General features: G+C 54.9%; 2 protein-coding genes across 5 annotated transcripts; one reads left to right on the plus strand and one right to left on the minus strand.

Moving 5' to 3' along the window:
* The first annotated feature begins 23,336 nt into the window (after positions 1–23,336).
* LOC100279435 (uncharacterized) lies at positions 23,337–24,930 on the plus strand. The gene is given in 1 exon segment (NM_001152444.1): positions 23,337–24,930. A coding segment is annotated over 1 exon segment (399 nt). The 5' UTR covers positions 23,337–23,480; the 3' UTR covers positions 23,880–24,930.
* Positions 24,931–25,233: 303 nt separating this feature from the next.
* Positions 25,234–34,755, minus strand: LOC100273634 (uncharacterized). 4 transcript variants are annotated; one of them, NM_001148050.1, is given in 10 exon segments: positions 25,234–25,652; positions 25,764–25,835; positions 25,914–25,977; positions 31,600–31,699; positions 31,781–31,851; positions 31,921–32,059; positions 32,165–32,392; positions 32,788–33,020; positions 33,789–33,924; positions 34,186–34,651. In NM_001148050.1, coding segments are annotated over 10 exon segments (1,548 nt in total). In that variant the 5' UTR covers positions 34,467–34,651; the 3' UTR covers positions 25,234–25,428.
* Between the last annotated feature and the right edge of the window lie 36,562 nt (positions 34,756–71,317).

The following is a 71,317-nucleotide window of genomic DNA, read 5'->3' on the forward strand; positions in this document are numbered from 1 at the left end:
AGAGAATGCTTGGTGTCCTCCTCCATGCGCCTAGGGGCCCCTTTTATAGCCCCAAGGAAGCTAGGAGCCGTTGAGAGCATTCCAGGAAGGCAATTCTTGCCTTCTGTCGCCTGGCGCACCGGACAGTCCGGTGCACCACCGGACAGTCCGGTGCGGATCTCTTTCCTTATTTGGCGAAGCCGACCATTGCAGTCCTGGAGCCGTTGGCGCACCGGACACTGTCCGGTGCACACCAGACAGTCCGGTGCCCCTTCCGACCGTTGGCACTTGCCACGCGTCGCGCGCGGATTCCGCGGCCGACCGTTGGCCCGGTCGACTGTTGGCTCACCGGACAGTCCGGTGCACCACCGGACAGTCCGGTGATTTATAGTCGTACACCATCGTCGAAGTCCCGAGAGCGGCCAGTTCGCCAGAGCCAGCCTGGCGCACTGGACACTGTCCGGTGCACCACCGGATAGTCCGGTGCACCCAGACTGAGCAGACTCTTGGCTGCTTCGAGCCACTCTTTTCAATTGCATTTTCTCTGATTCTAACACTTAGACAAGCATGTTAGTACACAAAAACCAATGTACTAAGTCTAGAATCATACCTTTGTATTGATTTGCACCTTATCCATCCTTTGACATAGTTTATCACTTAAGCACTTGTGTTGGACACTAAATCACCAAAATACTTAGGAATGGCCCAAGGGCACATTTCCCTTTCAGTTTTGATGGGCTTGGCATCCTTCATCCCAAACTTGTTTAGAATGTCTTGAATATACTTCGTTTGGCTAATGAAGGTGCCCTCTTGGAGTTGCTTCACTTGAAATCCTAAGAAGTACTTCAACTCTCCCATCATAGACATCTCGAATTTTTGTGTCATGATCCTACTAAATTACTCACATGTAGATTCGTTAGTAGACCCAAATATGATATCATAAACATAAATTTGGCATACAAACAAATCATTTGCAAGTGTTTTAGTAAAGAGAGTAGGATCGGCCTTTCCGACTTTGAAGCCATTAGTGATAAGGAAATCTCTTAGGCATTCATACCATGCTCTTGGGGCTTGCTTGAGCCCATAAAGCGCCTTAGAGAGTTTATATACATAGTTAGGGTACTCACTATCTTCAAAGCTGGGAGTTTGCTCAACATAGACCTCTTCCTTGATTGGTCCATTGAGGAAGGCACTCTTCACGTCTATTTGGTAAAGCTTGAAGCCATGGTAAGTAGCATAGGCAAGTAAAATGCGAATTGATTCTAGCCTAGCTACGGGTGCATAAGTTTCACCAAAATCCAAACCTTCAACTTGTGAGTATCCCTTGGCCACAAGTCGGGCTTTGTTCCTTGTCACCACACCATGCTCATCTTGCTTGTTGCGGAAGTCCCACTTGGTTCCTACAATATTTTGATTAGGATGTGGAACTAAATGCCATACCTCATTCCTTGTAAAATTGTTGAGCTCCTCTTGCATTGCCACCACCCAATCTGAATCTTGAAGTGCTTCCTCTACCCTGTTTGGCTCAATAGAGGAAACAAAAGAGTAATGTTCACAAAAATGAGCAACACGAGATCGAGTAGTTACCCCCTTTTGAATGTCGCCGATGATGGTGTTCACGGGGTGATATCGTTGAATTGCTTGGTGGACTCTTGGGTGTGGCGGCCTTAGAACTTGTTCATCTTCCTCATCTTGATCATGGGCATCTCCCCCTTGATCATTGCTCTCCTCTTGGGGTGGCTCATCCTCTTGATCTTCTCCTTTATCATCTTGAGCCTTATCCTCATCTTGAGTTGGTGGAGATGCTTGCGTGGAGGAAGATGGTTGATCTTGTGCTTGAATGGGCTCTTAGGATTCCTTAGGACACACATCCCCAATGGACATGTTCCTTAGCGCGACGCACGGAGCCTCTTCATCATCTAATTCATCAAGATCAACTTTCTCTACTTGAGAGCCGTTAGTCTCATCAAACACAATGTCACAAGAAACTTCAACTAGTCCAGAGGACTTGTTAAAGACTCTATATGCCCTTGTGTTTGAATCATATCCTGGTAAAAAGCCTTCTACAGCCTTAGGAGCAAATTTGGATTTTCTACCTCTTTTAACAAGAATAAAGCATTTGCTACCAAAGACTCTAAAATATGAAACATTGGGCTTTTACCGGTTAGGAGTTCATACGATGTCTTCTTGAGGATTCGGTGTAGATACAAACGGTTGATGGCGTAGCACGCGGTGTTGACCGCCTCCGCCCAAAACCGATCCGAAGTCTTGTACTCATGAAGCATGGTCCTTGCCATGTCCAATAGCGTTCGATTCTTCCTCTCCACTACACCATTTTGTTGTGACGTGTAGGGAGAAGAGAATTCATGCTTGATGCCCTCCTCCTCAAGGAAGCCTTCGATTTGTGAGTTCTTGAACTCCGTTCTGTTATCGCTTCTAATCTTTTTGATCCTTAAGCCGGACTCATTTTGAGCCCGTCTCAAGAATCCCTTTAAGGTCTCTTGGGTATGAGATTTTTCCTGCAAAAAGAACACCCAAGTAAAGCGAGAATAATCATCCACAATAACTAGACAGAACTTACTCCCACCGATGCTTATGTAAGCTATCGGGCCGAATAGGTCCATGTGTAGGAGCTCGAGTGGCCTGTCAGTCGTCATGATGTTCTTGTGTGGATGATGAACACCAACTTGCTTCCCTGCCTAACATGCGCTACAAATCCTGTCTTTCTCAAAATGAACATTTGTCAGTCCCAAAATGTGCTCTCCCTTTAGAAGTTTATGAAGATTCTTCATCCCAACATGGGCTAGTCAGCGATGCCAGAGCCAACCCATGTTAGTCTTAGCAATTAAGCAAGTGTCGAGTTCAGCTCTATCAAAATCTACTAAGTATAGTTGACCCTCTAACACTCTCTTAAATGCTACTGAATCATCACTTCTTCTAAAGACAGTAACACATGTATCCGTAAAGAGACAGTTGTAGCCCATTTTACATAATTGAGAAACAGAAAGCAAATTGTAATCTAAAGAATCTACAAGAAAAACATTGGAAATGGAATGGTCAGGTGATATAGCAATTTTACCCAATCCTTTGACCAAACCTTCATTTCCATCCCCGAATGTGATAGCTCGTTGGGGATCTTGGTTTTTCTCGTAGGAGGAGAACATCTTCTTCTCCCCTGTCATATGGTTTGTGCACCCGCTATCTATCGGGAACCATAATTAGGGGTACCCTCAAGACTCCTAAATCTCAGCTGGTAACCCCCATCAGCACAAAGCTGCAAAGGCCTGATGGGTGCGACTAAGTCAAAGGTCGGTCCATTCGAGGGACGCGATCACGCCTCGCCCGAGCCCAGCCTCGGGCAAGGGCAGCCGACCCCGGAGGATCTACGTCACACCCGAAGATCCCCTCCAGCAACGGGCATACCCTCGGCTCGCCCGAGGCCCAGTCTTCACCGAGAAGCAACCTTGGCCAACTCGCCACGCCAACCGACCAAATCGCAGGGGCATTTAATGCAATGGTGGCCTGACACCTTTATCCTGATGCACGCCCCCCAGTCGACCGAGCCGAAGTGACCGTAGTCACTTCGCCGCTCCACTGACCGGTCTGACAAGAGGACAGCGCCGCCTGCGCCGCTCCGACTGCTGTGCCACTCGGCAGAGTGAGGCTGACAACAGCCAAGTCCAGCCTCAGGCGCCATAGGAAACTCCGCTTTGCCCGACCCCAGGGCTCGGACTCGGGCTCGGCCCCGGAAGACGACGAACTCCGCTCCGCCCGACCCCAGGGCTCGGACTCGGGCTCGACCCCGGAAGACGACAAACTCCGCTCCGCCCGACCCTAGGGCTCGGACTTGGGCTCAGCCCCGGAAGACGACGAACTCCGCTCCGCCCGACCCTAGGGCTCAGACTCGAGCTCAGCCCCGGAAGACGACGAACTCCGCTCCGCCCGACCCCAGGGCTCGGACTCAGGCTCAACCCCGAAAGACGGCGAACTCCGCTCCGCCCGACCCCAGGGCTCGGACTCGGGCTCAGCCCCGGAAGAAGACGAACTCCGCTCCGCCCGACCCTAGGGCTCGGACTCGGGCTCGGCTCCCGAAGACGACGAACTCCGCTTCGCCCGACCCCAGGGCTCGGACTTAGCCCTGGCCTCAGCCGACGGTCTCCGCCTCGCCCGACCCGGGGGCTCGAACTCGACCTCGGCCTCGGAAGACAGACTCGACCTCGACCTCGGAGGAGCCTCCACCTCGCCCAACCCAGGGCACGGACCGACCACGTCAACAGGAGGCGCCATCATTACCCTGCCCCAAGCTGACTCAGGCTACGGGGAACAAGACCGGTGTCCCATCTGGCTCGCTCCACTATACGAGTAATGATGGCGCCCCGCACGCTCTATGACGATGGCGGCTCTCAACCCCCTTACGGAAGCAAGAGGACGTCAGCAAGGACCCGATAGCCCGACAGCTGTCCTTCCGCCAGGCTCCAGCGCTCCTCCGACGGCCACGACACCACATGAACCGGGTGCCAAAACCTCTCCGGCTGCCACGATGGCATGTACTTAGGGCGCTAGCTCTCCTCCGCTAGACACGTTAGCACACTGCTACACCCCCATTGTACACCTGGATCCTCTCCTTACGCCTATAAAAGGAAGGACCAGGGCCCTCTTACAGAGGATTGGCCGCGCGGGGAAGGACGAGACGGCGCTCGCGTGAGGCCACGTGGACGCTTGTAACCCCCTACTGCAAGCGCACCCGACCCGGGCGCGGGACAAACACGAAGGCCGCGAGATTCCACCTCTCACGCCCGTCTCCCTCCGGCTTCCTCCCCCCTTCGCGCTCCGTCTCGCGCCGACCCATCTGGGCTGGGGCACGCGACGACAATTTACTCGTCGGTCCAGGGACCCCCCGGGTTTCGAAACGCCGACAGTTGGCGCGCCAGGTAGGGGCCTGCTGCGTGTTGACGAACAGCTTCCCGTCAAGCTCCAGATGGGCAGTCTCCAGCAACCTTTCCAGCCCAGGACGGTACTCCGTTTTGGGAGTCTTGAGTTCATGTCCCTCGACGGCAGCTACGACATGATACTCCTTCCTCCGCCGCGCAACAGCGACAATGGCGGCCGACAGCCCGCCCGCCGGCGGCGGAATCGACGACGTCTTCCCCGCGTGGTGGAAGTACAACATTCGAGCTCGCCCTGTCGCCTCCCCCGCCGACGGAGGAGGAGGCGGGGCAACCAAGGCCAAGCAGGAGGCGGCACCTCGTCGGCTGTCGAGCGAGTCGACGGAGCCGGCGCCCCAACGGGGGGCACGTCGGGCATCGACCTCACGTCTGAGACGAAGACGAGTGCCGTCTCCCCGCAACACGCCAACCCCAAGCCAACAGACGACGCCAGCACGCTCGCGAAGGACTTGCTGGGCGTCACCCTCGTACCTGAGACGACGGTGCAGTCAGCCCCTGACGTGACTTCATCACCGCCCGTCGACCAAGAGGTACCAACCGGTTCCCATCTCACGCCTTTTGGATTCAGCCTCGACCCACCAAGCGACTTCGCTTTGGTGGACGCTCTCATAGAGGCGAGTCCAAACCCTCTGGGGAATCGTATGCGGTCACCCTGGGACCGGCTGACGGACGTCTCGACCTACGGGCCTTCGGGGTCCGAGGAAGATGATGAGCCCGACTTCTGTTGGAATTTCTCCAGACTTGGTAACCCCAGTGCCATGCGGGACTTTATGACCGCGTGCGACTACTGCCTTTCTGACTGTTTTGACGGTAGCCGCAGCCTCGGCGACGAGGACTGCGGCCCAAGTCGTGAATGTTTCCACGCCGATCTAGGGGGTCCCAACGAAGGCAACCATCTTGGTATGCCAGAGAACGGTGATCTCCCTAGGCATGTGCCTCGCATTGACATCCTACGGGAGCTAGCTATGGTCCCCGTCCCGGTGGGGGGTCATGACCCACAGCTCGAGCAAATCCGCGAGATGCAGGCCAGGCTCGACGAGGGGGCAGGAACACTTGAGCCAATCCGCCGGGACATCGGGCAGGAATGGGCGGGCCAACCTCCGGCCGGAGAAGTGCGTCACCTACCCCAAGGTATCCAGCACCGCATCGCCGACGATGTCAGGGTAAGGCTGCCACCGACTTCCAGTGGAGTCGGCCAGAACCTGGCTGCAGCGGCAATGCTTCTCCGCGCGATGCCGGAGCCATCAACCACCGAGGGACGGCGAATTCAGGGAGAGCTCAAGAATCTCCTGGAGGACGTCGTGGTCCGACGGGCCGAAAGCTCCGCCTCCCGAAGGCAGGGGCACCCCTCGGAACATCGCGCCGCGACTTCCCGATTCATGCGGGAAGCCTCGGTCCACACCGGGCGCACGCGCAACACAGCGCCTGCGGCCCCGGGTCGCCTCGGCCACGAGCACCATCACCGCAACCGTCGGGCCCACCTCGACGAGAGGGTGCGCCGAGGCTACCACCCCAGGCGTGGTGGATGTTACGACAGCGGGGAGGATCGGAGTCCCTCGCCCGAACCACCCGGTCCGCAGGCTTTCAGCCGCACCATACGACGGGCGCCGTTCCCGACCCGGTTCCGAACCCCGACTACTATCACAAAGTACTCGGGGGAGACGAGACCGGAACTGTGGCTCGTGGACTACCGGCTGGCCTGCCAACTGGGTGGAACGGACGATGACAACCTCATCATCCGCAACCTCCCCCTGTTCCTCTCCGATACCGCTCACGCCTGGCTGGAACACCTGCCTCTAGGGCAGATCTCCAACTGGGACGACCTGGTCCAAGCCTTCGCCGGCAATTTCCAGGGCACATACATGCACCCTGGAAACTCCTGGGATCTCCGAAGCTGCCGACAGCAGCCGGGAGAGTCTCTCCGGGACTACATCCGACGATTCTCGAAGCAGCGCACCGAGCTGCCCAACATCACCGATTTAGATGTCATCGGCGCGTTCCTCGCCGGCACCACCTGCCGCGACCTGGTGAGCAAGCTGGGTCGCAAGATCCCCACCAGGGCGAGCGAGCTGATGGACATCGCTACCAAGTTCGCCTCTGGCCAAGAGGCGGTTGAGGCCATCTTCCGGAAGGACAAGCAGCCCCAGGGCCGCCCACCGGAAGATGTCCCCGAGGCGTCAACTCAGCGCGGCACCAAGAAGAAAGGCAAGAAGAAGTCGCAAGCGAAGCGCGACACCGCCGACACGGACCTTGTTGCCGCCACCGAGTACAAGAACCCTCGGAAACCTCCCAGAGGTGCCAACCTCTTCGACAAGATGCTCAAGGAGCCGTGCCCCTATCATCAGGGGCCCGTCAAGCACACCCTTGAGGATTGCGCCATGCTTCGGCGCCACTTGCACAAGACCGGGCCACCCGCGTAGGGTGGCAGGGCTCGCGACGACGACAAGAAGGAAGATCACTAGGTAGGAGAGTTCCCCGAGGTCCGCGACTGCTTCATGATCTACGGTGGGCAAGCGGCGAATGCCTCGGCTCGGCACCGCAAGCAAGAGCGTCGGGAGGTCTGTTCGGTAAAGGTGGCGGCGCCAGTCTACCTAGACTGGTCCGACAAGCCCATCACCTTCGACCGAGACGACCACCCCGACCGCGTGCCGAGCCTGGGGAAATACCCGCTCATTGTCGACCCCGTCATCGGCGACGTCAGGCTCACCAAGGTCCTCATGGACGGAGGCAGCGGCCTCAACATCATCTACGCCGAGACCCTCGGGCTCCTACAAGTCGATCTGTCCTCGGTCCGGGCAAGCGCTGCGCCTTTCCACGGGATCATCCCCGGGAAACGCGTGCAGCCCCTCGGACAACTCGATCTACCCATCTGCTTTGGGACGCCCTCCAACTTCCGAAGGGAGACCCTCACGTTTGAGGTGGTCGGGTTCCGAGGAACCTACCACGCAGTGCTGGGGAGGCCATGCTACGCAAAGTTCATGGCCGTCCCCAACTACACCTACCTCAAGCTCAAGATGTCGGGCCCCAACAGGGTCATCACCGTCGGCCCCACGTACCGACACGCGTACGAATGCGACGTGGAGTGCGTGGAGTACGCCGAGGCCCTCGCCGAATCCGAGGCCCTCATCGCCGACCTGGAGAGCCTCTCTAAGGAGGCGCCAGACGTGAAGCGCCACGCCGGCAACTTCGAGCCAGCGGAGACGGTTAAATCCGTCCCTCTCGACCCCAGCAGCGACGCCTCCAAGCAGATCCGGATCGGCTCCGAGCTCGATCCCAAATAGGAAGCAGTGCTCATCAACTTTCTCCGCGCAAACGCTGACGTTTTCGCGTGGAGTCCCTCGGACATGCCCGACATACCGAGGGATGTCGCCGAGCACTCGCTGGATATCCGAGCTGGAGCCCGACCCGTGAAGCAGCCTCTGCGCCGATTCGACGAAGAAAAGCGCAGAGCCATAGGCGAGGAGATCCACAAGCTAACGGCGGCAGGGTTCGTCAAAGATATATTCCATACCGAATGGCTTGCCAACCCTGTGCTTGTGAGAAAGAAAGGAGGGAAATGGCGGATGTGTGTAGACTACACTGGTCTAAACAAAGCATGTCCAAAAGTTCCCTACCCACTGCCTCGCATCGATCAAATCGTGGATTCCACTGCTGGGTGCGAAACCCTGTCTTTCCTCGATGCCTACTCAGAGTATCACCAGATCAGGATGAAAGAGTCCGACCAGCTCGCGACCTCTTTCATCACACCCTTCGGCATGTACTGCTATGTTACCATGCCGTTCGGCTTGAGGAATGCGGGTGCAACGTACCAACGGTGCATGAACCATGTGTTCGGCGAACACATTGGCCGAACGGTCGAGGCCTACATCGATGACATCGTAGTCAAGACGAGGAAAGCCTCCGACCTCCTTTCCGACCTTGAAGTGACATTCCGATGTTTCAAGGCGAAAGGCGTGAAGCTCAATCCCGAAAAGTGTGTCTTCGGGGTTCCCCGAGGCATGCTCTTGGGGTTCATCGTCTCCGAGCGGGGCATCGAGGCCAACCCGGAGAAGATCGCAGCCATCACCAGCATGGGGCCCATCAAGGACTTGAAAGGCGTACAGAGAGTCATGGGATGCCTTGTGGCTCTGAGCCGCTTCATCTCGCGCCTCGGTGAAAGAGGTCTGCCTCTGTACCGCCTCTTAAGGAAGGCCGGATGCTTCACTTGGACCCCTGAGGCTGAGGAAGCCCTCGGGAACCTGAAGGCGCTCCTTACGAACGCGCCCATCTTGGTGCCCCCCGCTGCCGGAGAAGCCCTCTTGATCTACGTCGCCGCGACCACTCAGGTGGTTAGCGCCGCGATTGTGGTTGAGAGACGAGAAGAGGGGCATGCATTGCCCGTCCAGAGGCCAATCTACTTCATCAGCGAGGTACTGTCCGAGACCAAGATCTGCTACCCACAAATTCAGAAGCTGCTGTACGCGGTGATCCTGACGCGGGGGAAGTTGCGACACTACTTCGAGTCTCATCCGGTAACTGTGGTGTCATCCTTCCCCCTGGGGGAGATCATCCAGTGTCGCGAGGCCTCGGGTAGAATTGCAAAGTGGGCGGTGGAAATCATGGGCGAGACGATCTCGTTCGCCTCTCGGAAGGCCATCAAGTCCCAGGTGTTGGCGGACTTCGTGGCGGAATGGGTCGACACCCAGCTCCCAACAGCTCCGATCCAGCCGGAACTCTGGACCATGTTCTTCGACGGGTCGCTGATGAAGACAGGTGCAGGCGCAGGCCTGCTCTTCATCTCGCCCCTCGAGAAGCACCTACGCTACGTGCTACGCCTCCACTTCCCAGCGTCCAACAATGTGGCTGAGTATGAGGCTCTGGTCAACGGTTTGCGCATCGCCATCGAGCTAGGGGTCTGACGCCTCGACGCTCGTGGTGACTCGCAGCTCGTCATCGACCAAGTCATGAAGAACTCCCACTGCCGCAACCCGAAGATGGAAGCATACTGCGATGAGGTTCGGCGCCTGGAAGACAAGTTCTACGGGCTCGAGCTCAACCACATCGCCCGACGCTACAACGAGACTGCGGACAAGCTGGCTAAAATAGCCTCGGGGCGAACAACGGTTCCCCCGGACGTCTTCTCCCGAGACCTGCATCAACCCTCCGTCAAGACCGATGACACGCCCGAGCCCGAGAAGGCCTCGGCCCAGCCCGAGGCACCCTCGGCTCAGTCCGAGGTACCCTCGGCTCGACCCAAGGCACCCTCGGCTCAACCCGAGGCACCCTCGGCTCAGCCCGAGGTACCCTCGACCCCCAAGGGTGAGGCACTGCACGTCGAGGAGGAGCGAAGCGGGGTCACGCCTAATCAAAACTGGCAGACCCCGTGCCTGCAATATCTCCACCGAGGAGAGCTACCCCTCGACCGAGCTGAAGCTCGGCGGTTGGCACGGCGCGCCAAGTCGTTCGTCTTGCTGGGAGACGGGAAGGAGCTCTACCACCACAGCCCCTCGGGCATCCTCCAGCGATGCATCTCCATCGCCGAAGGTCAGGAGCTCCTACAAGAGATACACTCGGGGGCTTGCGGCCATCACGCAGCACCTCGCACCCTTGTTGGAAACGCCTTCCGACAAGGTTTCTACTGGCCGACGGCGGTGGCCGACGCCACTAGAATTGTCCGCACCTGTGGAGGGTGTCAGTTCTACGCAAGGCAGACCCACCTACCTGCTCAGGCCGTGCAGACCATACCCATCACCTGGTCGTTTGCTGTGTGGGGTCTGGACCTAGTCGGCCCCTTGCAGAAGGCACCCGGGGGCTACACGCACCTCCTGGTCGCCATCGACAAATTCTCCAAGTGGATCGAGGTCCGACCCCTAAACAGCATCAGGTCCGAACAGGCGATGGCGTTCTTCACCAACATCATCCATCGCTTTGGGGTCCCGAACTCCATCATCACCGACAACGACACCCAGTTCACCGGCAGAAAGTTCCTGGACTTCTGCGAGGATCACCACATCCGGGTGAACTGGGCCACCGTGGCCCACCCCATGACAAATGGGCAGGTAGAACGTGCCAACGACATGATTCTACAAGGACTCAAGCCTCGGATCTACAACGACCTCAACAAGTTCGGCAAGCGGTGGATGAAGGAACTCCCCTCGGTGGTCTGGAGCCTGAGGACAACGCCAAGCCGAGCCACGGGCTTCACACCGTTCTTCCTAGTCTATGGGGCCGAGGCCATTTTGCCCACAGACTTAGAATACGGTTCCCGAGGACGAGGGCCTACGCTGACCAAAGCAATCAAGCTAATCGAGAAGACTCACTGGACCAGCTGGAAGAGGCTCGGGACATGGCCTTACTACACTCGGCGCGGTACCAGCAGTCCCTGCGACGCTACCACGCCCGAGGGGTTCGGTCCCGAGACCTCCAGGTGGGCGACCTGGTGCTTTGGCTGCGACAAGACGCCCGAGGGTGGCATAAGCTCACGCCTCCCTGGGAAGGGTCGTTCGTCATCGCCAAAGTTCTGAAGCCCGGGACGTACAAGCTGGCCGACATTCAAGGCGAGGTCTACAGCAACGCTTGGAACATCCAACAACAACGTCGCTTCTACCCTTAAGATGCTTTCAAGTCGTTCGTATGCCTCGTTCCCACGCAAAGTTTAGTCATCAAGGAAGGGTCAGCCTTGCCTCGGCAAAGCCCGACCCTCCCTCGGGGGCTAAAAGGGGGGAACCCCCTCTGCGCCAAAATTTTCCTCGAAAAAAGATCTTCTTCGCTAGAATGTCTTTCGTGCTTTTCGACTACTTCGAAAGTGGATCCTGAAAACGACGGATTACACGTAAGCAGCCAAGGCTGACCGAGCCGAGGGACTCCTACGCCTCTAGGATACGGATACCTCACTCATCACCTTCTGCGATAAGTAACTCGCGCTCGGATAAGTGATTCCACGGACCGAACAAGTCTTCACGCTCGAAAGCTCCTCTGCCGGAACGATTTTTCGGGCCTTCTCGACTGCGTCGGTGACAGAACCCTATGGACGAGTAAGAGTGCGCGTAAGCGGCAAGGCCGACCGAGTCGAGGGATTCCTACGCCTCTGGGATACGAATACCTCACTCATCACCTTCCGTGAAAAGCAACTCTCGCTCGCACAAACAATTCTGTTACCGACAAATAAGTCCAGATACTCGAAACAAGAGGAAAAGAAACGCAGCTTTACAACACGACGATGGTGTGTTTGGGCCTCGGCGGCCGCAGAAAACATACACACACTACAAGATAATCCGATCCTGCAGGCTCGAATCTTGACAGTTGAAGGGAGGAGCAGCACCCTCGGCGTCAACAACACCTTCAGCGAGGTCCGACCTAGCCTCGAACGGCGACGCGGTCGGAGGATCTCCACTCTGAAGGACGACATCAGCACCACGCCTAGGCCATCGCCGCCAGGGTCTTCTCCAGGAATCCTGCTTGAGCAGACGGCTCGGTCGGCCACCCCGAGGCCTCGGCCGACTGTCCCCCGAAAACATGAGCCCGGCCCGTGGCCTCGGCAACTCAACTCCGGCGTCGGTCCCGCCAGCGGACGACCTGGCCAGGCTCCGGCCGACCAAGTCTTCTTTTCGAAGCCAACTCTGCCTCTGTTCGAGCTGACACCGCTACTCCCTACTTCGGCTCATCGAAGAGCGGCCGAGGGGTCCCTTTAACTAAGCAAGAGAAGCCTCGGACAGCAAGGCCGACCGAGCCGAGGGACTCCTACGCCTCCGGGATACGGATACCTCACTCGTCACCTTCGCACGAGGCGACTCACGCTTGGTGAAGCGGTTCAGATAACCAACAGGCGAGTCTTAGTGCTCGAAAATGAGGAAAAAAACATGGCTCCGTGCCGAAAATACATACATGTTCAGGCCCCGACAGCCACAATGAACAAAAGACCGGCATTCAAGGTGCCATTACAAACGGAACTCCGGTTCCGTCCCCGCGGGTATGGACAACTCCCACACCAGGGAGCCTGCGGGGCGACAAGTTCAGGGCGACTCGCCAGTGACCTCTGCAGCAGCAGCCATGGTCCCAAGACGGACGCGGCCACCGGAAGGCTCTCATTCGCGTCCCCGCTCAAGGGACGCGAACCAGACATCAAAGCCAAAGAGCTAGAGGCCGGCCCATAGGCGGCACTGACAGCCTCAACGGTGGGGAAGCTTCCCCCGGTTGCCACCACGTCAGCACCGACGGCGGCGTCCGCCTCCCCACCAACGCCGCACCGGCGAACGCGGGCCGCTCAAAAGCGCACCGGCAGGTCCTCGCTCCCGTCCTCGCCACGAAAGCGAGGAAGAGGATGGAATGTTGCATCCTAGCTGGGCAGCAACAGTTCGCCTTCCCCGGCATGGCTGGAGGACGCCTCCTCCACAGAGCTGGAGGATGGTTTCCACCACCAGAAGCTGGAAGAAGAGGTGGCCAGCCAACCCGTGTGGGAGGTAGAGCCCCGGCTCGCCTCGCTCTCTGCCCCAGCAAGGATGATAAACATCCTTGAAGCTGAGGGCGGGACCAAGATCGCAGCCCGGCTTGCTTCTCCCCACCCAGGGGCTGGTGGTCACCGCCTTGGGTGACCACCGGCGAGGGGATGCGGCCGGGCTGCATGATGAAAATCCTTGAAGCCGAACGATGGCTGAAAGGTACCAACTTCCATGAAGTTGCGTTCCTCCAACGGCAAGGCGGAAGGATTGCGGGTGTTCCCCATCCGGGGGCTCGGAAGGTGGAAAGACACGGTGCATAAGGGAGCGCGAAGACATGGTCGCCTTTCAAGGAGGTCACCCTCCTTTTAAAGGCGACTCTCCCTACTTGCGTCCCCAGCCGTCATGGGCTGAGTCTTCTCCAACACGCTCCAAGGTCCTCCCCCTACGGGGCGGGGGCTGGGTCCCACGCGTCATGCAAACTGGCCCAGGGCAGAAGAAGCCAAACCGCCGCGCGCGGTGCATGCAACCGCCCGGCGGTTACAAGCATTCCTCCACTTTCGCCCAGACCAGCGGGTGAAAGGGCGGGCAGCCATGCAGGCGGCATGCAACCGCGCCAAGTGGGTGCACCCCTCCGACTTCCAACGCACCCAGCATGGAGGCCTAGGCCCACGCGTCATGCAACCAGCGCGCCGGTTGCTACGTGCGAGCAACTGCACCGCCACTCGCACCACTACCACGCCTCCTCGACTGCGGAACCAGTACCGCGACTCGAGGCAACCCTACGTATGACCCAGCAGAGCCAGCCAGGCGCGACGGTCAATACGGCCAAAATGGGCCGGCAGTAATGGTGGTGGCAGGCGGGCAGGAGCAGCGGTCACGTCGTCAGCCAAGCTTACGTCCCATCCAGGGGCAGCGAGAGAACCCTCTCTCACGGCGTGAAGACAGCGCGCCCGTGTTCCGTTCCTCGAATGGCTCGCGCACGCGCAACCGCCGCCTCGCGAACCACTCGCCCCGTTGCATTAACTCCGCAGCGGGACAAGCGGCGCCTCAGGAAGGAGAAGCAAGCGACGCTTCGCCTTCGCCATAATGACCGCGTCAAAAAAGGTACGCCACATCGTTCGATTTCGTATCCTTTTCCTCTTTCTCTCTCTTATGACAGGGACCGGGAAAGGGGATACCCGGAAAAGGATCCTTCTCCGTGAAGGAAACAGGCCCCGAGCCTCCCTACTGATCAGAGGTTCAAAGGCTGGCCCCTCGGAGGGGTACAACGGCCGCCTCAGAGCGCTTGGGTTCCGCCCACTACTGGTCAGAGGTTCGAAGGCCGGCCCCTCGGAAGGGTTCAACGGCCGCCTCAGGCCACTCGGGCTCCGCGCCCACTACTGATCAGGGGTTCGTAGGCTGGCCCTCGAAGGGTTCACAGCCGCCTCAGACACAGAGCGAGGGATGACCCTGGGTACATTCGATACATAACCAAGGCTCGGGCTACGCTCTCGAGGTACCCTAGGACATTTCCGAGACCAGCGAGAACGATCTTGTAACGGAATCCCATCAGAGGGAGGCATCGAGCCCTCGGACCCCGTCGAAAGGGGACCGGATCCGGCAGATCACCCGCAGGTACTTTTGGAGCGCGCCTCCGGGCCTCTAGCCGACCCCAAACAAATGGGGCACGGGCGTCCACTCGGATTACCCGCCAGCAGCTCACCGGAGACACCATGTTCGGCGCCCTCCGAGGGCAACATGGCGCTTTCCCCCTCCTCCTTGCGGAAAGGCGACGCAGGGGCGTATGTAAAAAAGTCGAGTCTGTCCTTGACCGTCCTCTCGCCCTGTGCAGAGGCTCGGGGGCTGCTCTCGCGAACCCGGCTCCGGCCAAACCGTTGACAGCGTCAACATACCAGCCCGAGAACTTGGGACCCGACCGTGCACCCGGGCTACGGCCAGCTCGCATGAGGGAACAACCAGACCAGCCGAAGTGTTGCGAAATGCATTAAGACCTCGAAGGAGTCAAACCACTCCTCCGAGGCCTCGGGGGCTACACCCGGCGGGTGCGCTCGCGCGCACCCACCAGAACAAAATGCAACCAAGAAAGGCTGGTCCCCTTGCAAAAAAGTGCGACAAAAGCCTCCAAGCGAGTATTAACACTCCCTTCGAGGCTCGGGGGCTACTGTCGGGAACCATAATTAGGGGTACCCTCAAGACTCCTAAATCTCAGCTGGTAACCCCCATCAGCACAAAGCTGCAAAGGCCTGATGGGTGCGATTAAGTCAAACATCGGTCCATTCGAGGGACGCGGTCATGCCTCGCCCGAGCCTAGCCTCGGGCAAGGGCAGCCGACCCCGGAGGATCTACGTCACGCCCGAAGACCCCCTCCAGCAACGGGCATACCCTCGGCTCGCCCGAGGCCCAGTCTTCACCGAGAAGCAACCTTGGCCAACTCGCCACGCCAACCGACCAAATCGCAGGGGCATTTAATGCAAAGGTGGCCTGACACCTTTATCCTGACGCACGCCCCCCAGTCGACAGAGCCGAAGTGACCGTAGTCACTTCGCCGCTCCACTGACCGGTCTGACAAGAGGACAGCGCCGTCTGCGCCGCTCCGACTGTTGTGCCACTCGGCAGAGTGAGGCTGACAACAGCCAAGTCTGGCCTTAGGCGCCATAGAAAACTCTGCTTCGCCCGACCCCAGGGCTCGGACTCGGGCTCGGCCCCGGAAGACGACGAACTCCGCTCCGCCCGACCCCAGGGCTCGGACTCGGGCTCGGCCCCGGAAGACGACGAACTCCGCTCCGCCCGACCCCAGGGCTCGGACTTGGGCTCAGCCCCAGAAGACGACGAACTCCGCTCCGCCCGACCCCAGGGCTCAGACTCGGGCTCAGCCCCGGAAGACGACGAACTCTGCTCCGCCCGACCCCAGGGCTCGGACTCGGGCTCAGCCCCGGAAGACGGCGAACTCCGCTCCGCCCGACCCCAGGGCTCGGACTCGGGCTCAGCCCTGGAAGACGACGAACTCCGCTCTGCCCGACCCCAGGGCTCGGACTCGGGCTCGGCCCCGGAAGACGACGAACTCCGCTTCGCCCGACCCCAAGGCTCGGACTCAGCCCTGGCCTCAGCCGACGGTCTCCGCCTCGCCCGACCCAGGGGCTCGGACTCAACCTCGGCCTTGGAAGACAGACTCGACCTCGACCTCGGAGGAGCCTCCACCTCGCCCAACCTAGGGCACGGACCGACCACGTCAACAGGAGGCACCATCATTACCCTGCCCCAAGCTGACTCAGGCTACGGGGAACAAGACCGGCGTCCCATCTGGCTCGCTCCACTATACGAGTAATGATGGTGCCCCGCACGCTCTATGACGATGGCGGCTCTCAACCCCCTTACGGAAGCAAGAGGACGTCAGCAAGGACCCGACAGCCCCGACAGCTGTCCTTCCGCCAGGCTCCAGCGCTCCTCCGACGGCCACGACACCACACGAACCAGGTGCCAAAACCTCTCTGGCTGCCACGATGGCATGTACTTAAGGCGCTAGCTCTCCTCCGATAGACACGTTAGCACACTGCTACACCCCCATTGTACACCTGGATCCTCTCCTTATGCCTATAAAAGGAAGGACCAGGGCCCTCTTACAGAGGGTTGGCCGCGCGAGGAAGGACAGGACGGCGCTCGCGTGAGGCCGCTCGCTCCCTCCCACGTGGACGCTTGTAACCCCCTACTGCAAGCGCACCCGACCCGGGCGCGGGACAAACACGAAGGCCGCGGGATTCCACCTCTCACGCACGTCTCCCTCCGGCTTCCTCCCCCCTTCGTGCTCCGTCTCACACCGACCCATCTGGGCTGGGGCACGCGGCGACAATTTACTCGTCGGTCCAGGGACCCCCCTGGTTTCGAAACGCCGACACTATCGATGATCCAACTTGAGCCCTCGGATGCATAAACCTACAAAACAAATTTAGTTCTTGATTTTAGGTACCCAAACGGTTTTGGGTCCTTTGACATTAGATACAAGAACTTTGGGTACCCAATCACAAGTCTTGGAGCCCTTGTGTTTGCCCCCAACATACTTGGCAACTAATTTGCCAGATTTGTTAGTCAAAACATAAGATGCATCAAAAGTCTTAAATGAAATGCTAGGTTCATTTGATGCATTAGGAGCTTTCTTCTTAGGCAATTTAGCATGAGTGGATTACCTAGAACTAGATGGCTCACTCTTATACATAAAAGCATGATTAGGTCCAGAGTGAGACTTCCTAGAGTGAATTCTCCTAATCTTGTGCTCGGGATAACCGGCAGGGTATAAAATGTAACCCTCGTTATCCTGAGCCATGGGAGCCTTGCCCTTAACAATGTTAGACAATCTTTTAGGAGGGGCATTAAGTTTGACATTGTCTCCCTTTTGGAAGCCAATGCCATCCTTGATGTCAGGGCGTCTCCCACTATAGAGCATGCTTCTAGCAAATTTACATTTTTCATTTTCTAAGTCATGCTCATTGATTTTGGCATTAAGTTGAGCTATGTGATCATTTTATTGTTTAATTAAAGCTAGGTGATCATGAATAGCATCAACATTAATATCTCTACATCTAGTGCAAATAGTAACATGCTCAATGGAAGATGTAGAGGGTTTGCAAGTATTTAATTCAACAACCTTAGCATGCAAAATATCATTTTCATTTCTAAGATTGGAAATAGAAGCGTTGCAAACATCTAGTTCCTTAGCCTTAACAATTAATTTTTCTTTTTCAATCTTAAGGCTAGAAAGAGAAGCATTCAATTTGTCAATCTTAGCAATTAAATTGGCATTATCATTTCTAAGATTAACAATTGAATCATCACAATCATTTGAATCAACCTTAGCAATTAATCTAGCATTCTCATTTCTAAGGTTGGCAATTAAATCATGGCAAGTGCTTAGCTCACTAGTTAATTTCTCACATTTTTCAACTTCTAGAGCGTAAGCATTTTTAACCTTAACATGCTTCTTATTTTCCTTAATTAGAAAGGCCTCTTGGCTATCCAAGAGTTCATCCTTATCATGAATAGTGCTAATCAATTCATTTAATTTCTCTTTTTGTTGCATGTTAAGATTGGCAAAAAGAGTTAACAAATCATCCTCATCATCACTAGAATTAGACTCATCGCTAGATGTCGCATATTTAGTGGAGGATTTAGATTTAACCTTCTTCCTTTTGTTGTCCTTTGCCATGAGACACTTGTGGCCGATGTTGGGGAAGAGAAGACCCTTGGTGACGGCGATGTTTGCGGCGTCCTCGTCGGAGGAGGAGTCGGTGGAGCTCTCGTCGGAGTCCCACTCCCGGCAAACATGGGCATCGCTGCCCTTCTTCTTGTAGTACCTCTTCTTCTCCTTTCTCCTCCCCTTCTTTTCGTCGCCCCTGTCACTGTCACTAGATAGTGGACATTTTGCAATAAAATGACCGGGCTTACCACACTTGTAGCAAACTTTCTTGGAGCGAGGCTTGTAATCCTTCCCCCTCCTTTGCTTGAGGATTTGGCGGAAGCTCTTGATGATGAGCACCATTTTCTCGTTGTCGAGCTTGGAGGCGTCGATGGGGATTCTACTTGGAGTAGAATCTTCTTTCTTCTCCTTCGTTGCTTTGAATGCAACGGGTTGTGCTTCGGGCATGGAGGAGTCACCTTGCTCGATGATCTTTTTGGAGCCTTTGATCATTAGCTCAAAACTCACAAATTTACCTATGACCTCCTCGGGAGACATTAGCGTGTATCTAGGATCACCTCGAATTAATTGAACTTGTGTAGGGTTAAGGAAAACGAGGGATCTTAGAATAACCTTGACCATCTCATGGTCATCCCATTTGGTGCTCTCGAGGTTGCGTACTTGGTTCACCAAGGTCTTCAAGCGGTTGTACATGGCTTGTGGGTCCTCGCCTTGGTTGAGTCGGAACCGACCGAGCTCCCCCTCGATCGTCTCCCGCTTGGTGATTTTGGTCACCTCATCTCCTTCGTGCGCGGTCTTGAGCACGCCCCAAATCTCATTGGCTCTTTTTAACCCTTGCACCTTGTTATACTCCTCTCGACTTAGAGAGGCGAGGAGTATAGTGGTGGCTTGGGAGTTCAAGTGTCGGATTTGGGCGACCTCGTCCGAATCATAGTCTTCATCCCCTCGTGATGGTACCTGTACTCCAATCTCAACAACATCCCAAATGCTAGTGTGGAGTGAGGTTAGATGATGCCTCATTTTATCACTCCACATATTATAATCTTCACCATCAAACATAGGTGGTTTTCCTAATGGGACGGAAAGTAATGGAGTACGTTTGGAAATGCGAGGGTAGCGTAGGGGGATCTTACTAAACTTCTTGCGCTCATGGCGCTTAGAAGTTACGAACGGCGTGTCGGAGTCAGAGGTGGATGGCGACGAAGAGTCGGTCTCGTAGTAGACCAACTTCTTCATCTTTTTCTTCTTGTCACCGCTCCGACGCGACTTGTCGTGTGAAGGGGATCCCTTCACCTTGTTGGCGGACTCCCTGGATGGAGCATTCCCATGGCTTGTGGCGGGCTTCTCGTCGGTCCCGATCTCCCTCTTGGCGGATGCTCCCGACATCACTTCGAGCGGTTAGGCTCTAATGAAGCACCGGACTCTGATACCAATTGAAAGTCGCCTAGAGGGGGTGAATAGGGCGAATCTGAAATTTATAAACTTAAGCACAACTACAAGTCGGGTTAGCGTTAGAAATATGAACGAGTCCGAGAGAGAGGGTGAAAAACAAATCGCAAGCAAATAAAAAGTGAGACATAAGGATTTGTTTTACCGAGGTTTGGTTCTTGCAAACCTACTCCCCGTTGAGGTGGTCACAAAGACCGGGTCTCTTTCAACCCTTTCCCTCTCTCAAACGGTCACTTAGACCGAGTGAGCTTCTCTTCTCAATCAAATGGGACACAAAGTCCCCGCAAGGATCACCACACAATTGGTGTCTCTTGCCTCGGTTACAATTGAGTTGATCACAAGAAAGAATGAGAAAAAGAAGCAATCCAAGCGCAAGAGCTCAAATGAACACAAGTCACTCTCTCTCTAGTCACTATTTGATTTGGAATGAACTATGGACTTGGGAGAGGATTTGATCTCTTTGGTGTGTCTTGTATTGAATGTTATAGCTCTTGTAAGGTGTGGGAAGTTGGAAAACTTGGATGCAATGAATGGTGGGGTGGTTGGGGGTATTTATAGCCCCAACCACCAAAAGTGGTCGTTGGGAGGCTGTCTGTCGCATGGCGCACCGGACAGTCCGGTGCGCCTGCCACGTCACCTGGCCGTTGGATTCTGACCGTTGGAGCTTCTGTCTTCTGGGGCACCGGACAGTCCGGTGGTGCACCGGACAGGTCCTGTAGACTGTCCGGTGCGCCTCCTGGCGCGAGCCTAACATCTAAGCGCACTGTAGCGCATTCAATGCGGTTGCAGGCGACCGTTGGCGCTGAAGTAGTCGTTGCTCCGCTGGCACACCGGACAGTCCGGTGCCTCACCGGACAGTCCGGTGAATTATAGCGGAGCGGCCTCCAGAATTCCTGAAGGTGAGCAGTTCGGAGTTGGAGTCCCTGGTGCACCGGACACTGTCCGGTGGTGCACCGGACAGTCCGGTGCGCCAAACCAGGGCACACTTCGGCTGACTTTGCTCCTTTGTATTTGAATCCTTTTTCGGTCTTTTTATTGGTTTGTTGTGAACCTTTGGCACCTGTAGAACTCATAATCTAGAGCAAACTAGTTAGTCCAATTATTTGTGTTGGGCAATTCAACCACCAAAATCAATTAGGAAAAGGTGTAAGCCTATTTCCCTTTCAATTAATCATATTGGTTTGAATGCTTCTACCTAATGTAGACGTGGATATACCCGGGATTAATATCATATCCACATTTGACTTATTGGCATTTGATCTATTTTCGGGGACGCCTGCGAATATGATCCATTAGCCTTAGTCGAAGCATATGTTCTGATTGCATATTCACGTGGTTTGTAAATAACTCTCCTCCGATGAACTCGCCCTGCTGGTGATTTGCCTCACAAAGAGGTTCATCTTGATGATGAAGTTCCTAGCAATGCGCACAATATCATTGTGCTGGGAATACGGAACAATGAATCTTTCATTTTGGGAAATGACGGAGATCATTATTAAATGTGGGAGACAAATGTGTCGACACCTATCTTGCCTCTATAGATTGCAAAGGGATCCAAAACAAAGTCCTAGGCATGAGTGCTTTAAACTCTCTTATCGGGTCATTGATAAAGGCAATCGAGGCTGAACCAATAATCGCAAAATAAAAGTCGTGAGCTTGAAGTTCGGACATTTATGGGCACTATTGAAATAATGTGTGGTGACTGCGATGGTTCAAATGGTCTTGTGAGAGATCCATCCCACATATGTGTTGAATAAACAATGTTCCGCTATGTAATATATCTGGCAAATGGCATGAATTAAAATATGTAGTTAATAGGATTCTGAAGATCCATCATGTTATCCTAGGAGGACTCATATATTTGAATTATGAACATGCAACATATAAATCTCGTACCAAATAATACATTCCTGATGAATGATCACTCTCCTATGTAGGGAGAATATCTCGTAGTTGAGATTATCATTCCTAGATGGAACCATTCCAGAAGAAACAAAGTCTGTGTTGAACACCAAAGTTTGATAACCCCTATAAAGGGATAAAGACCCATATAGACCCGAAAAGGAATAAGATGAGGTATCAAAGGACTTGAAGTTCACCGAATAAGCACATGTGCATTCCACGAGTTTTACTCATGGTATTTTCCACTATATGTGGAATTACGGTATCCTCTAAAGCCTCGATGGCAGAAACCTATAAGGTTTAGGTGTTACTGGCAAAATATCCCCATTGTGCCAGAATGACAAACTATAACGATGTATCTGATCGATAAAAAATCCCTGATGAATTACAATCTTTGATGGACTTTTGTTACACGATCATAGATGTTGCAATGAATGAACACATGGAGCGATGTGTCATATTTAGAATATGTACTATTGCAACTATATTATCCCCTAAAGTCCTATAGAAGGACATGTTACTTGCTTTGCACCGCTATGTATAAATTGTGGTGTAAGATAGAAAACTATAGCACCCGAATCTCATCCATTCTCGTTATTTCAGATGAACAATGAAACATATATCTTGAAGAATATGCTTGAGTTATAAGGGATAACGACTTTGACAGATGTCATCGTCAGGGGGAGCAAATGCTTATATTAATCACATCCGTGAGACAATAAATGTCATATTCTATGCCCTGAAGGCATCAGCTTGATGACCAATATGTGAACCTTTATGGAAGTTTCTATCAAATATAAAGATCCAGTCGATCGAACACCATTAGTAAAAGTGGCTTGTTTATGTTGATACGTGCACTTACCTCGTATATCCTAGAAGTGAGTAGAGGTGAAGTTCCTAATATAATCCTTGCAACAGTATGCAATCTGTTTGCTAAATCTCTATGCGTGTATACTTCCAGAAGAAGATGTTGTGCCATATTGATACGGTTTTGCAAGGATCAGGGGGAGCACATTTCTAAATTTAGCCCTTGTAGAAGATTCGATGGAATCATGATCCAGAAGATCGAAATATGTCCTGATGACAGTTGTACTCTTTTTCCTTGGTGAGTTTTCCTGAAGTTTCTCACATGAGGTTTTTAACGAGGCAACAAAGTGCAAATGCAATATGCGTCACCATGCGCTCTTTCTCCATATTTTCTCACTGGGTTTTTTTGGGAGTTTTAATGAGACATGTGTTGGTCGCGGTATTCGCCCAAGGGGGAGTGTTGAGAAACCCTAATGAAGGGTTATATGGGCAAATACCGAATATTCCCCTGAGGGCGATCACGTCTCTATATATAAAACATGTACCCCCTCATATGGAATAGAGAAGAAAAAGAGGCCAGAGGCTCAATTATATATTCTGTGTCTCGTGTGTTCCTCTGTCGTGTTTCTGGGAAGGAAGACGAGTTCTCTATAACTTCTCGCGTCTCTACTGCTGACGGGAAAAAAGGGAGCGGATCTGGTGATCCGCGGTAACGTAGTTCTCAACAATTTTTACGGAGCTCACCCACTGGGAGCAGGCGTTGCGGTTGCCGTCGCTGAACAACCTGCTGATATGCTCGGCGCCTATGTCCGCCTCCACGCTCCTCACCGAGACCAGGTACGGGTCTGCCCACCTGCCGTCGTGGGCCTGCAGCTGGGCCGGCCCGACGCGGTAGAGGGCCACGGCCGCCGGGGCGTAGCAGCCGGCAGTGTTATGGGGGCCAGTCCACGGCTCCGCCGCCTTCTTCCCCGTGGGCTGGGCCCTCCGCAGGCCGCAGCACCACGACCGGGTCCACCTCGCCAGTCACCGTCACCGTCACCGTCACCTTCTGCTGCAGCCGGTTCACCTCCACATGCTGCACTCCTGCACAGGGGCGAATCTAGGGGGTTATCGGGGTCAGCCGACCCCGATAAATTTTATAAATATTTTAGCAAAATACTGTTAAAGTTCATAAAAATTTGTATGATATAGCAAAGCTGCTCTTGATGACTCCGATCATATTTTCGGCTAGATTCGCCACTGCTCCTGCAGGCAGGCGGGCAGCTTCATCAGAGTTATTAATCGCCACGGTAAACTTGGGCTCCTCTTCAGGAAATCACTTCGATAGTTCGATTCGAAGTGGTCAAGTGGAACTTTCGCTATTGTTGGATGCCGCCGGCATATGCTGCTGCTGTGCTGCACTACTGCAGCAGTAAAAAAAAGCTTGTTCTGAAAGGACACGATGGTCATTAGTCAGGGGGTGTTTGATTTGCCCCTGCTAAAATTTAGCCCCTATCACATCGAATGTTTGAACCTCCGTTCGGGGTATTAAATGTAGTCGGATTATAAAACTAATTTCTCAGCCGAAGATTAAAAAGTGAGACGAATCTAGTACAGTTGGTTGGGTCTATATTTCATACTCCTATTTGAAAGTCAAACGCTTGATGTGACCCGGACTAAACTTTAGTCCATAGAACCAAACACCCCCTCATTATACTATTACTGACTGACTCAGTGGGTGCAGACTGCAGAGAGGCTCATCATCAGGGCACAGACGAGAAGAGTGATGCCACCATGCGATGGTCGTGGGCGCAATGCTGGCGAGCAACGAAAACTTGACGCGAACGCGTAGGGGCCAGGCCAGGCCAGGGGACCAGAGTGACGGATGACCAACCTCTCATGCATGCCGGAGAAAGCATTCTTGACCTCGCGCTCGCAGTTCATCCTGACCCTCAGCTCCACCGTCCCGCACCAGGCGCCGCCGCAGCGTCGTCGTTCGTCTTCTCCCTGGGGTGGGGCGGCCATTGATCGCTCCCAGAAAGCTAAGCAGCTGCCTCATGGCGCCTCCCATGGGGAATGCAGCGAGGTCCTGAAGGGCTAGCTAGCTAGCCGGTTGATGCGGGAACTGTCTGTCTTTTGCTTGTACGAGGCCGGCACCCGGCAGGGACTGTTCGATTTCGGAGGCCTTTTGAACTAGGCAATGCGATGGCGAGATGGACTGTGACTGCGTGAGGGGACGGGAGAGAGGAGAGGGTGTGCGTGCTGCATTGGGGGTTGACAAGAGAGCACGACGAGGGGGAAAAAGGGGAGGCGAGTAGTCGTGGCTGGTGCGAGGTCTCGTCTCGTGTGACGGTTGTGCTGTGCAGCGCAGTGGAATGGTGCTGCTGTTGTGCGTTGCAGTAGGTTAATCTGAGTAGCGGAGCACGCACCGGCGTTCCGGGGGACGGGTAAAAATCGCCTGCTTCGCTGCAGCTTTTGCTAAGTGGATTTGGCCACGCCCATCAGCCCATGCGTGTCAAAGACGATAGATGATGTGCAAGCAGAGTAGCAGACTGCGAGGGCATATGCTCGTTTCCGCACCATTTCTGAAACTTCTGCATTTCGAGTCGGGGGATTGCTATTGCTAGGCTATCCCAGGGACCAACAACGGAGGCAAAATACAGCTGATCTATAAACCTCTAGAGCAACACATAAAGAAAAAAACACCATAAATAAAGCACATACAATATACAAGGCTATCGATTAGTAGTATATCGGTTGTTCACGAGACGAAGAACACACTCGACATCGTCAGCAACAGCAATGGGTAAGAGCTAGCAAGGAGCATCTGCAGATTCGTCGTCGCACAGGAGAGCGGAGCCGTGCCTGCCGTCGCAGGCGTCACGGCCGGGGAAGTCTGCTGCTCGTTCGACGGCAACGGGTCCTCTGGACTGTCGTGCTGCGATGGGCCCAACGGCACTGTCGTGCTGTCCTCAACGTAGCGACCTGCGCTCGCAAGGAATGGGCGTTACGCCGTTACCACATGTTTAGCACTTCCGGAGTACCAGGTGAATGGTAGAATTTGGTCTATTTCCATGGCAGATGGATATGGCTTACATTCGGAGCGGTACCAGCCCAGCTTCATGCTTTCTCTGTCGAAAACAACATGGTATCCAACCAGGAAATTCTCTGCATTTGGAAATTTACAGTATGTATGAACACTAAATACCAAAAGAACAAACCGCGTAGTTACATTTGGAGACTTACGGGCAATAATTCCAATGGGTTCTGTTGATGGCAGCACAGCTAAGCAGAACCCGGCAAGTGCCCCCTGTAACATAAATCGGCACACAAGATGATCAGCTGCTAGCCTGCTACCCAAAAAAATAAAAACATGTGACTAATATGGAAAGGGATTGTAATATGGCAAGTGGGCATGTCCACAATGCCTATATACATGTACGCTGAGGTATTGTAATAGTATCACAAATTACTTTCTATCATGGTATCACGAGAAGGTTCCTGTTCCTCTCGCTTCCGCTAATCACGCCGCGCGCCTCCCCCTCGGAGCGCTGCGCCGCCGCCGCCGCCAGGTGCTCGCCCTCGGCCGGCCTCCTTCCTTCCCCGCGACCGCGCGCATCTGCGCGACGCCTCCCCTTTCTCTTCCACGCCGCCTCCTCTCGCGGGTCGTAGCTTCCGCGCCGCCGCCGCAGTTGCAGGCCCCCGCGACCACGCTTCTGCACGCCGCATCGACCGCACGACTGCGCGCCGCATCCTCCCTCGCGCCGCGCGTTCCAGGTCGCGGGCCGCCGTTTCCGCGCCGCCGCCACAGCTGCAGGCGCTCGTCCGTCCGCCATGGCCGAATCCGATGCCGAGCGCGCGGCACGCGAGGAGCGCGAACGCGCGGCTGCGCTCGACGCGTACGAAGCCAGGTACGCCACCGTCCACGCCGCAGCCATCGTCGTCCTCAACATCAAGGTCCTCGTGCCCCTGGTTTTGGATCGCGCTGCGGACAACTACAACCGGTGGCATGCTCTGTTTCTGACCGTCTTGGGCAAATATGCCCTCACGGATCATGTCCTCTCCGACGTCGTCAACACCGATCGTCCAGCGTGGGTGCAGATGAACTGCACCGTGCTCACTTGGATCTACGGCACGATCCATGCCGATCTTCAGCAGTCGACGATGAACCGCAAGCCCAATGCTCGCGGCGCCTGGACATACCTCGAGAACGAGTTTCTCGGCCAGCGCGAATCACGCGCCCTACTGCTCTCGGCGGAATTTCGCACGGCGAAACAGGGCTCGTCTTCTGTCACCGACTACTGCCGTCGTCTTGAGACGATGGCGGCGACCCTCGGCGACTACGGCGATCCGATCGGCGATCGTACACTGGTACTTACCCTCCTCCGCGGCCTCAATGGCAAGTTCAGGCCCATGGTCTCCAACCTCAAGATGCGGCAGCCGTTCCCCACCTTCGAGGAGGCTCGCATGCTTCTCCTGCTCGAGGAAATCGACATCGACGACATCGCCGCCAGCGAGGCCGCCGGGGCCTCTGATCCTCCGGCCTCCTCCACGTCGACTGCCCTCGTCGCTGCCCCTCGTCCCCCGACCGGACGCCACGGGCAAGATGGCCAGGGCGGACACGGCCAAGGACGGCAGCCCGGCCAGAGCAGCTACGGCCAGGGCGGCCAGGCCGGCCACGGCCACCAGCGAACCAACCGTCGTCGCGGCGGTCGCGGACGCAATCAGCAGCACTCGGTCCCGCAACCCCAGGCGCAGTACTACAATCCGTGGGCAGGCCACGTTCAGTTCTGGCCGTGCCCACCCAACGCCTCTGGGACGCCGTTCCGTCCCCCGCCGGCTGCCTTCGCCGCCCAGCAGCAGTACGTGCAGCAGCCGTACTCTCTTGGGCCTCCTCCTGGTTTCAGCTATGGAGGACCACCACCACCACAGCAGCTGCAGCAGCAGCCCTGGACGCCAATGCAGGGCCCGTCCTGGGATCCGTCCGCCGTTGTCAGCAACTTCAACGCCATGACGTTGACACCTCCTCCGTCGGGCGAATGGTATGCTGACTCCGGCGCCGGTGCTCATATGGTCAACAACGCTGGTATCCTTTCTAGCCTTCACCCTCCATCGTCATCCAGTCCTTCATCTATCATTGTGGGTAACGGAGCTTCGCTTCCCGTTACATCTATTGGGTCACATTCTTTCTCTACAGAACGACGTCCTCTTGTTCTCTCTAATGTTCTAGTGTCACCTAGCATTATTAAGAATTTAATCTCTGTACGTCGTTTCACTACTGATAATAATTGTTCCATTGAATTTGACCCATTTGGTCTTTCTGTGAAGGACCTTCAGACACGGAGCGTGATCGCCAGGTGCAATAGCACGGGTGACCTCTACCCGTTCTTTCCCATACCATCCAGCAGCACCACTGCCCTCGCCACCACCACGACGTCTTCTTCACTTTGGCATCGTCGTCTCGGTCACCTCGGACATGCGGCTTTATCTAAACTTATTAGTTCCAATGCCATTTCATGTAATAAACACATTGATGATCACATTTGTCATGCTTGTCAGCTAGGTCGCCATGTGCGCCTACCATTTAGTGTCTCCAACTCTCGTGCTGTTAATCCTTTCGACCTAATACATTGTGATCTTTGGACATCTCCAGTGGTTAGTGTGTCTGGCTATAAATATTATTTAGTCATTCTCGATGACTGCACTCACTACACCTGGACTTTTCCTTTACGTCTTAAGTCCGAAACTTTCAGTGTCATTTCTAACTTTTTCTCTCATGTTCGCACGCAGTTTGACTCTTCCATCAAGGCAGTTCAGTGCGACAATGGCCGCGAGTTCGATCACTCCTCGGCCCGCACGTTCTTCCTCACTCACGGGGTCATTCTTCGGATGTCGTGCCCATACACCTCCCAACAGAACGGACGTGCAGAACGCATTCTTCGCACAATCAACAACATTGTGCGGTCCCTTCTGTTTCAGGCTAGTCTTCCTCCGGTTTATTGGGCTGACTCTCTCCACACCGCCACCTACCTCCTCAATCGTCATCCCACTAAAACCCTAGACGGCCATACCCCCTTTTTCGCTCTCCACGGCACTCAGCCATCTTACACTCACCTTCGTGTTTTTGGCTGCGCCTGCTATCCCAACCAATCCTCTGTAGCTCCACACAAACTATCACCTCGCTCATCCCTGTGTGTTTTCCTCGGGTATTCCTCGGACCATAAGGGATATCGATGTCTCGACCTCCACTCTAACCGGATCATCGTCTCTCGTCATGTTGTGTTCGACGAGACGTTGTTTCCCTTCACCGAGATGTCCACCTCCCCCCAGAATTCCACCACACTAGCGTTCCTGGACGATACTGATGATTCCTCTTCGCCTATTTGGCCAAGAGTTGTGAATGCAGGTACACGTCTCCCTGGAGGCATGGATGCCGCACCTGGGACAGCCGGCGGCCCTCACTCTACTGCCTCGTCCAGCAGCCAAGGTGGACGCGGCAATGGCAGCCAACCCGGCCGTGGTCTGGGCGGCTGCAGTGACCTGGGCACCACTGGTCTCGGCCCGCTCAGCCACGGCGGTCAGCCCGACCAGGGCGGTCCCTCCACCAATCCGGCTGGTGTCGCTGCCCCTGCGGACTCCGCGTCCCAGGTTGTTGCCAGTGACACCGGACGGACCACCGGCCGCACCGTCGCCACTGCTCCAACGACGATCGTCCCCGTCACCAATGTGCACAGCATGCGCACTCGTGGCAAGGACGGCCTCCGACAACCCGTGGACCGTCTCAACCTCAGCACGACGGTCACGGCCACCTCTCCGCTACCGTCATCCGTTCGCACAGCTCTCTCGGACCCGGCCTGGCGTCAGGCTATGCAGGCCGAGTTCGACGCTCTGCAGGCCAATGACACCTGGACCTTGGTGCCTCGCCCTCCTGGCATCAACCTAGTTACCGGCAAGTGGGTTTTTCGTCATAAGTTCAAGTCTGATGGCTCTCTTGACCGCTACAAAGCTCGCTGGGTCCTTCGCGGGTTTACACAACGCCCGGGCATTGACTACGACGAAACTTTCAGTCCAGTTGTGAAACCAGACACCATCCGAGTTGTTCTCACCCTGGCTCTGTCTCGCTCATGGCCAATTCACCAACTGGATGTGAAGAATGCCTTTCTCCATGGCAACCTGAATGAGACAGTCTACTGCGTCCAGCCTACTGGGTTTGTTGACTCCGCCAAGCCAAATCATGTCTGCCGTCTGAACAAGTCACTCTATGGTTTGAAGCAAGCTCCTCGCGCCTGGCACAATCGCTTTGCCTCTCACATCACCTCTCTTGGGTTTGTTGAGGCCAAGTCCGACACGTCGCTGTTCATCTACTACAGAGGTGCTGATGTGGCTTTTCTCCTGCTATATGTTGATGATATTGTTCTTACTGCTTCATCTCCGAGTTTTCTTCACCGGATTATCGCAGCTCTCCGCCGGGAATTTTCTATGACAGACATGGGGCCTCTCCACCACTTTCTGGGTGTCAGCGTCCAGCGCCGCGGTGACAGTCTTTTTCTCTCTCAGCGCCAGTATATGCTGGAGATACTGGAGCGAGCTGATATGAATAACTGCAAGGCAAGCAGCACTCCTGTGGATACTCACTCGAAACTCCCTGCTGATGGTGCTTCTGTCTCTGATCCCAGCCAGTACCGCAGTCTTGCTGGGGCTCTTCAATACCTCACCTTCACCAGGCCAGATATAGCCTATGCAGTTCAGCAAGTCTGCTTGTACATGCATGATCCCCGAGAACCTCATTTAAGTGCACTCAAGCGCATTCTTCGGTATCTTCAGGGTACTTTGGATCTCGGGTTGCACCTTCACCGGACCTCTCCAGCTGATCTCACAGTCTACACCGATGCAGATTGGGCGGGATGTCCCGACACTCGCAAATCCACCTCAGGTTATGCGGTGTTCTTTGGGGACAATCTCATCTCCTGGTCCTCCAAGAGACAGCCCACAGTGTCCCGGTCCAGTGCAGAGGCGGAATATCGAGCAGTCGCGAATGGAGTCGCCGAAGCCAGCTGGCTGCGTCAGCTCCTCCTTGAGCTTCGTTGTCCACTCCGTCGTGCTACAGTGGTTTATTGTGATAATGTCAGCGCCGTTTATCTCTCCACCAACCCGGTTCAACATCAGCGAACCAAGCATATTGAGATCGACCTCCACTTCGTCAGAGAGCGAGTCGCCCTAGGTGAAGTCCGCGTCCTGCACGTTCCCACTACGTCTCAGTACGCCGACATCTTCACGAAAGGTTTGCCGACATCCGTATTCACGGAGTTTAGGTCCAGTCTTAATGTTCGCGGTCCTCCCAGTTTAGACTGCGGGGAAGTGTTGGATTGTAATATGGAAAGGGATTGTAATATGGCAAGTGGGCATGTCCACAATGCCTATATACATGTACGCTGAGGTATTGTAATAGTATCACAAATTACTTTCTATCAGTGACTACCAATCTACAACTATGTAAGGCCTCGAGCCCTCGATCATAAAAGGATCGCTCATCAAATCCCAAGAACTTGTATCCTAATCCCCTCTCCAAACAGGCCGTCCAAAAACTAACTTAAACATTTTTTTCTAGGGGTATATGGACTAACGAGTCATGCAAACTAACTAAAGCATTTTTTCAGCACATACTTCAAAATAAAAAATGGCAATATGAGTACTTATGTTAGCAATGTTGTGCATGTATGCTTTAAATGTAAAAACTCAGATCAAGTTATAATATATCAGTATGTTATGGATGCAAGCTCAACTGAGTCACATTTCCATTCGGGAGCTTAGATTTGAGTCACTTGACAGCAAAAAGGACACAATTATTATTCACTTGACATGACTATCCATCATTCACAAATGATGGATTTCGAGTATGGTTATTTTTCCTTGCCCAACAAAGTGGATATACCTGTTTGTCATTAAATGGCAAGATAGGATTAACAGCTTGCAAGCTCTTGTCCGCAGCAAATGTCAGGGTTATGGTTGGCACATCAGGCATCTCAAGAGGACTGCATGTAAATCACATATAGTGAATTCCTTCAGCACAATCAGATAAATGAAACCAATACCCAAATGAAGCCACAATTTACCTAGCACTGTAGCAATATTTCCAGGTAGTGTCTTCATAAGGCACCCTTGTAGCATTCATTTGTTTGTCAAACTGAAATTTGTATGAAATTAGTACTGAAAATACCCATCAGCAACCAGCTGCAAATGCGTGGATGGTCACCTCCATTGTGAAAGCCTTGTAAACGTCGAAAGGAAGAGAAGTAAATGATGTTCCACTATCGACTAAAGCCTTGAAGCTAGTACCCTCAAGACATTTATGTCCAATACAAGATTTGTCGACATTAACAGCATAAGTTTGACTGGAAAATTAAGAAAGAGTGTAAGTGAAGCTTTGAAAAAATGTTAAGAATCACTACAAAAACTGATTGCATTAGCTGATACGTTAATCACTTTGAGCCACTCACAGTTTGCCATACAGAGGAACAAACGGTGTAGACTGTTGAGAGGGCACTCCTTGGTCTCCAAAGAAAATTCTCCCAGAACTATCTTCCTTAAAGCACATCGAGAAGGAATTCTGAACTAGTCCAGCTCTAGCAAGGAAACTAGGAACTGAAATATCTGCCATTCCAAGGCCAAGGAGTCCATCCGGTGCAATACCATCCAGATAATCACCACTTTGCTTTTGACCACAGCTATACCAGAAGGACACACAATGTCAGTAAAACTAAGTGCCACAAAGTCAGGAAAATCATGACAATCAACCATTGAGCAGCATCTCTAACTCCAGTTATTTTGATACAAGATTGCATTGAAGCTCAGTAACAACACAAGATGAAATCAAGAGGCAAAGATTGGGAGAGTGGCTATGGATAAACATACTAATGTCTTATGCAAATGCACAGATCTGATACCTACAAAGTGTAACGAGTAATTATGAGTACTTCACTAGTAAATGTACAATACAACAATCCATGTGAGGACAATGTGATTTGCCAAATAGCATTACTCATTTATGCCATGGAAACGGTATTGCTTATGAAGTATAAGTACAAAGTTCATGTTGACTGAGAAAGCGGCAAGAATTTACCCAATAATAACTGAAGCATTCACGGGTACATGGTCCTCCCTGTAGTTCAAGTGTAGTGTATCCTCAATTAGCAAACCAGAGCTGGTAGTATTTTCTGAAAAGTAGTCAATGTTGTATGGGCAAGGCTGCTTTGGGTTTGTGCAGCCTGGAACCGATTGGCATAGCTCATGGCTGCAAGGAAGATGCCGACTTGTTGTCGATTCAGCAGGCCTGTATATTCTAAGATCTCTATCCTGCATAATAGATGCTCCATTTATGATGGAGCACCTGCCAATCAATCACTGGAAATAAGCACTAAACTGCTTAAAATCATGGTAGCCTCCTCTTATTCTGCACTTGTTAGGAAGAAATAGAAGAAACTTAAAATGAACAAAACAGAAGAGAACCAAAGTTCACACATGACACCACCACTTGTACTCCTAAATAAAAACCTGGCCAGTATCAAACTTGCAAGCCATGACAATGAAATGTAGGTGTGCGGTGTGCCTGTGCAACTTACAATTGCAGCTGAACAGTGGAGAAATTAATTTCCATCAAAACATAGATGGATTGTTCTTGTCCGTGTGATATTTTATGGTCACATAATGGTGTACATACTTTGCACCACAACTTGAACGCAGCCAAGAACAGTGATTATAGTGAAATTTAAACTGAAAATGACCCAGAGACATGGTGGGAAGTTTACAGATCAGTCATGTTACTTTCCACTTTCCAAGTTTAGAAATCAGTTTGCATTTTTTTTCCTACGATATCCAATAGTCAATGGAATTAGAGCAAACCGCATGCAATGTATTAGTTTCTTCAACCAAGATTTGTGTCTTAGGTAATAAAAATGTCAAGATTCAGGTCATCATCTGCATCAGTAATTTGGCATGAACCAAGCAAATATGTCTTTGGGAAAAAAAAGATTCTCGTAGGTCCCAACTCAAGCTGACAGCCGCTTGACAATACGACATCTTCAGATATTAACATCAAAGTTACTGAACTAAGGGGGTGCATACCAGATTTCCACGGTAGCCAGACAAGGGAGCACACTGGATACAGTCACAGGGAACCCAGAAAAGGTCACTACCAGTATCCAATGCAACCAAAAAGGAGGTAGCAGGCGTCCCAACATCCACCCAAGCGTAATATAGCCTTGACACCAAAAGTTAGATGAAATAAGATTAGATTACAACTTTTGCAGCAAAGCACGTAGCTCCGAATGTAAAACAGTAAAACGCTGCCGACCAAAATGGGTAGAAGATATTAATAATTATATAATAAAGCCGATTTTTTTAATGCTACTGTCTCGTAGTATGAATACAAAATGTAACATTATAACATTCACAGTGGAGTAAAACAGTTAAAAAGTCGAGGAGCGTAAGATCCAACGGGGCCGCAGGGTATGAGGCGCACCAGCCTAAGTCGTTGCCCGGGGAGAAGGTGCTGCCGCCCTTTGAGAGCGAGAGGACCGCGAGCCGCCGCTTCTGCCGCTGGATATCGCTCCTCACTAGCGCGCGGTAGTACTCCCCGCTTCCTCGCTGCGGCCACCACCCCACACGCGGGCCCACCTCCAGCCGGGCCTCGTCTGACAGACGGTGCACCATCCTCGAAGAGCGCGTCACCGCGACCTCGGCCGCCGACGCTGCCGCCGCCAAGGCGACCAGCTGGAGGGCGAAAAGGAACGGGAAGCGCATGGATGGATCTGAAATGAGCTCGCCGGGTGGATCTGAGGTTAATGCGGCGCGGTGGATGGGGGGGGGGGGGGGGAGAGGATCTGGAGCTAAGTTTCGCGAGCTGGAAACGAGGCGAGGAGCATGGAAGCAGTGGTGGGTGGTGACTGGTGAGCGACCGTGTAGCGGGGAGGGAAGCGAGCTGGGGCGGTGGTGTGGAGTGGTGATGATGCTCTGAAGCTAGCGCAAAAGGGAGGAGGTCGGAGACGGTATCGGTCATTTTCTTGAAAAGACCCTGTAGTGATTCCAAATTTGATTGAGAAGAGTGTTTAGCGTTGGGTGTCGTAGTAAGGTAGCAACTATCAAGTGGACATATGTGAATATGTCACCTAGACCATAAAACACGCTAAGGCTTAAGATAAGATATCATAATACTTCCTCTGCCCATAAATTAACAAAAAAATAAATTAATTTAAATCTATTTTTATGGTTAACAAAATTATAAAAAAGTATAAACAACTAGACTATCTCGAGCACCTTACTTATCCCCATCTCTCATTTTAAACTCCACTATATAAACCTTATCATCTACAATAAAAACAGTATTTTGCACGACCATATATTGATATAGACTAACATCAAATGTGCACCTTGGTCTCTCATCTTAATCAAAGTAGAAATTACTCGTCATGTTATTGATGTTTTGCCAAAAAATCGTGGCTTTAGTACAACACATGGATATATATCTAATTTATAGTAAATAATATTAATGTTTTTTTATCTTAAATAAGGTTTAGTATAAGAATATATTTTATAATCAATTTAATGATATATGTTTTATATCACGATGTCGTCTTTGGTACCACAGAGTGGAGGAAGATTGAGGGGACTTGTACGACGCATTTTGTGAAGGGAAGTACATCAATGTCCTCATTGGATTCTTTAAATCATGCATATGAAGTTTAAGGGCACAAATGTAATTTCACATAAAGTTGTGTGTCACCATGTTCCCACGAATAGAGATATGCCATGCAGAAAGACGTTTTTTTCAACGATTCACGTGCTCACACCCTATTGGAACGCTCCGCCTCCGAAGTTACTAAGACAAACGCATATTCGAATACCAACAAGTGTCTCAAAGGTATTCACTTATATTTCCCTGCAATCATAGAGATAAACAATAGAAAGATCAACGACCAAGTTTTATGGTCCCTTTACCCATGTATTCGATCTCATGTGTGTTCCTACAAGGCTACAATCCTACATTTATTTGATCTTCTCCCCTTATTCTATTTTTCTCTCTACACGAGTGAGCAAAGGGGGAGAAGGTGTCATCAATTTGATTGTGTTGCTCTATTTTGGTTTCTTACATGAATCTTGGACTGTGACCAACAGACAATGCTACAAGGACACGTAGGGCTCCGAGGGCTTATACCACCAGATGTCCCGTGATGTGAGGGTCCATGGGCTTGCCCTAGGATGAGAGGAGCCTCGAGGCTTACGGGTGTGAGGGGGGCAGTGGTTTATGGTGCCATGTGCCCTGGGACAAGAGGAGCCCTATGGACTTACACCATCGCGTGCAGTTGCCTCGAGGCACAAGAGGCTCCGAGGGCTTACAATGTTATGTGCCCTATGGCACGAGAGATCCTAGGGATTTATATCATTAATTGCCTCGAGTAGGAGGAGCCTCGAGGATCTATCGTTGGGTGCCCCGGGGCACGAAAGGCACCAGTGGTTGTCTTCATATTAACCATGTTATGTGGTGTGTGGATTAGTTAGGAACATCCTTGTGTAACCAGAGTTAGTATCGGGGTTTCTTCGTTAATCAAGACCAGCGTGGCCTCCTAGTAACGAGGTCCCAAGAGTAATGACCCTTCTATTGTATGTCTCCTAGTCATGAGGTCACATGATTTTTATCTAAAACCCAACCAAACCTGAAAAAACCCGACCCGACACGTCAAACAGGGAGGCATGAGTCAACCCGACCTGATCCGACACTAGGCATGGGTTCAAAGTCGGACCCAATATAGTGACAAGGTGTCGGGGACCATAATTAGGGGTACCCTCAAGGCTCCTAATTCTCAGCTGGTAACCCCCATCAGCATAAAGCTGCAAAGGCCTGATGGGTGCGATTAAGTCAGGGATCAGTCCATTCGAGAGACTCGATCACGCCTCGCCCGAGCCTAGCCTCGGACAAGGGCAGCCGACCCCGGAGGATCTCCGCCTCGCCCGAGGCCCCCCTCTAGCGGCGAACATATTTCCGGCTCGCCCGAGGCCCTGTCTTCGCCAAGAAGCAACCCTGACCAAATCGCCGCACCGACCGACCAAATCGCAGGAGCATTCAATGCAAAGGTGGCCTGACACCTTTATCTTGACGCGCGCCCCTCAGCCGACAGAGCCGAAGTGACCGCCGTCACTTCGCCGCTCCACTGACCGGTCTGACAGAAAGACAACGTCGCCTGCGCCGCTTCGACTGCGGTGCCACTTGACAGAGTGAGGCTGACAGGCAGTCAGGCCCGGCCGCAGGCACCATAGGAAGCTCCGCTTCGCCCGACCCATGGCTCGGACTCGGGCTAAGCCCCGGAAGACGACGAACTCCGCTCCGCCCGACCCAAGCCTCGGACTCGGGCTAAGCCCCGAAAGACGGCGAACTCCGCTCCGCCCGACCCAGGGCTCGGACTCGGGCTAAGCCCCAGAAGACGGCGAACTCCGCTCCGCCCGACCCAGGGCTCGGACTCGGGCTAAGCCCCGAAAGATGGCGAACTCCGCTCCGCCCGACCCAGGGCTCGGACTCGGGCTAAGCCCCAGAAGACGACGAACTCCGTTCCGCCCGACCTAGGGCTCGGACTTGGGCTCAGCCCCAGAAGACGACGAACTCCGCTTCGCCCGACCCCAGGACTCGAACTCCGCCCTGGCCTCAGCCAACGGCCTCCGCCTCACCCGACCTAGGGGCTCGGACTCGACCTCGGCCACGGAAGACGGACTCGACCTCGACCTCGGAGGAGCCTCCACATCGCCCAACCTAAGGCGTGGGCCGGCCACGTCAACAGGAGGCTCCATCATTACCCTACTCCAAGCAGACTCAGGCTACGGGGAACAAGACCGGCGTCCCATCTGGCTCGCTCCGCTAGATAGGCAATGATGGCGCCCTGCACGCTCCCTGACGATGGCGGCTCTCGGCCCCCTTACGGAAGCAAGAGGACGTCAGCAAGGACTCGACAGCCCCGACAGCTGTCCCTCCGCCAGGCTCCAGCGCTCCTCCGACGACCACGACATCACACAAACCGGGCGCCAAAATCTCTCCGGCCGCCACGATGGCGTGTACTTAGGGCGCTAGCTCTCCTCCGCTAGACACGTAGCACTCTGCTACACCCCCCATTGTACACCTGGATCCTCTCCTTACGCCTATAAAAGGAAGGACCAGGGCCCTCTTAGAGAGGGTTGGCCGCGCGGGGACGAGGACGAGACAGGCGCTCGCGTGAGGCCGCTTGCTCCCTCCCCCGTGTGGACGCTTGTAACCCCCTACTGCAAGCGCACCCGACCTGGGCGCGGGACGAACACGAAGGCCGCGGGATTTCCACCTCTCTCACGCCCATCTCCGGCCACCTCACTTCCCCCCTTCGCGCTCGGCCTCGCGGCACGCGGCGACATTTCACTCGTCGACTTAGGGACCCCCGGTCTCGAAACGCCGACAGTTGGCGCGCCAGGTAGGGGCCTGCTGCGTGTTGACGAACAGCTTCCCGTCAAGCTCCAGATGGGTAGTCTCCAGCAACCTCTCCGGCCTGGGACGGTGCTCCGTTTCGGGAGCCTTGAGTTCATGTCCCTCGACGGCAGCTACGACATGATACTCTTTCCACCGCCGGGCGACAGCGACAATGGCGGCCGACAGTCCGCCCGCCGGCGGCGGGATCGACGACGTCTTCCCCGCGTGGTGGAAGAACAACCTTCGAGCTCGCCCCGTCCTCTTCCCCACCGACGGAGGAGGAGGCGGGGCAACCAAGGCCAAGCAGGAGGCAGCGCCTCGTCAGCTGTCGAGCGAGTCGACAACGCCAGCACCCCAACGGGGGGCGCGCCGGACATCGACCTCGCGCTTGAGACGAAGACGAGCGCTGTCTCCCCGCGACACGCCAATCCCGAGCAAACGGACGACGCCAGCACGCTCGCGAAAGGCTTGCTGGGTGTCACCCTCGTACCTAAGACGACGGTGCAGTCAGTCCCCGACGTGACTTCATCACCGCCCGTCGACCAAGAGGTACCGACCGATTCCCATCCCACACCTTTCGGATTCAGCCTCGACCCGCCTAGCGGCTCCGCTTTGGCAGACGCTCTCGCAGAGGCGAGTCCGAACCCTCTGGGGTTTCGTATACGGTCACCTTGGGAACGGCTGACGGACGTCTCGACCTACGGGCCCTCTGGGTCCGAGGAAGACGACGAGCCCAGCTTCTGTTGGGATTTCTCCGGACTTGGCAACCCCAGTGCCATGCGGGACTTCATGACCGCATGCGACTACTGCCTTTCCGACTGTTCCGACGGTAGCCGTAGCCTCGGTGACAAGGACTGCGGCCCGAGCCGCGAATGTTTCCACGTCGATCTAGGGGGTCCCTCCGAAGGCAACCATCTCGGTATGCCGGAGGACGGTGATCTCCCTAGGTCGGTGCCTCGCATTGACATCCCACGGGAGCTAGTTGTGGTCCCCGTTCCGGCAGGGGTCACGACCCACAGCTCGAGCAAATCCGTGGGGTGCAGGCCAGGCTCGACGAGGGAGCAGGAGCGCTTGAGCCAGTCCGCCGGGACGTCGGACAGGCATGGGCGGGCCAACCTCCGGCCGGAGAAATGCGTCATCTACCCCAGGGCTTCCTGCACCGCATCGCCGACGATGTCAGGGTCAGGCCGCCACCCGCATCCAGTGGGGTCGGCCAGAACCTGGCTGCAGCAGCAATGCTCCTCCGCGCGATGCCGGAGCCATCAACCACCGAGGGGCGGCGAATCCAGGGAGAGCTCAAGAATCTCCTGGAAGGCGCCACGGTCCGGCGGGCCGAGAGCTCCGCCTCCCGAAGGCAGGGGTACCCCTCGGAACATCATGCCGTGACTTCCCGACTCATGCGGGAAGCCTCGGTCTACACCGGGCGCACGCGCAACACAGCGCCTGCGGCCCCGGGTCGCCTCGGCAACGAGCACCATCACCGCGACCGTCGGGCCCGCCTCGACGAGAGGGTGCGCCGAGGCTACCACCCCAGGCGTGGGGGACGCTACGACAGAGGGGAGGATCGGAGTCCCTCGCCCGAACCACCCGGTCTGCAGGCCTTCAGCCGGGCCATACGACGGGCGCCGTTCCCGACCCGGTTCCGACCCCCGACTACTATCAAAAAGTACTCGGGAGAGATGAGACCGGAACTGTGGCTCGCGGACTACCGTCTGGCCTGCCAACTGGGTGGAACGGACGATGACAACCTCATCATCCGCAACCTCCCCCTGTTCCTCTCCGACACCGCTCGCGCCTGGTTGGAGCACCTGCCTCCGGGGCAGATCTCCAACTGGGACGACCTAGTCCAAGCTTTCGCCGACAATTTCCAGGGCACGTACGTGCGCCCCGGGAATTTCTAGGACCTCCGAAGCTGCCGACAGCAGCCGGGAGAGTCTCTCCGGGACTACATCCGGCGATTTTCGAAGCAGCGCACCGAGCTGCCCAACATCACCGACTCGGATGTCATCGGCGCGTTCCTCGCTAGCACCACCTGCCGCGACCTGGTGAGCAAGCTGGGTCGCAAGACCCCCACCAGGGCAAGCGAGCTGATGGACATCGCCACCAAGTTCGCCTCCAGCCAGGAGGCGGTCGAGGCTATCTTTCGGAAGGACAAGCAGCCCTAGGGCCACCCATCGGAAGATGCCCCCGAGGCGTCAACTCAGCGCGGCGCCAAGAAGAAGGGCAAGAAGAAGTCGCAAGCGAAACGCGACGCCGCCGATGCAGACCTTGTCGCTGCCGCCGAGTACAAGAACCCTCGGAAACCCCCCGGAGGTGCCAACCTCTTCGACAAGATGCTCAAGGAGCCGTGCCCCTACCACCAGGGGCCCGTCAAGCACACCCTTGAGGAGTGCGTCATGCTTCGGCGCCACTTCCACAGGGCCGGGCCACCCGCGGAGGGTGGCAGGGCCCGCGACGACGACAAGAAGGAAGATCACCAGGCAGGAGAGTTCCCCAAGGTCCGCGACTGCTTCATGATCTACAGTGGGCAAGCGGCGAGCGCCTCGGCTCGGCACCGCAAGCAAGAGCGCCGGGAGGTCTGTTCGGTGAAGGTGGCGGCACCAGTCTACCTAGACTGGTCCGACAAGCCCATCACCTTCGACCAAGCCGACCACCCCGACCATGTGCCGAGCCCGGGGAAATACCCGCTCGTCGTCGACCCCGTCATCGGCGACGTCAGGCTCACCAAGATCCTCATGGACGGAGGCAGCAGCCTCAACATCATCTACGCCGAGACCCTCGGGCTTCTGCGTATCGATCTGTCCTCGGTCCGGGCGGGCGCTGCGCCTTTCCATGGGATCATCCCTGGGAAGCGCGTCCAGCCCCTCGGACAACTCGATCTTCCCGTCTGCTTCGGAACACCATCCAACTTCCGAAGGGAGACCCTGACATTCGACGTGGTCGGGTTCCGAGGAACCTACCACGCGGTACTGGGGAGGCCATGCTACACGAAGTTCATGGCCGTCCCCAACTACACCTACCTCAAGCTCAAGATGTCGGGCCCCAACGGGATCATCACCGTCGGCCCCACGTACAAACACGCGTTCGAATGCGACGTAGAGTGCGTGGAGTACGCCGAGGCCCTCGCCGAGTCCGAGGCCCTCATCGCCGACCTGGAGAGCCTCTCTAAGGAGGTGCCAGACGTGAAGCGTCAAGCCGGCAACTTCGAGCCAGCGGAGACGGTTAAGTCCGTCCCCCTCGACCCCAGCAACGACGCCTCCAAGCAAGTCTGGATCGGCTCCGGGCTCGATTCCAAATAGGAAGCAGTGCTCGTCGACTTTCTCCGCGCGAACGCCAACGTCTTCGCGTGGAGTCCCTCAAACATGCCCGGCATACCGAGGGATGTCGCCGAGCACTCGCTGGACATCCGAGCCGGAGCCCGACCCGTCAAGCAGCCTCTGCGCCGATTCGACGAGGAGAAGCGCAGAGCCATAGGCGAGGAGATCCACAATCTAATGGCGGCAGGGTTCATCAAAGAGGTATTCCATCCCAAATGGCTTGCCAACCCTGTGCTTGTGAGAAAGAAAGGGGGGAAATGGCGGATGTGTGTAGACTACACTGGTCTGAACAAAGCATGTCCGAAGGTTCCCTACCCTCTGCCTCGCATCGCTAGGTGCGAAACCCTGTCTTTCCTCGATGCCTACTCAGGGTATCACCAAATCAGGATGAAAGAGTCCGACCAGCTCGCGACTTCTTTCATCACACCCTTCGGCATGTACTGCTATGTCACCATGCCGTTCGGCTTGAGGAATGCGGGCGCGACGTACCAGCGGTGCATGAACCATGTATTTGGCGAACACATTGGCCGCACGGTCGAGGCCTACGTCGATGACATCGTAGTCAAGACGAGGAAAGCCTCTGACCTCCTTTCCGACCTTGAAGTGACATTCCGATGTCTCAAGGCGAAAGGCGTCAAGCTCAATCTCGAAAAGTGTGTCTTCGGGGTGCCCCGAGGCATGCTCTTGGGGTTCATCGTCTCCGAGCGGGGCATCGAAGCCAACCCGGAGAAGATCGCAGCCATCACCAGCATGGGGCCCATCAAGGACTTGAAAGGCGTACAAAGGGTCATGGGATGTCTCGCGGCTCTGAGCCGCTTCATCTCATGCCTCGGCGAAAGAGGTCTACCTCTGTACCGCCTCTTAAGGAAGGTCGAGTGCTTCACTTGGACCTCTGAGGCCGAGGAAGCCCTCGGGAACCTGAAGGCGCTCCTCACGAAGGCGCCTATCTTGGTGCCCCCTGCTGCCGGAGAAGCCCTCTTGGTCTACGTCGCCGTGACCACTCAGGTGGTTAGCGCCGCGATTGTGGTCGAAAGGCAAGAAGAGGGCATGCACTGCCCGTTCAGAGGCCAGTCTACTTCGTCAGCGAGGTACTGTCCGAAACCAAGATCCGCTACCCACAAGTTCAGAAGCTGCTGTATGCGGTGATCCTGACACGGCGGAAGTTGCGACACTACTTCGAGTCTCATCCGGTAACTGTGGTGTCATCCTTCCCCCTGGGGGAGATCATCCATTGCCGAGAGGCCTCGGGTAGGATTGCAAAGTGGGCGGTGGAAATCATGGGCGAAACAATCTCGTTCGCCCCTCGAAAGGCCATCAAATCCCAGGTCTTGGCGGACTTCGTGGCTGAATGGGTCGACACCCAGCTACCAACAGCTCCGATCCAACCGGAGCTCTGGACCATGTTCTTCGACGGGTTGCTGATGAATATAGGAGCCGACGCAGGCCTACTCTTCATCTCGCCCCTCGGGAAGCACCTACGCTACGTGCTACGCCTCCATTTCCCGGCGTCCAACAATGTAGCTGAGTACGAGGCTCTGGTCAACGGGTTGTGGATTGCCGTCGAGCTAGGGGTCCGACGCCTCGATGCTCGCGGTGACTCGCAGCTCGTCATCGACCAAGACATGAAGAACTCCCACTGCCGCGACCCAAAGATGGAGGCCTACTGCGATGAGGTTTGGTGCCTGGAAGACAAGTTCTACGGGCTCGAGCTCAACCACATCGCTCGGCACTACAACGAGACTGCGGACGAGCTGGCTAAAATAGCCTCGGGGCGAACAACGGTTCCCCCGGACGTCTTCTCTCGAGATCTGCATCAACCCTCCGTCAAGATCGACGACACGCCCGAGCCTGAGGCACCCTCAGCCCAGCCCGAGGCACCCTCGGCACAGTCCGAGGCACCCTCGGCTTGGCCCGAGGCACCCTCGGTTCAGCCCGAGGTACCCTCGGCCCCCGAGGGCGAGACGCTGCACGTCGAGGGGGAGCAAAGCGGGGTCACGCCTGATCAAAACTGGCAGACCCCGTACCTGCAATATCTCCTCCGAGGAGAGCTACCTCTCGACCGAGCCGAAGCTCGGCGGTTGGCGCGGCACGCCAAGTCGTTCGTCTTGCTGGGAGAAGGGAAGGAGCTCTACCACCGCAGCCCTTCAGGCATCCTCCAGCGATGCATCTCCACCACCGAAGGTCAGGAACTCCTCCGAGAAATACACTTGGGGGCTTGCGGCCACCACGCAGCACCTCGAGCCCTTGTCGGAAATGCTTTCCGACAAGGTTTCTACTGGCCAACGGCGGTGGCTGACGCCACTAGAATTGTCCGCGCCTGCGAAGGGTGTCAGTTCTACGCAAGGCAGACCCACCTGCCCGCTCAGGCTCTGCAGACGATACCCATCACCTGGCCTTTTGCTGTGTGGGGTCTGGACCTCATCGGCCCCTTGCAGAAGGCACCCAGGGGCTACACGCACCTGTTGGTCGCCATCGACAAATTCTCCAAGTGGATCGAGGTCCGACCCCTAAACAGCATCAGGTCCGAGCAGGCGGTGGCGTTCTTCACCAACATCATCCACCGTTTCGGGGTCCCGAACTCCATCATCACCAACAACGGCACCCAGTTCACCGGCAGAAAGTTCCTGGACTTCTGCGAGGATCACCACATCCGGGTGGACTGGGCCGCCGTGGCTCATCCCATGACGAATGGGCAAGTAGAGCGTGCCAACGGCATGATTCTACAAGGACTCAAGCCTTGGATTTACAACGACCTCAACAAGTTCGGCAAGCGATGGATGAAGGAACTCCCCTCGATGGTCTGGAGCCTGAGGACAACACCGAGCCGAGCCACGGGCTTCACGCCGTTCTTTCTAGTCTATGGGGCCGAGGTCATCTTGCCCACAGACCTGGAATACGGTTCCCCGAGGTCGAGGGCCTATGCCGACCAAAGCAACCAAGCTAGTCGAGAAGACTCGCTGGACCAGCTGGAAGAGGCTCGGGACAAGGCCTTACTACACTTGGCGCGGTACCAGCAGTACATGCGACGCTACCACGTCCGAGGGGTCCGGTCCCGAGACCTCCAGGTGGGCGACCCGGTGCTTCGGCTGCGACAAGACGCCCGAGGTCGACACAAGCTCACGCCCCCCCTGGGAGGGGCCATTCGTCATCGCCAAAGTTCTGAAGCCCGGAACGTACAAGCTGGCCAACAGTCAAGGCGAGGTCTACAGCAACGCTTGGAACATCCAACAGCTACGTCGCTTCTACCCTTAAGATGTTTTCAAGTTGTTCATATACCTCGCTCCCACGCAAAGTTTAGTCATCAAGGAAGGGTCAGCCTTGCCTCGGCAAAGCCCGACCCTCCCTCGGGGGCTAAAAGGGGGGAACCCCCTCTGCGTCGAAATTTTCCTCGAAAAAAGATCTTTTGTGCCAGAATGTCTTTCGTGCTTTTCGACTACTTCGAAAGTGGATCCTGAAAACGACGGAGTACACGTAAGCAGCCAAGGCTGACCGAGCCGAGGGACTCCTACGCCTCCGGGATACGGATACCTCACTCATCACCTTCTGCGATAAGTAACTCACGTTCGGATAAGTGATTCCGCGGACCGAACAAGTCTTCACGTTCGAAAGCTCTTCTGCCGGAGCGATTCTTTGAGCCTTCTCGACTGCGTCGGTGACAGAACCCCATGGACGGGTAAGAGTGCACGTAAGCGGCAAGGCCGACCGAGCCGAGGGACTCCTACGCCTCCAGGATACGGATACCTCACTCATCACCTTCCGTGAGAAGCAACTCTCGCTCGCACAAACAATTCTGTTACCGACAAAAAAGTCCAGATACTCGAAACAAGAGGAAAGGAGACGCGGCTTTACAACACGGCGAGGGTGTGTTTTGGCCTCGACGGCCGCAGAAAACACACGCTACAAGATAATCCGATCCTGCAGGCTCGGATCTTGACGGCTAAAGGGAGCAGCAGCACCCTCGGCGTCGACAACACCTTCGGCGAGGTCCGACCTAGCCTCGGACGGCGACACGGTCCAAGGGTCTCCGCTCTGAAGGACAACGTCATCACCAAGCCCGGGCCATCGCCGCCAGGGTCTTCTTCGAGAATCCGGCCCGAGCCGGCGGCTCGGCCGGTCACCCCGGGGCCTCGGCCAGCTGTCCCTCAAGGACATCAGCCCGGCTCGAGGCCTCGGCAGATCAATTCCGGCGTCGGTCCCGCTAACGGACGACTCGGCCAAGCTCCGGCCGACCAGGTCTTCTTTTCGAGCCAACTCTGCCCCTGTTCGCGCTGACACCGCTATCCCTGGCCTCGGCTCATCGAAGAGCGGCCGAGGGATTCCTCTAACTAAGCAAGGGAAGCCTCGGACAACAAGGCTGACCGAGCCGAGGGACTCCTATGCCTCCGGGATACGGACACCTCACTCGTCACCTTTACACGGGGCGACTCATGCTTGGTGAAGCGGTTCAGACAACCAACAGGCGAGTCTTAGTGCTCGAAAATGAGGAAAAAACACGGCTCCGTGCCGAAATTACATACATGTTCAGGCCTCGACAGCCACAATAAACAAAAACACTGGCTTTCGAAGTGCCATTACAAACGGAACTCCGGTTCCACCTCCGCAGGTACGAACAACCCCACTCGATGGGGGAGGGGCCTGCGGAGCAACAGAAGACCGACGAACGGCGCGCCGCCACCCGCTCCGGCAGCGGCGGCGACGACGACTTCTGCTCCGGGGGGCCGAACAGCGGCAGCGATGACCTCAGGGCGGATGCTGCTGCAAGGAGCCCCCCGCCCATGCCCAAACTCGTGAGGCAAGGGCGGGCAGAAGGCCGTAGAGTTGGAGGTCGGTCCGTGGGCGGCCCTGGCTATCTCGTTGGCAGAAGAACCTCTTCCAGCTGCCGTGGCGGAAGCCGGCGCCGAGAACGGCTCCGAAGCCACTCGGGTCCGAGAGCCAGGCACGCGGCAGCTGCCAGCGCCACGGACGACAACCGCCCTTCCCCTCGATCACTGAGGGAAGGAGCGGGCCACCGCCCACGCAGGGGCCGACCCCAACTCGGCACACTCCCCTCCCCAGCCCTGGTGATGAAAATCCTTGAGGCTGAGGGAGGGGCAGAGGCCGCGGCCCGGTTCGCTTTCCCCCGCCATCAAACTGAAGGTCACCATCTTGGGTGACCGCCGGCGGAGGGGTGCAACCGGGCTGCATGATGAAAATCCTTGAAGCCGAACGATGGCTGAAAGGTACCAACTCCCGTGGAGTTGCGTTCCTCCAACGACGAGGCGGAAACACGGCGGGTATCCCCCATCCGGGGGCTTGGAAGGTGGAAAGACACGATGCATAAGGGAGTGCGAAGACATGGTTGCCTTCTAAGAGGGCCACCCTCCTTTTAAAGGCGACTCTCCCTACTTGCGTCCCCAGCCGTCGTGGGCTGAGTCTTCTCCAACACGCTCCAAGGTCCTCCCCTACGGCGCGGGGGCTGGGTCCCACACGTCATGCAAGCCGGCCCAGAGCAGAAGAAGCCAAACCGCCGTGCGCGGTGCGTGGAACCGCCCAGCGGTTACAAGCGGCTCTCCACTTTTGCCCAGACCAGCGGGCGAAAGGGCGGGCAGCCATGCAGGCGGCATGCAACCGCGCCAAGTGGGCGCACTTCTCTGACTCCCAACACGCCCAGCATGGAGGCCCAGGCCCACGCGTCATGCAAACGGCGCGCCGAATGCTTCGTGCATGCAACTGCCCCACCACTTGCGCCACCACCGTGCCTCCTCGACTGCGGAACCAATGCCGCGACTCGAGGCGACCCAGCGCACGACCCAGCAGTGCCAGCCTGGCGCGACGGTCAATGCGGCCAAAAATGGGCCGACAGTAATGGCGGTGGCAGGCGGGCAGGAGTAGCGGTCACGTCGTCAGCCAAGCTTACGTCCCATTCGGGGGCAGCGAGAGAACCCTCTCTCACGGCGTGAAGACAACGCGCCCGTGTTCCGTTCCTCGAACGGCTCGCGCACGCGCAACGGCCGCCCCGCGAACCACTCGCCCCGTCGCATTAACTCCGTGGCGGGACAGGCGGCGCCTCTGGCAGGAAAAGCGAGCGACGCTTCGCCTTCGCCATAATGACCGCGTCAAAAAAAGGTACGCCGTGTCGTTCGATTTCGCATCCTTTTCCTTTTTTCCTCTTTCTCTCTCTTGCAACAGGGACCGGGAAAGGGGGATACCCCGAAAAGGATCCTTCCCCGTGAAGGAACCAGGCTCCGAGCCTCCCTACTGATCAGAGGTTCGAAGGCTGGCCCCTCGGAAGGGTTCAACAACCGCCTCAGAGCACGTGGGCTCCACACCCACTACTGGTCAGAGGTTCGAAGGCCAGCCCCTCGGAAGGGTTCAACGGCCGCCTCAGGCTACTCGGGCTCCGCGCCCACTACTGATCAGGGGTTCGAAGGCTGGCCCCCGAAGGGTTCACAGCCGCCTCAGACACAGAGCGAGGGATGACCATGGGTACGTTCGATACATAACCAAGGCTCGGGCTGCGCTCCCGAGGTACCCTAGGACATTTCCGAGACCAGCGGGAACGATCTTGTAACGGAATCCCATCAGAGGGAGGCATTGAGCCCTCGGACCCCGTCGCCAGGGGACCGGGTCCGGCAGATCACCCACAGGTACTTTTGGGCGCGCCTATGGGCCTCTAGCCGACCCCTAACGAACGGGGCACGAACGTCCGCTCGGATCACCCGCCTGCAGCTCACCGGAGACACCATGTTCGGCGCCCACTGAGGGCAACATGGCGCTCTCCCCCCTCCTCCTTGCGAAAAGGCGACGCAGGGGCGTATGTAAAAAAGTCGAGTCTGTCCCTGATCGCCCTCTCGCCCTGTGCAGAGGCTCGGGGGCTGCTCTCGCAAACCCGGCTCCGGCCAAACCGTTGACAGCGTCAACATACCAGCCCGAGAACTTGGGACCCGACCGTACACCCGGGCTACGGCCAGCTCGCATGAGGGAACGACCAGACCAGCCGAAACATTGCGCGAGGCATTAAGACCTCGGAGGAGTCAAACCACTCCTCCGAGGCCTCGGGGGCTACACCCAGCGGGTGCGCTCGCGCGCACCCACCGGAACAAAACGCAACCGAGAAAGGCTGGTCCCCTTGCAAAAAAGTGCGACGAAAGCCTCCAAGCGAGTGCTAACACTCCCTTCGAGGCTCGGGGGCTACTGTCGGGGACCATAATTAGGGGTACCCTTAAGGCTCCTAATTCTCAGCTGGTAACCCCCATCAGCATAAAACTGCAAAGGCCTGATGGGTGCGATTAAGTCAGGGATCAGTCCATTCTAGGGACTCGATCACGCCTCGCCCGAGCCTAGCCTCGGACAAGGGCAGCCGACACCGGAGGATCTCCGTCTCGCCCGAGGCCCCCCTCCAGCGGCGAACATATTTCCGGCTCGCCCGAGGCCCTATCTTTGCCAAGAAGCAACCCTGACCAAATCGCCGCACCGACCGACCAAATCGCAGGAGCATTCAATGCAAAGGTGGCCTGACACCTTTATCTTGACGCGCGCCCCTCAGCCGACAGAGCCGAAGTGACCGCCGTCACTTCGCCGCTCCACTGACCGGTCTGACAGAAAAACAGCGCCGCCTGCGCCGCTCCGACTACGGTGCCACTTGACAGAGTGAGGCTGACAGGCAGTCTGGCCCGGCCGCAGGCACCATAGGAAGCTCCGCTTCGCCCGACCCAGGGCTCGGACTCGGGCTAAGCCCCGAAAGACGACGAACTCCGCTCCGCCCAACCCAGGGCTCGGACTCGGGCTAAGCCCCGGAAGACGGCGAACTCCGCTCCGCCCGACCCAGGGCTCGGACTCGGGCTAAGCCCCAGAAGACGGCGAACTCCGCTCCGCCCGACCCAGGGCTCGGACTCGGGCTAAGCCCTGGAAGACGGCAAACTCCGTTCCGCCCGACCCAGGGCTCGGACTTGGGCTCAGCCCCAGAAGACGACGAACTCCGCTTCGCCCGACCCCAGGACTCGAACTCCGCCCTGGCCTCAGCCAACGGCCTCTGCCTCGCCCAACCTAGGGGCTCGGACTCGACCTCGGCCACGGAAGACGAACTCGACCTCGACCTCGGAGGAGCCTCCACATCGCCCAACCTAGGGCGCGGGCCGGCCACGTCAACAAGAGGCGCCATCATTACCCTACTCCAAGCAGACTCAGGCTACGGGGAACAAGACCGGCGTCCCATCTGGCTCGCTCTGCCAGATAGGCAATGATGGCGCCCCGCACGCTTCCTGACGATGGCGGCTCTCGGCCCCCTTACGAAAGCAAGAGGACGTCAGCAAGGACTCGATAGCCCCGACAGCTGTCCCTCTGCCAGGCTCCAGCGCTCCTCCGACGGCCACAACATCACACAAACCGGACGCCAAAATCTCTCCGGCCGCCACGATGGCGTGTACTTAGGGCGCTAGCTCTCCTCCGCTAGACACGTAGCACTCTGCTACACCCCCCATTGTACACCTAGATCCTCTCCTTACGCCTATAAAAGGAAGGACCAGGGCCCTCTTAGAGAGGGTTGGCCGCGCAGGGACGAGGACGAGACAGGCGCTCGCGTGAGGCCGCTCGCTCCCTCCCCGTGTGGACGCTTGTAACCCCCTACTGCAAGCGCACCCGACCTGGGCGCGGGACGAATACGAAGGCCGCGGGATTTCCACCTCTCTCACGCCTGTCTTCGGCCACCTCACTTCCCCCCTTCGCGCTCGGTCTCGCGTCGACCCATCTGGGCTGGGGCACGCGGTGACATTTCACTCGTCGGCTTAGGGACCCCCCGGTCTCGAAACGCCGACACAAGGGTATTCAAATAGATACCCAAGATTTCAATACAAAAAATTCAAATTTTTATCAATCTTATGCTCATCTAAGACTACATTTTGTTTGATATATATAATGTGTATGTTATAAAATTGTTGATATGTAAATATGTAAAATGTTGCGGTATTATATGTACCAATCTATAAGACTTTATATGGTATTATATATACCAAAAAAAATTACTCCTTAGACCTTGTTCGGTTATTCCAATTCCATATAGACTGGAGAGTATTGGAATGAATTGAGATGGATTTTGACTTACTATAGATTTAAATCGACTCAATACCACCTAATCCACATGTGTTAAGGGTGAAACAAACAAGCCCTCAATAATTTTAAAATACCCACGTTTCAAATCTTGGACCCGCCACTGCTCGGGACGGGTACGGGCCATGCTAATTGGTCCATGACCAGATCTTGATCCGACCCGATGTTTGAACAGATCTAGTGTTGACATAGTACGTGGATGGGAAAATAAAAATCATTATGTATTCCAATTAATTTTCTCGTATTTTTATAATTCTCCTTCTAATGTAAAAATGATCCTTATTAAAAAAATACTATCACCTAGCTGAACCATAAATAGACTCCCATGGAGGAGTTCCAATATTTAATGATCGATGGATTTAAATCCCACATAGGTGTCCGTAGGTGATAGGTGTCCACTAAGGACTAGTTGGACTAGAGGAGGATTGGAGGGGATTTAATCCTCTCCAGACCGCCTCAATGCACTTCTAACCGAAAACCCTAAGGCTTTTGTTTGGATACTCTAGTGTTGACCCTAATCCACATGTGTTAAAGTGGACTGGGTGTAAATTAGTTTAAGTTACACCCCAATCTACCTGAATACATATGGATTAGGGTCAATATTAGAGTATCCAAACTAGGTCTAAGGCATTTGAAGTAAATAGGTGACGCCTAAGAAGGGGGTGAATTAGGACTTCTAAAACTTTCTTTAAACTAGATCACAAAAAAAAACCCTAGAGCAAAACCTATGCAAATAATCAAACTAGAATGTGCAAACTAGGTTTTATCTAAGTGTTGCTATCTCTACCGCAATAGCTAAGTTTCAATCTACACTATATAAGTATAAAGACAAGATTGAAACTTAAATGCTTAATATAAATGCGGAAGCTAAATAGCAAGGTAGAGATGCAAACTCTCGTGGATGACGCCGGTATTTTTACCGAGGTATCTGAAAGTCGTCTAGAGGGGATGGATAGGCGGAATCTGAAAATTATAAACTTAAGCACACACTACAAGCCGAGGTTAGCGTTAGAAATGAATTCGAGTCCAAGAGAGAGGAGAAAACAAATCAACCAAGAAATAAAGCGGATGAACACGATGATTTGTTTTATCGAGGTTCGGTTCCAAAGAACCTAGTCCCCATTGAGGTGGTCACAAAGATCGAGTCTCTTTCAACTCTTTCCCTCTCTCAAACGGTCACCTAGACCGAGTGAGCTTTCTTCTTTACTTCTCACGGGTCACTTAGACCCCGCAAGGATCACCATACAATTGGTGTCTCTTGCCTTACTTACAAAGCACTTGAGAGTAATAAGGAAAAGAAAAGAAAGCCAACCAAGCAAACAAGAGCAATAAGAAACACAAGTGATCCTCTCACAAGCCCTAATGCGCTAGATTTGAATTTGGGACTTTGAGTGGATCGATCGCTTTGATTTGTGTCTTGGAGTGAAGTCTATTGCTCTTGTATTGAATGCAATGTGTGGAATGCTTGGATGGTTGGAGTGGTGGTTGTTGGAGGGTATTTATAGCTCTCAACCACCAATTGACCGTTGGGGCAGGCTGCTGTCGATGGGCGCACCGGACAGTCCGGTGCGCCAGCCATTTCACCCAACCGTTAGGGTTTGGGAGCTTCTAACTATTGGAGGCTTTGTCTTGTAGTGGCACCAGACATGCACTGTTCACTGTCTGGTGCACCTCTGACGACTGCTCTGACTTCTGCGCGCACTGTTCTCGCACTGTAGCGTTGCAGGGTGTCATTGCAGTCGACCGTTGCGCTGGATAGCCGTTGCTCCACTGGTGCACCGGACAATCCGGTGAATTATAGCGGAGCGCGCTGGCGAAAACCCGAGAGTGGCTGGTTTGGGATTGTACGGTTCCGGTGCACCAGACTAGGGCACACTCGGTTTCTTGCTCCTTTGTATTTGAACCCTTTCTTCAATCTTTTATTGGTTTGTTTTAAACCTTTATGCACCTGTAGATCATATACTCTAGAGCAAACTAGTTAGTCCAACATTTGTGTTGGGCATTCAACCACCAAAAAAATACTGGGAAAAGGTTAACCCTCTTTCCCTTTCAATCTCCCCCTTTTTGGTGATTGATGCCAACACAAACCAAAGCAAATATATAAGTGCAGAATTGAACTAGTTTGCATAAGGTAAGTGTATAGGTTACTTAGAATTAGACCAATTTTTAGTTTCACTAGATATGCATGGATTGCTTTCTTTTATTTAACATTTTGGACCATGCTTGCACCACTTGTTTTGTTTTTGCAAATTCTTTTTGGAAAGTCTTTTCAAGATTTGTTTGCAAATAGTCAAAGATATATGAATAAGATTGCAAGAAGCATTTTTAAGATTTGAAATTTCTCCCCCTGTTTCAAATGTTTTTTCTTTGACTAAACAAAACTCCCCCTGAATGAAATTCTCCTCTTAGTTTTCAAGAGGGTTTTATCGATTTTGAAGATACTAACCAGTTGAAAATAAACATACCAATTTGAAATATATCAATTAATTTTTTTCAAAAGGTGGTGGTGCGGTCCTTTTGCTTTGGGCTAATACTTTCTCCCCCTTTGGCATTAATCGCCAAAACGAAGACTTTGTGAGCCTTTTTACTTTCTCCCCATTGGTATAAGTAAATATGAGTGAAAAAATTATACCAATCGAAGAGTGGTGTGAGTAACGACAAAGAATAAGTGATACCGGTAAAGTGGAGTGGAAGCCTTGTCTTTGTCGAGTACTCCATTTCCCTTTCAATCTACGACTTAGCATAGAAATACACATGAAAACACATTAGTCGTAGTCATAAAAGAGATATCATCAAAGGTATACAAATAAGCTATGTGTGCAATGTTTCAATCAAAATTCCGAGAATCAAGTATATTTAGCTCATTCCTAAGTTTGCTAAAGGTTTTCTCATCTAATGGCTTGGTAAAGATATCGACTAATTGTTCTTTGGTGCTAACATAAGCTATCTCGATATCCCCCTTTGTTGGTGATCCCTCAGAAAGTGATACCGAATATCTATGTGCTTAGTGCGGCTGTGTTCAACGGGATTATCTACCATGCGGATTGCACTCTCATTGTCACATAGGAGAGGGACTTTGCTCAATTTGTAGCCATAGTCCCGGAGGGTTTGCCTCATCCAAAGTAATTGCGCACAACAATGGCCTGCGACAATATACTCGGCTTCGGCGGTAGAAAGAGCTACTGAGTTTTGTTTCTTTGAAGCCCAAGATACCAGGGATCTCTCCAGAAACTGACAAGTCCCTGATGTGCTCTTCCTATCAATTTTACACCCTGCCCAATCGGCATCTGAATATCCTATTAAATCAAAAGTGGATCCCGTGGGGGGTACCAAAGTCCAAACTTAGGAGTGTAAACTAAATATCTCATGATTCTTTTCATGGCCCTAAGGTGAACTTCCTTAGGATCAGCTTGGAACCTTGCACACATGCATACATAAAGCATAATATCCGGTCGAGATGCACATAAATAGAGTAATGATTCTATCATCGACTGGTATACCTTTTGATCTACGGATTTACCTCCCGTGTCGAGGTCGAGATGCCCATTTGTTCCCATGGGTGTCTTGATGGGCTTGGCATCCTTCATTCCAAACTTGTTAAGTATGTCTTGAATGTACTTCGTTTGGCTGATGAAGGTGCCGTCTTGGAGTTGCTTGACTTGAAATCCTAGGAAATACTTCAACTCCCCCATCATAGACATCTCAAATTTTTGTATCATGATCCTACTAAACTCTTCACAAGTAGATTTGTTAGTAGACCCAAATATGATATCATCAACATAAATTTGGCATACAAACAAATATTTTGCAATAGTTTTAGTAAGGAGTGTAGGATCGGCTTTACCGACTTTGAAGCCATTAGTGATAAGGAAATCTCGCAGGCATTCATACCATGCTCTTGGGGCTTGCTTGAGCCCATACAACGCCTTTGAGAGTTTATACACATGGTTAGGGTACTCACTATCTTCAAAGCCGGAAGGTTGCTCAACATAGACCTCTTCCTTGATTGGTCCATTGAGGAAGGCACTTTTCACGTCCATTTGATAAAGCTTAAAGCCATAGTAAGTAGCATAGGCAAGTAATATGTGAATTGACTCAAGCCTAGCTACGGGTGCATAGGTTTCACCAAAGTCCAAACCTTTGACTTGTGAATATCCTTTGGCCACAAGTCGGGCTTTGTTCCTTGTCACCACACCATGCTCATCTTGCTTGTTGCGGAATACCCATTTGGTACCTACAATATTTTGATTATGATGTGGAACTAAATGCCATACCTCATTCCTCGTGAAGTTGTTGAGCTCCTCTTGCATTGCAGCACCCAATCTGAATCTCTTAGTGCATCCTCCACCCTGTATGGCTCAATAGAGGACACAAAAGAGTAATGTTCACAGAAATGTGCAACTCGAGATCTAGTGGTTACCCCTTTATGAATGTCACCGAGGATGGAGTTGACGGGGTGATCTCGTTGAATTGCTTGGTGGACTCTTGGGTGTGGCGGTCTTTGACCCTGAATCTCTTGATCATCTTCCTTGTTTTGATCAACTTCATCTCCCCCTTGATCATTGTCCTCGTCTTGAGGTGGCTCATCCTCTTGATCTTCATTTTCATCATCTTGAGCATGTTCCTCATCTTGAGCTGGTGGAGATGCTTGCATGGAAGATAATTGTTGATCTTGTGCTTGTGTAGGCTCTTCGGATTACTTAGGACACACATCCCCAATGGACATGTTCCTTAGCGCGACGCATGGAGCCTCTTCATCATCTAGTTCATCAAGATCAACTTGCTCCACTTGGGAGCCATTAGTCTCATCAAACACAATGTCACAAGAAACCTCAACTAATCCAGTGGATTTGTTGAAGACTCTATATGTCCTTGTGTTTGAGTCATATCCTAGTAAAAAGCCTTCTACAGCCTTAGGAGCAAATTTAGATTTCCTGCCTCTTTTAATAAGAATAAAACATTTGCTACCAAAGACTCTAAAATATGAAACATTGGGCTTTTTACCGGTGAGGAGTTCGTATGTTGTCTTCTTGAGGATTCGGTGAAGGTAGAGCCGGTTAATGGAGTAACAGGCAGTGTTAATTGCCTCAGCCCAAAACCGGTCCGGAGTCTTGTACTCATCAAGCATGGTCCTTGCCATGTCCAGTAGAGTTCTAATCTTCCTCTCCACTACACCATTTTGTTGAGGTGTGTAGGGAGAAGAGAACTCATGCTTGATGCCCTCGTCCTCAAGAAAGCCTTCGATTTGAGAGTTCTTGAACTCTATCCCGTTGTCGCTTCTTATCTTTTTTATTCTTAATCCGAACTCATTTTGAGCCCATCTCAAGAATCCCTTTAAAGTCTCTTGGGTTTGTGATTTTTCCTGCAAAAAGAATACCCAAGAGAAGCGAGAATAATCATCCACAATTACAAGACAATACTTACGCCGATGCTTATGTAAGCTATCGACCCGAATAGATCCATGTGGAGTAACTCCAGTGGCCTGTCTGTTGTCATTATGTTCTTGTGTGGATGATGGGCGCCAACTTGCTTTCCTGCTTGACATGCACTACAAATCATGTCTTTCTCAAAATGAACATTTGTTAGTCCTAACATGTGCTCTCCCTTTAGAAGCTTGTGAAGATTCTTCATCCCAACATGGTGAAAGGGAAATGTGCCTTTGGGCCATTTCTATAATGTTTTGGTGATTAAGTGCCCCACACATATTCTCTAAGTTCTAAATGTGCCAAAGATTGAAAAAGTGCAAATCAAGACATGAGGTATGTTTCTAGACTTAGTACATTTGTTTTTGAATACTAATGAAGTTATCTAAGTGTTAGAAACAGAGAAAAGAAGAAAAGAAAAGGATTGCAAAAGACCGGTTGTGTGCAGCCGAAGCACAACTCAGTCTGGCACACCGGACGGTGTCCGGTGCGCCAGGCTGGACTCCGGTGAAAAGGCCGCTCTCGAGAAAAATCGGCGGCTTACGTCTATAATTCACCGGACTGTCCGGTGGTGCACCGGACTGTCCGGTGAGCCAACGGTCGCCAGCGCAACAGTCGGTCGCGCAATCCGCGGGCGATGCGTGGCCCGCGCCAACGGTCGGCAGGGGGCACTAGACAGTGTCCGGTGCGCCAACCGGCCCGGAGCTGCAATGGTCGTCTGCGCCAGAAAAGGAAGGAGATCGGCACCGGACCATCTACAGTGACTGTCCGATGCGCCACTCGACAGAAGGCAAGGATAGCCTTCCTTATTGATCTTCAACGGCTCCTAGCTGCCTTGGGGCTATAAAAGGGACCCTAGGCACATGGAGGAGCTACCCAAGCATTCACTAAGCATTCTAAGGCATCCAGACTCTGCTCCCGCGCATTCGCTTTGTTGTGTTAGAAATTTGAGCTCCATTCGAGTCAAGAACTCCCTATGTGTCATTTGAGCTCAAGTCTTCACTTGTGTGCGTTGGTGTGCTGCGTTTTTGAGCCTTGTGTGCGTTGCTCTTCCCAACCTTACTCTTGTGCGTTCTTTGTGATCAATCTTGTAAGGGCGAGAGGCTCCAACTTGTGGAGATTCCTCGCAAACGGGAAAAGGATATAAGGAAGAAAAGTCGTGGTATTCAAGTTGATCATTAGATCACTTGAAAGGGGTTGAGTGCAACCCTCGTCCATTAGGACGCCACAACGTGGAAGTAGGCAAGTGTTACTTGGCTGAACCACGGGATAAAATCACGTGTCTCTTGTGATTGTTCTCTCTTTGATTGTCTGTGTTCGCAAGAGCTCGTCTCATTGACTTGATTAACCCGCACTAATATCTTTATAATCAAGGTTGTTGGATTTTAGTGTTGAATTTTACAGGATCACCTATTCACCCCCTCTAGGTGCTCTCAATTGGTATCAGAGCCGTTCTCTTCATCTAAGGGACTAATCACCCGAAGAGATGGATCCTAAGGGAAAGGGGATGGTGGTTAACGACAAGGAGGAGTCCCTCTTCAACGAGCCAAGGGACAACAAGCCCACTGACTCAGGATCGAGTCACAAGAAGAGGGACGGGAAGAATAAGAGGCGCATCAAGAAGATCATTTACTACGACAGCGATGCCTCCTCTTCTTCACCAAGAGACGACGACGACGATGACTCGTCTAAAAAGAAACTGGTTAATCAAAACTATTCATTTGATTATTCTCGTATTCCATTCAATTCTAATGCTCATTTGCTATCAATTCCTCTTGGTAAACCTCCACACTTTGATGGAGAAGACTACTCTTTTTGGAGTCACAAAATGCGTAGTCACTTATTTTCTCTCCATCCTAGTATTTGGGAGATAGTTGAAAATGGAATGCATTTCGATAGTACGGATAACCCTGTGTTTATTAATGAGCAAATTCATAAGAATGCACAAGCTACCACTGTTTTGCTAGCATCTTTATGTAGGGATGAATACAACAAGGTTAGCGGCTTGGACAACGCCAAGCACATCTAGGACACCCTCAAGATATCTCATGAGGGAAACGACGCCACCATGATCACCAAAATGGAGTTGGTGGAAGGCGAGCTGGGAAGATTTGCAATGATTAGGGGAGAGGAGCCAACGCAAACCTACAACAGGCTCAAGACCCTCATCAACAAGATTAGAAGCTATGGAAGCACAAGATGGACGGACCACGACGTCGTCCGACTTATGCTAAGGTCATTCACGGTAATTGACCCCCATCTTGTAAACCTTATTCATGAAAATCCCAGGTACACCAAAATGACGCCCGAGGAGATACTCGGAAAATTCGTGAGCGAGCGTATGATGGTAAAGGAAGCGCGATACGTGGATGATGCTCTTAATGGCCCTCTACCCGTCTACGAGCCTCAACCCGTTGCTCTCAAAGCAACAAGCAGCATGGAGGCGCTACCAAGCAAGGTGGCACAAGTTGAGGCTGCCGGGCTAAACGAAGATGAGATGGCCCTAATCATCAAGCGCTTCAAGACCACACTGAAAGGACGCAAGGAGTACCCCAACAAGAACAAAGCAAGGAGAAAGTGCTCTTGTTTCAAATGCGGTAAGACTAGTCATTTCATAGCATAATGTCCCAATAATGATAATGACCAGGAACAAGAGAAGCATGGGAAGAGGCAGAAGAAGAAGTTTACAAGAAGGCGAAGGGCGAGGCGCACCTTGGCAAAGAATGGGATTCAGACTGCTTTTCATCCGACTCCGACGATGAAGGACTCGCTGCCTCGACCTTCAACAAGTCTTCTCTCTTCCCCAACGAATACCACACTTGCCTCATGGCCAAGGAGAAGAAGGTAAGTGTTCGAGATACCCCTAAGTACACTACTTCTAGCGATGATGATTGTAGTGATGATGAAGTAGATTATACTGATTTATTTAAGGGTTTAGATAGAGCTAAAGTAGAGAATCAATGAGTTAATTGATGCTTTAAATGAAAAAGATAGATTGCTAGAGAAGCAAGAGGACATTTTATATGAAGAACATGACAAATTTGTTAGTGTACAAAAATCTCTTGTTTTAGAAACTAAGAGAAATGAAATGCTATCTTCTGAGTTATCTGCTTGCCATGAATATATCTCTAGCTTAAAGATTTTGAATGATGATTTAAATGCTAAGCTAGAGGAAGCTAATAAATCTAGTTCATGTGTAGAGCATGTCATTATTTGTAATAGATGTAAGGACTTTAATGTTGATGCATGTGATAAACATCTTAATCGTATTGCTAAATTAAATGATGAAGTGGCAAGTCTTAATGCTCAACTTAAGACTTGCAAAATTGATTTTAAAAAATTAAAATTTGCTAGGGATGCCTACACAATTGGTAGACACCCCTCTATTAAGGATAGACTTGGTTTTCGAAAGGAAACCAAGAACTTAACAAGCCAAAAGACTCCCGTTCTCAACAAGGAGAAAGGGAAGGCTCCTATGGCTAGTAGTTCTAAAAAATGTCATGCGTACATTTATGATAGAAAATTTTCTAGGAATACTCATTATAATAGGAGTTATGATGTGTTTAATTCACATGCTATGTTTGCTTCTAGCTCTACTTTTGTGCATGGTAGAAGTAAGCCTAGAAAAAGTAATGTTGTGTCTATGTGCCTAGGAGAATGTGCAATGAACCTTCCACTGTTTACCATGCTTGCAGTACTTCAATTTCACTTGTATGTAAGAATGAAAAAGTAGTTGCTAGAAAGTTGGGATCCAAATGCAAGGGAAACAAGACTTGTATTTGGGTTCCAAAGGCTATTGTAACTAACCTTGTAGGACCCAACAAGAGTTGGGTACCTAAAACCCAAGCGTAAATTGTCTTGCAGGTTTATGCATCCGGGGGCTCAAGCTGGATTATCGATAGCGGATGCACAAACCACATGACGGGGGAGAAGAAGATGTTCTCCTCCTACGTCAAGAATAAGGATTCCCAGGATACGATCATCTTTGGAGATGGGAACCAAGGCAAGGTCAAAGGCTTGGGCAAGATAGCCATCACCAACGAGCACTCCATATCAAACGTATTTCTAGTAGAGTCACTTGGTGTCGGCGTTTCGAGACCGGGGGGTCCCTGGGCCAACGAGTGAAATGTCGCCGCGTGCCCCAGCCCAGATGGGTCGGCGCGAGGCCGAGCGCGAAGGGGGGAAGTGAGGTGGCCGAAGACAGGCGTGAGAGAGGTGGAAATCCCGCGGCCTTCGTGTTCGTCCCGCGCCCAGGTCGGGTGCGCTTGCAGTAGAGGGTTACAAGCGTCCACGCAGGAGAGGGAGCGAGCGGCCTCACGCGAGCGCCTGTCTCGTCCTCGTCCCCGCGCGGCCAACCCTCTGTAAGAGGGCCCTGGTCCTTCCTTTTATAGGCGTAAGGAGAGGATCCAGGTGTACAATGGGGGGTGTAGCAGAGTGCTACGTGTCTAGCGGAGGAGAGCTAGCGCCCTAAGTACACGCCGTCGTGGCAGCCGGAGAGGTTTTGGCACCCAATTCGTGTGATGTCGTGGCCGTCGGAGGAGCGCTGGAGCCTGGCGGAAGGACAGCTGTCGGGGCTGTCGAGTCCTTGCTGACGTCCTCTTGCTTCCGTAAGGGGGCGGAGAGCTGCCATCGTCAGGGAGCGTGCGGGGCGCCATCATTGCATATCTGGCGGAGCGAGCCAGATGGGACATCGGTCTTGTTCCCCGTAGCCTGAGTCAGCTTGGGGTAGGGTAATGATGGCGCTTCCTGTCGACATGGTCGGTCCGCGCCCTAGGTTGGGCGATGTGGAGGCTCCTCCGAGGTCGAGGTCAAGTCTGTCTTCCGTGGCCGTGGTCGAGTCCGAGCCCCTGGGTCGGGCGAGGCGGAGACCATCGGCTGAGGCCAGGGCTGAGTCCGAGCCCTGGGGTCGGGCGAAGCGGTGTTCGTCGTCTTCCAGGGCTGAGCCCAAGTCCGAGCCCTGGGTCGGGCGGTGCGGAGTTTGCCGTCTTCCGGGGCTTAGCCCGAGTCCGAGCCCTGGGTCGGGCGGAGCGGAGTTCGCCGTCTTCGGGGGCTTAGCCCAAGTCCGAGCCCTGGGTCAGGCGGAGCGGAGTTTCCAATGGTGCCTGAGGCCGGGCCTGACTGCCTGTCAGCCTCACTCTGTCTAGTGACACTGCAACCGGTGCGGCGCAGGCGGCGCTGTCCTTCTGTCAGGTCGGTCAGTGGAGCGGCGAAGTGACTGCGGTCACTTCGGCTCTGTCGACTGAAGGGCGCGCGTTAGGATAAAGGCGTCAGGCCACCTTTGCATTAAATGCTCCTGCGATTTGGTCGGTCGGCGCGGCGATTTGGTCAGGGTTGCTTCTTGGCGAAGACAAGGCCTCGGGCAAGCCGGAAGTATGTTCGTCGCTGGAGGGGGGCCTCGGGCGAGACGGAGATCCTCCGGGGTCGGCTGCCCTTGCCCGAGGCTAGGCTCGGGCGAGGCGTGATCGAGTCCCTTGAATGGACCGATCCCTGACTTAATCGCACCCATCAGGCCTTTGCAGCTTTGTGCTGATGGGGGTTACCAGCTGAGAATTAGGAGCCTTGAGGGTACCCCTAATTATGGTCCCCGACAGTAGCCCCCGAGCCTCGAAGGGAGTGTTAACACTCGCTTGGAGGCTTTTGTCGCACTTTTTTGCAAGGGGACCAGCCTTTCTCGGTTGCGTTTTGTTCCGGTGGGTGCGCGTGAGCGCACCCGCCGGGTGTAGCCCCTGAGGCCTCAGAGGAGTGGTTTGACTCCTCCGAGGTCTTAATGCCTTGCGTAACGCTTCGGCTAGTCTGGTCGTTCCCTCATGCGAGCTGGCCGTAGCCCGGGTGCACGGTCGGGTCCCAAATTCTCGGGCTGGTATGTTGACGCTGTCAATGGTTTGGCCGGAGCCGGGTTTGCGAGAGCAGCCCCCGAGCCTCTGCACAGGGCGAGAGGACGATCAGGAACAGACTCGACTTTTTTACATACGCCCCTGCGTCGCCTTTCCGCAAGGAGGAGGGGGAAAGCGCCATGTTGCCCTCGGTGGGCGCCGAACATGGTGTCTCCGGTGAGCTGCTGGCGGGTAATCCGAGCAGACGTCCGTGCCCCATTTGTTAGGGGTCGGCTAGAGGCCCAGAGGCGCGCCCAAAAGTACCTGCGGGTGATCTGCCGGACCCGGTCCCCTGTCGACGGGGTCCGAGGGCTTGATGCCTCCCTCTGATGGGATTCCGTTACAAGATCGTTCCCGCTGGTCTCGGAAATGTCCTAGGGTACCTCGGGAGCGTAGCCCGAGCCTTGGTTATGTATCGAACGTACCCATGGTCATCCCTCGCTCTGCGTCTGAGGCGGTTGTGAACCCTTCGAGGGCCAGCCTTCGAACCCCTGATCAGTAGTGGGCGTGGAGCCCGAGTAGCCTGAGGCGGTCGTTGAACCCTTCCGAGGGGCCGGCCTTCGAACCTCTGACTAGTAGTGGGTGTGGAGCCCACGCGCTCTGAGGTTGAACCCCTCCGGGGGGCCAGCCTTCGAACCTCTGATCAGTAGGGAGGCTCGGAGCCTGGTTCCTTCACGGAGAAGGACCCTTTTCGGGGTATCCCCCTTTCCCGGTCCCTGTCGTAAGAGAGAGAAAGAGGAAAAGGAAAAGGATACAAAATCGAATGACGTGGCGTACCTTTTTTGACGCGGTCATTATGGCGAAGGCGAAGCTCCGCTCGCTTCCCCTGCCAGAGGCGCCGCCTTTCCCGCCGCGGAGTTAATGCGACGGGGCGAGTGGTTCGCGGGGCAGCCGTTGCGCGTGCGCGGGCCATTCGAGGAACGGAACACGGGTGCGTCGTCTTCACGCCGTGAGAGAGGGTTCTCTCGCTGCCCCCGGATGGGACGTAAGCTTGGCTGACGACGTGACCGCTGCTCCTGCCCGCCTGCCACCGCCATTACTGCCGGCCCATTTTTGGCCGCATTGACCGTCGCACCAGGCTGGCGCTGCTGGGTCGTGCGCTGGGTCGCCTTGAGTCGCGGTATTGGTTCCGCAGTCGAGGAGGCGCGGTAGTGGCGCGAGCGGCGGTGCAGTTGCTCGCACGCAGCATCCGGCGCGCCGGTTGCATGACGCGTGGGCCTGGGCCTCCATGCTGGGCGTGTTGGAAGTCGGAGAAGTGTGCCCACTTGGCGCGGTTGCATGCCGCCTGCATGGCTGCCCGCCCTTTCGCCCGCTGGTCTGGGCAAAAGTGGAGAGCCGCTTGTAACCGCTGGGCGGTTGCATGCACCGCGCGCGGCGGTTTGGCTTCTTCTGCTCTGGGCCAGCTTACATGACACGTGGGACCCAGCCCCCGCACCGTAGGGGGAGGACCTCGGAGCGTTGTTGGAGAAGACTCAGCCCACGACGGCTGGGGACGCAAGTAGGGAGAGTCGCCTTTAAAAGGAGGGAGACCCCCTTGAAAGGTGACTATGTCTTCGTGCTCCCTTATGCATCGCGTTTTTCCACCTTCCGAGCCCCCCGATGGGGCATGCCTGCAGTCCTTCCGCCTTGTCGTTGGGGGAACGCAACTCCGTGGGAGTTGGTACCTTTCAGCCATCGTTCGGCTTCAAGGATTTACATCATGCAGCCCGGTTGCACCCCTCCGCCGGCGCTCACCCAAGATGGTGACCTCCAGTTCGATGGCGGGGGAAAGCAAGCCGGGCTGCGGCCTCTGCCCCTCCCTCAGCCTCAAGGATTTTCATCACCAGGGCTGGGGAGGGGAGTGTGCCGAGTTGGGGTCGGCCTCTGCGTGGGCGGTGACCCGCTCCTTCCCTCAGTGATCGGGGGGAAGGGCGGTTGCTGTCCGTGGCGCTGGCAGCTGCCGCGTGCCTGGCTCTCGGACCCGAGTGGCTTCGGAGCCACTCTCGGCGCCGGCTTCCGCCACGCCAGCTGGAAGAGGTTCTTCCGCCGACGAGATAGCCGGGGCCGCCTACGGACCGACCTCCAACTCTACGGCCTTCTGCCCGTCCTTGCCTCACGAGTTTGGGCATGGGCGGGGGCCTCCTGGCAGCAGCATCCGCCCTGAGGTCATCGCTGCCGCTGTTCGGCCCCCCGGAGCAGAAGTCGTCGTCGTCGCCGCTGCTGGGGCGGGTGACGGCGCGCCGTTCGTCGGTCTTCTGTTGCTCCGCAGGCCCCCCCATCGAGTGGGGTTGTTCGTACCTGCGGAGGTGGAACCGGAGTTCCGTTTGTAATGGCACTTTGAATGCCGGTCTTATGTTCATATTGGCTGTCGGGGCCTGAACATGTATGTATTTTTGGCATGGAGCCGTGTTTTTTCCTCATTTTCGAGCACTAAGACTCGCCTGTTGGTTGTCTGAACCGCTTCACCAAGCGTGAGTCGCCCCGTGTAAAGGTGACGAGTGAGGTATCCGTATCCCGGAGGCGTAGGAGTCCCTCGGCTCGGTCAGCCTTGTTGTCCGAGGCTTCTATTGCTTAGTTAAAGGAACCCCTCGGCCGCTCTTCGATGAGCCGAGGCTAGGGGTAGCGGCGTCAGCACGGGCAGAGGCAGAGTTGGCTCGAAAAGAAGACTGGGTCGGCCGGAGCCTGGCCAGGTCATCCGTTAGCGGGACCGACGCCGGAGTTGATCTGCCGAGGCCTCGGGTCGGGCTGATGTCTTCGGGGGACAGCTGGCCGAGGCCTCGGGGTGACCAGCCGAGCCGCCTGCTCGGGCCGGATTCTCGGAGAAGACCCGGGCAGCGATGGCCTAGGCGTGGTGATGACGTCGTCCTTCAGAGTGGAGATCCTCGGACCGCGTCGCCGTCCGAGGCTAGGTCGGACCTCGCCGAAGGTGTTGTCGACGCCGAGGGTGCTGCGGCTCCCTTCAACTGTCCAGATCCGAGCATGCAGGATCGGATTATCTTGTAGTGTGTGTTTTCTACGGCCGCCGAGGCCCAAACACACCCTCGCCGTGTTGTAAAGCTGCGTTTATTTTCCTCTTGTTTCGAGTATTTGGACTTTTTCGTCGGTAACAGAATTGTATGTGTGAGCGAGAGTTGCTTCTCGCGGAAGGTGATGAGTGAGGTATCCGTATCCCGGAGGCGTAGGAGTCCCTCGGCTCGGTCGGCCTTGCCGCTTACGCGCACTCTTACCCGTCCATAGGGTTCTGTCACCGACACAGTCGAGAAGGCTCGAAGAATCGCTTCGGCAGAGGATCTTTCAAACGTGAAGACTTGTTCGGTCCGCGGAATCACTTATCCGAACGTGAGTTACTTATCGCAGAAGGTGATGAGTGAGGTATCCGTATCCCGGAGGCGTAGGAGTCCCTCGGCTCGGTCAGCCTTGGCTGCTTACGTGTACTCCGTCGTTTTCAGGATCCACTTTCGAAATAGTTGAAAAGCACGAAAGACATTCTGGCAGAAAGGATCTTTTTTTCGAGGAAAATTTTGACGCAGAGGGGGTTCCCCCCTTTTAGCCCCCGAGGGAGGGTCGGGCTTTGCCGAGGCAAGGCTGACCCTTCCTTGATGACTAAACTTTGCGTGGGAGCGAGGTATATGAACAACTTGAAAACATCTTAAGGGTAGAAGCGACGTAGCTGTTGGATGTTCCAAGCGTTGCTGTACACCTCGCCTTGACTGTTGGCTAGCTTGTACGTTCCGGGCTTCAGAACTTTGGCGATGACGAACGGCCCCTCCCGGGGGGGCGTGAGCTTGTGCCGCCCTCGGGCGTCTTGTCGCAGCCGAAGCACCAGGTCGCCCACCTGGAGGTCTCGGGACCGGACCCCTCGGGCGTGGTAGCGTCGCAGGGACTGCTGGTACCGCGCCGAGTGTAGTAAGGCCTTGTCCCGAGCCTCTTCCAGCTGGTCCAGCGAGTCTTCTCGATTAACTTGGTTGCTTTGGTCAGCATAGGCCCTCGTCCTCGGGGAACCGTATTCTAAGTCTGTGGGCAAGATGGCCTCGGCCCCATAGACTAGAAAGAACGGCGTGAAGCCCGTGGCTCGGCTCGGCGTTGTCCTCAGGCTCCAGACCACCGAGGGGAGTTCCTTCATCCATCGCTTACCGAACTTGTTGAGGTCGTTGTAGATCCGAGGCTTGAGTCCTTGTAGAATCATGCCGTTGGCACGCTCTACTTGCCCATTCGACATGGGGTGAGCCACGGCGGCCCAGTCCACCCGGATGTGGTGATCCTCGCAGAAGTCCAGGAACTTCCTGCCGGTGAACTGGGTGCCGTTGTCGGTGATGATGGAGTTCGGGACCCCAAAACGATGGATGATGTTGGTGAAGAACGCCACCGCCTGTTCGGACCTGATGCTGTTTAGGGGTCGGACCTCGATCCACTTGGAGAATTTGTCGATGGCGACCAACAGGTGCGTGTAGCCTCCGGGTGCCTTCTGCAAGGGGCCGACGAGGTCCAGACCCCACACAGCGAAAGGCCAGGTGATGGGTATGGTCTGTAGAGCCTGGGCAGGCAGGTGGGTCTGCCTTGCGTAGAACTGACACCCTTCGCAGGTGCGGACAATTCTAGTGGCGTCGGCCACCACCGTCGGACAGTAGAATCCTTGCTGGAAAGCGTTTCCGACAAGGGCTCGAGGCGCTGCGTGATGGCCGCAAGCCCCCGAGTGTATCTCTCGTAGGAGTTCCTGACCTTCGGTGATGGAGATGCATCGCTGGAGGATGCCCGAGGGGCTGCGGTGGTAGAGCTCCTTCCCATCTCCCAGCAAGACGAACGACTTGGCGCGTCGCGCCAACCGCCGAGCCTCGGCTCGGTCGAGGGGTAGCTCTCCTCGGTGGAGATATTGCAGGTACGGGGTCCGCCAGTTTTGATCAGGTGTGACCCCGCTTCGCTCCTCCTCGACGCGCAGTGCCTCACCCTCGGGTGCCGAGGGTGCCTCGGGCTGAACCGAGGGTGGCTCGGGCCAGGCTGAGGGTGCCTCGGGCCGTGCCGAGGATGCCTCGGGCTCGGGCGTGTCGTCGATCTTGATGGAGGGTTGATGCAGGTCTCAGGAGAAGACGTCCGGGGGAACCGTTGTTCGCCCCGAGGCTATTTTAGCCAGCTCATCTGCAGTCTCGTTGTAGCGCCGGGTGATGTGGTTGAGCTCGAGCTCGTAGAACTTGTCTTCCAGGCGCCGAACCTCATCGCAGTAGGCCTCCATCTTCGGGTCGCGGCAGTGGGAGTTCTTCATGACTTGGTCGATGACGAGTTGCGAGTCACCGCGAGCGTCGAGGCGCCGGACCCCTAGCTCGATGGTGATCCGCAACCCATTGACCAGAGCCTCGTACTCAGCCACATTGTTGGACGCCGGGAAATGGAGGCGTAGCACGTAGCGTAGGTGCTTTCCGAGGGGCAAGATGAAGAGTAGGCCTGCGCCGGCTCCTGTCTTCATCAACGACCCGTCGAAGAACATGGTCCAGAGCTCCGGTTGAATCGGAGCTGTTGGGAGCTGGGTGTCGACCCATTCAGCCACGAAGTCCGCCAAGACCTAGGACTTGATGGTCTTCCGAGGGGCGAACGAGATTGTTTCACCCATAATTTCCACCGCCCACTTTGCAATTCTACCCGAGGCCTCTCGGCACTGGATGATCTCCCCCAGGGGGAAGGATGACACCACAGTTACCGGATGAGACTCAAAGTAGTGTCGCAGCTTCCGCCGCGTCAGGATCACCGCGTACAGCAGCTTCTGAACTTGTGGGTAGCGGATCTTGGTTTCGGACAGTACCTCGCTGATGAAGTAGACTGGCCTCTGAACGGGCAACGCATGCCCCTCTTCTTGCCTCTCGACCACAATCGCGGCACTAACCACCTGAGTGGTCGCGGCGACGTAGACCAAGAGGGCTTCTCCGGCAGCTGGGGGCACCAAGATAGGCGCATTCGTGAGGAGCGCCTTCAGGTTCCCAAGGGCTTCCTCGGCCTCAGGGGTCCAAGTGAAGCACTCGGCCTTCCTTAAGAGGCGGTACAGAGGCAGACCTCTTTCGTCGAGGCGTGAGATGAAGCGGCTCAGAGCCGCGAGACATCCCATGACTCTCTGTACGCCTTTTAAGTCCTTGATGGGCCCCATGCTGGTGATGGCTGCGATCTTCTCCGGGTTGGCATCGATGCCCCGCTCGGAGACGATGAACCCCAAGAGCATGCCTCGGGGCACCCTGAAGACACACTTTTCGGGATTGAGCTTCACGCCTTTCGCCTTGAGACATCAGAATGTCACTTCAAGGTCGGAAAGGAGGTCAGAGGCTTTCCTCGTCTTGACTACGATGTCATCGACGTAGGCCTCGACCGTCCGGCCAATGTGTTGGCCGAACACATGGTTCATGCACCGCTGGTACGTCGTGCCTGCATTCCTCAAGCCGAACGGCATGGTGACATAGCAGTACATGCCGAAGGGCGTGATGAAAGAAGTCGCGAGCTGGTCGGGCTCCTTCATCCTGATTTGGTGATACCCGGAGTAGGCATCGAGGAAAGACAGGGTTTCGCACCCAGCAGTGGAATCCACGATTTGATCGATGCGAGGCAGAGGGTAGGGAACCTTCGGACATGCTTTGTTTAGACCAGTGTAGTCTACACACATCCGCCATTTCCCTCCTTTCTTTCTCACAAGCACAGGGTTGGCAAGCCATTCGGGATCAAATACCTCTTTGATGAACCCTGCCGCCATTAGCTTGTGGATCTCCTCGCCTATGGCTCTGCGCTTCTCTTCGTCGAATCGGCGCAGAGGCTGCTTGACGGGTCGGGCTCCGGCTCGGATGTCCAGCGAGTGCTTGGCGACATCCCTCGGTATGCTGGGCATGTCCGAGGGACTCCATGCGAAGACGTCGGCGTTCGCGCGGAGAAAGTCGATGAGCACTGCTTCCTATTTGGGATCGAGCTCGGAGCCGATCCGGACTTGCTTGGAGGCGTCGCTGCTGGGGTCGAGGGGGACGGACTTAACCGTCTCCGCTGGCTCGAAGTTGCCGGCATGACGCTTCACGTCCGGCACCTCCTTAGAGAGGCTCTCCAGGTCGGCGATGAGGGCCTCGGACTCAGCGAGGGCCTCGGCGTACTCCACGCACTCCACGTCGCATTCGAACGCGTGTTTGTACGTGGGGCCGACGGTGATGACCCCGTTGGGGCCCGGCATCTTGAGCTTGAGGTAGGTGTAGTTGGGGACGGCCATGAACTTCGCGTAGCATGGCCTTCCCAGTACCGCGTGGTAGGTTCCTCGGAACCCGACCACCTCGAATGTCAGGGTCTCCCTTCGAAAGTTGGAGGGTGTTCCGAAGCAGACGGGAAGGTCGAGTTGTCCGAGGTGTTGGACGCGCTTCCCGAGGATGATCCCATGGAAAGGCGCAGCGCCTGCCCGGACCGAGGACAGATCGACACGCAGGAGCCCGAGGGTCTCGGCGTAGACGATGTTGAGGCTGCTGCCTCCGTCCATGAGGACCTTGGTGAGCCTGACGTCGCCGATGACGGGGTCGACAACAAGCGGGTATTTCCCCGGGCTCGGCACGTGGTCGGGGTGGTCGGCTTGGTCGAAGGTGATGGGCTTGTCGGACCAGTCAAGGTAGACTGGCGCCGCCACCTTCACCGAACAGACCTCCCGACGCTCTTGCTTGCGGTGCCGAGCCGAGGCGTTCGCCGCTTGCCCACCGTAGATCATGAAGCAGTCGCGGACCTCGGGGAACTCTCCTGCCTGGTGATCTTCCTTCTTGTCGTCGTCGCGAGCCCTGCCACCCTCCGCGGGTGGCCCAGCCCTGTGGAAGTGACGCCGAAGCATGGCGCACTCCTCAAGGGTGTGCTTGACGGGCCCCTGGTGATAGGGGCACGGCTCCTTGAGCATCTTGTCGAAGAGGTTGGCACCTCCGGGGGGTTTCCGAGGGTTCTTGTACTCGGCGGTGGCGACAAGGTCCGCGTCGGCGGCGTCGCGTTTCGCTTGCGACTTCTTCTTGCCCCTCTTCTTGGCGCCGCGCTGGGTTGACGCCTCGGGGGCATCTTCCGGTGGGTGGCCCTAGGGCTGCTTGTCCTTCCGGACGATAGCCTCGACCGCCTCCTGGCCAGAGGCGAACATGGTGGCGATGTCCATCAGCTCGCTCGCCCTGGTGGGGGTCTTGCGACCCAGCTCGCTCACCAGGTCGCGGCAGGTGGTGCCGACGAGGAACGCGCCGATGACATCTGAATCGGTGATGTTGGGCAGCTCGGTGCGCTGCTTCGAGAATCGCCGGATGTAGTACCAGAGAGACTCTCCCGGCTGCTGTCGGCAGCTTTGGAGGTCCCAGGAGTTTTCAGGGCGCACGTACGTGCCCTGGAAATTGCCGGCGAAGGCTTGGACCAGGTCGTCCCAGTTGGAGATCTGCCCCGGAGGCAGGTGCTCCAACCAGGCGCGAGCGGTGTCGGAGAGGAACAGGGGGAGGTTGCGGATGATGAGGTTGTCATCGTCCGTTCCACCCAGTTGGCAGGCCAGCCGGTAGTCCGCGAGCCACAGCTCCGGTCTCGTCTCCCCCGAGTACTTTGTGATAGTAGTCGGGGGTCGGAACCGGGTCGGGAACGGCGCCCGTCGTATGGCCCGGCTGAAGGCCTGCGGACCGGGTGGTTCGGGCGAGGGACTCCGATCCTCCCCGCTGTCGTAGCATCCTCCACGCCTGGGGTGGTAGCCTCGGCGCACCCTCTCGTCGAGGTGGGCCCGATGGTCGCGGTGATGGTGCTCGTTGCCGAGGCGACCCGGGGCCGCAGGCGCTGTGTTGCGCGTGCGCCCGGTGTGGACCGAGGCTTCCCGCATGAATCGAGAAGTCGCGGCGCGATGTTCCGAGGGGTACCCCTGCCTTCGGGAGGCGGAGCTCTCGGCCCGTCGGACCATGGCGCCTTCCAGGAGATTCTTGAGCTCTCCCTGGATTCACCGCCCCTCGGTGGTTGATGGCTCTGGCATCGCACGGAGAAGCATTGCTGCTGCAGCCAGGTTCTGGCCGACCCCACTGGAAGCGGGTGGCGGCCTCATCCTGACATCGTCGGCGATGCGGTGCTGGAAGCCCTGGGGTAGATGACGCATTTCTCCGACCGGAGGTTGGCCTGCCCATTCCTGCCCGACGTCCCGGCGGATCGGCTCAAGCGCTCCTGCTCCCTCGTCGAGCCTGGCCTGCACCCCGCGGATTTGCTCGAGCTGTGGGTCATGGCCCCCCGCCTGAACGGGGACCACAGCTAGTTCTCGCAGGATGTCAGCGCGAGGCACCGGCCTAGGGAGATCACCATCCTCCGGCATACCGAGATGGTTGCCTTCAGAGGGACCCCCTAGATCGACGTGGAAACATTCGCGGCTTGGGCCGCAGTCCTCGTCGCCGAGGCTGTGGCTACCGTCGGAACAGTCGGAAAGGCAGTAGTCGCATGCGGTCATGAAGTCCCGCATGGCACTGGGGTCGCCAAGTCCAGAGAAATCCCAACAGGAGTCGGGCTCGTCATC

Source organism: Zea mays, chromosome 4 (assembly GCF_902167145.1).
Source record: "Zea mays cultivar B73 chromosome 4, Zm-B73-REFERENCE-NAM-5.0, whole genome shotgun sequence".
Taxonomy (NCBI): domain Eukaryota; kingdom Viridiplantae; phylum Streptophyta; class Magnoliopsida; order Poales; family Poaceae; genus Zea; species Zea mays.

Bases quoted from the DNA above. Each gene is read 5' to 3' on its own strand.
- LOC100273634 (XM_008678611.3), bottom strand. From the start codon at position 34,466: ATGCGCTTCCCGTTCCTTTTCGCCCTCCAGCTGGTCGCCTTGGCGGCG. The intron at 33,925-34,185 runs GTGCGCCTCATA...TTTGGTGTCAAG, and splicing joins CCGGGCAACGACTTAGGCTG to GCTATATTACGCTTGGGTGG. The intron at 25,978-31,599 runs GTATATCCACTT...TTTATGTTACAG, and splicing joins TGCCATTTAATGACAAACAG to GGGGCACTTGCCGGGTTCTG.